Raw genomic sequence first — 72089 nt, forward strand, 5'->3', positions numbered from 1 at the left:
GTCTCCGGACAGCGCTGGCCCCTGGCCTCTTAAGTGAGATGGGCGCACAACCCCAGAGTCTGTCAAGACTGGCCCGTACGGGCAGGGGTACCTTTACCTTTACCTTTAATGCATAAGAATAAAGGCAAGAACAGAGCTAGAGAAAGAAAGTGGTGCCACAATAAGTGAAATGAGTTTGACTTAGGTTTGTTACATGGAAAATATTTTAGCAGATCACGGTGTTTCGCTGTGATTTTGCTCCAGCAGTCAGGTGAAATTTATTCCTTTAGCAAGGAGTTTGCATCTCAGGGCACCTTTGAGGTTCACACTCACTCTTTTTTAACTCTTTTTTTTTTTTTTAAAGCACTGCAGCATTAGATGAGTAATAGAAAGTCAGTTGCTCGGAAAGGCAACATTTCAGCACTTCAGATGGCAGGGAGCACAATGCTTAGCCTTAGTATATAGCCTCTGCAGTGCCTGATTGACAGCTACAGAATCAGAGAGTACAATCCTCACTGCATTTTGCAATCCCTATCAGCAACACAGCTTGGACTGCATAGCTCAAGATATCTGATCCTGAGAATTCTAAGTGGAACATATTAGCACTTACAAGAGCAATGCTTTGAAGTATCTAACCACGGCTACCATCCTCATTAGAACAGAATTTCCTAAAGTGAGGTGCAGTTAGGGATGCCATTTTTATTGTTTTGTATTTGGTAAGACAAGAGCCAGTGTGGTGTAGTGGTTAAGAGCAGTAGACTCATAATCTGGTGAACCGGGTTCGCGTCCCCGCTCCTCCACATGCAGCTGCTGGGTGACCTTGGGCCAGTCACACTTCTTTGAAGTCTCTCAGCCCCACTCACCTCACAGAGTGCTTGTTGTGGGGGAGGAAGGGAAAGGAGAATGTTAGCCGCTTTGAGACTCCTTCGGGTAATGCTAAAGCGGGATATCAAATCCAAGTCTCTGGTCCTTTGCCTTTCATAGCAACCAATCCTTTCTTTTGGGATTGTGCATTTTTAGGAATTTTATCGTGTACATTTTTTAATTGTCATAGAATCCTAGAAGAGTAGAGTTGGAAGGGACCCCAAGGGTCTGTAGTCCAACCCCCCGCAATGCTGGAGTCTGAACTCAAGCATCCATGACAGATGGCCATCTAACCTCACCTTAAAATCCTCCATTGAAGGAGAGGCCACCACCTTTCGAGGGAGTCTGTCCCACTGTCAAACAGCTCTTAGCGTCATAAATTTTTTTCCGGATGTTTAGCTGGAATCTCCTTTCTTGTAACTTGAAGCCATTGGTTCAAGACCTACCCTCCAAAGCAGGAGAAAGCAAGCTTGTGACAGCCCTTTAGATGCTATCCTATCTCCTCTCGGTCTCCTCTTTTCCACACTAAAGATCCCTAACTCTCTCAACTTTTCCTCGTTAAGGCTTGGCTTCTGTTCCTCATAAGATTTTCTTTTAATTGAATTCATTTGTTTGCATTTCATTTCTTGCTAGTTTGGTTTGTTAAGTGTGCTGAAAGTTGTTAGGAGACCCCCCCCCCGAGCTACAATTTCCAGCACCCTTAACAAACTGCAGTGTGTGTGTGTGTGTGTGTGTGTGAGAGAGAGAGAGAGAGAGAGAGAGAATTCCTGATCCAAATGGGAATTCATTTTTTAATTGTTTTTATTGTGAAGAATAGCTATTATTGTAGGGTGATGTTGGAAGACACCTTACTTAAAAAATAATGATGATAATGATGGGCACCACAATGATAAATTTACAATATAGTGTAAATAAACGCTCAAAAAAAATACTTTTTGACAAAAACACTCGTCCTGTCAGGGCTCATTCATGTGATCAGAAATTGGGCTACCCACTTCATTTTTTAAAATAGCTTTATGGCAGCAAGAAATTGGATAGGTAGCAGAAACGGCTGTCACAGGTAGCGATGGGCAGCTATCCCTGGTGAATCAGGGTTTTTATTCATAAAGATGAGGTTGTCTTTCTTTCTCCGTTTCTTGTTGCTTCTCTGTGTGTCTTCTTACTCTAATTACTGGGTAATTACATAATGTTATGTTGCCTGACATACAGTAAAACCATGGGTTCATGGCCTTATGAAACAGTTACCCAGCTGAGCTCATTTCAGACCTCTTTTCCACAGGCATTTTGCCATTAAGCTACAGCCAGGTTTTAGTTGTACTTTCTTCCCACCACCCAGTAAAACAAGTGTTCCCAGTAGTGCTCTTCCTTTTTTTCAGCCTGGGGAACTTTGAGGCTTGTCTAATATTGGTTTAGTATCTATTCTCTATTAAAAATAGATTATATACCTCCCTTGATAGTGATCAGATGCTCTCCCAATTCTTAGGAAACTCTGTCTTAATTCCTCATTCTTCAACCTTAACTGTAATTGTAAGATAACATATGGGCAACTTCCAGCCCTTCACTGCTCCAAAAATGATTAACATCCCAGCCAGAAATAATAATAATAATAATAATTTTATTTATTTAGACCCTCAGGGACTAAGTCAAAATATTGTTTTTAAACCTGAAACCTGCTCCCTGAATTATATGTGGTCTTTTTGGCACCAGGGGAGAAACCTTTCTGTTTACCCATACCCTCAGAAAGAAAACTGATATCGTTTGGGCCTCTCAGTTGTTAAATCAGTGTTTTTATCTCTGGGAGTACTTTATGGATGGTGTATGCATGCATTTCTGTTGCTTATGATGTGATGGTTTTATGCCTTATTTTGTATGTGGATTGTTTTTATGATTGATAGTTGTGAGCTATCCAGAGAGTTTTGTGTTATGTGGTGAAATACAGATGCCGCAAACACACATACACACACACACACACAGCCTGTCCCGTTTCGCGACCTGAGGCAAAACAGAAGGTGCTGCCCCCCCCCCAAGCCTCGCTTACTGAGTTGTGGGGCAGCGGCTTCAGGTGAGATCTGACAAGGTTTTGTAAACTAGATTCTGTTTAGCCGACATTTATTTGGCTGTTGTTTTGCCCCAGTGGTAGAAATGCTTGCATAGTTGTAACCATTATTGTGGCAAACCTTTCCCCTAAGAACTACGTTTTACTAAACATTAAATCTTTCTTTCTTTATTTTAAAAATCTAACTAATTTTAAACCACTCCACATCATAGCCACGTTTTATGCTACCTGTTTGTCAGAATGTTATTACCTGCCTTGGTGGCTTTCTAATCATTTTAGGCCAGCTTAAAATCTAAACTGATAAAAAATTATAATATGAATCTTTACGCTGGTAGCATATCAAGCAAAGCCCAGCCAGATGGGTGGAGTATAAATACACCATCATCATCATCATCATCATCATCATTTCCCATGTGAAGCAGAAGTTCCTTATCCATTCTCAAATATGGAGAAATGCTAGGGGGAAGAGTCTTTTTCCATACTATACATGCAAATTGTCCCTTGATGCTGCTGCTGACATCAAAGGATGAATATGCACACATAACTTCAAACAAAGTTAAAAGTTTGTGGCAGTCCAGGCTGAGAACTGGTAGCACTGAAGCTTTTTGAAGATCACACTTAAACCCCAATGTCTGAAAGTAATTTTCTCAGCCCCCCCACCTTGTCAGAACTTTTACATTGGCAATAGTCTGCACAGATCCTTCTCCACTGCTCTGAGCTGTGTTAATATATAAATTAGTTTCTTGCTCAGCTTTACTACTTATCCCCTCTGTTGCGAAGGGACCTTCACATTCTTCTCTGTTTCTCAGCCATGATGGCCAACAAAGCATATTTTGGACTAAGTGAGCCAAATATGGATCCCCCCCCCCCCAATTACTTCTTGCTAGAGAGTCACGCTCACAATGACAAGCACATAGCTCCATGGGCTTTAAAGGAAAGATTCCTGATTTACTCCAAGAGCATACATATATATATCCAAGATCCCTGGCAAAACCACGTCAGCTATTGAATTAAAAAGTGGTTACACACACACACACACACACACACACACATTTCTTTTCATTATGTGCTTGTGGGTGATGTGGGGATTCTAATTTATGTTGAGAACTGAAGGAGGAATTGGTAGACATTTCAGATTAGAATGGAGGAATGTGAGACAAAAGGGAGTATTAAGTTTCCTGGGAAAGGAAGAGTGCCTGATTTTTTCATGTTAATATTTAGAGATTGACAACCAGTTTTTAGACCATTGAAGAGTAAGTGTTCAACCAACATCAGCTGCTTTAGTCTTCTGGGTTCAGAGGGACGTAGACAAGATCAGGCTGAGCACCCCGGATTTAATGTATATAAAGTCATTCTGTAGCCAGGCTAATCAAGGTGGATGCTAAGTCACAGTCTCTTCCGGCCTGATGTAACCATAGAAATAACACACAAAGAAAATTCTGCCTCCACTATCTTCACACTAGGGAGACGAGGGATGTGTGTGTGTCAGTCCTTTTGGGCTTCACACCAGGCCTCCATCATAGCCCTGAATCCCAAGAATTCATTATTTATTATGCATCTCAGTCAGGTTACAGGTAGGTGACATATTGCACAAATTCCACTTATGTGATTATAGCTTTACGCAGATTGCCAAAAACAATAATAATAATAATAAAAGGGGTGGGAGGGCAGGGAAAGAAACCTGGATCAGCAGTCTGATATCTCGTGGGAACCCTTGCGACTTTCCTAGAGCCTGGTAAGCTCAAAAAGCTCTCTGCCTTGTGCTGGGGGTGTGGGGTGTGTGGAGAAGGCCCACTCAGTACTGGCTTTGGACAGGTTGGGATGCAGGTCCACTATAGGTATCATCTAACTTTGTGTGATTTTTGCATATATGCATGGCCACCTCATGAGAAGAGAGGACTCCCTGGAAAAGACCCTGATGTTGGGAAAGATGAAGGGCACAAGGAGAAGGGGACGACAGAGGACGAGATGGTTGGACAGTGTTCTTGAAGCTACTAACATGAGTTTGACCAAACTGTGGGAGGCAGTGGAAGACAGAAGTGCCTGGCGTGCTCTGGTCCATGGGGTCACGAAGAGTCGGACACGACTAAACGACAACAACAATGATAGCCAGGACTGTAACCCCTGTGCAAGATGAAATCTACATGTACAGTGGTACCTCAGGTTAAGTACTTAATTCGTTCTAGAGGTCCGTACTTAACCTGAAACTGTTCTTAACCTGAAGCACCACTTTCGCTAATGGGGCCTCCCGCTGCTGCCATGCCACCAGAGCACAATTTCTGTTCTCATCCTGAAGCAAAGTTCTCAACCTGAAGCAATATTTGTGGGTTAATGGAGTCTGTAACCTGAAGCGTATGTAACTTGAAGCGTATGTAACCCGAGGTACCACTGTATTTAAAGGCAGCGAGGTAGTGGAGGAGAAGCACAGCTCTTCACCTTCCTCTCCCCTTCAGAGCAGGAGTGCTGATGTCATCTCAGGGTACCTCACAGACACCCCCACCTTTGCTCTGGCAAGTAAATAAGGTGATAACAAGGCTTTCAAGTTTGTTTGTGACAGATGATAAAGGGCACATTTGGAGAATGAGGAAAGGATTAAAGCTAAGGCTTCACGGCCTTTTCCCAAGACTGGTTTTTGTTTTTTCATGCAAGCAGTTCCAATGGTAAACTGCCTCTTTGCAAAGTTGTTTGCATTTCCAGTTAAGAGATAAAACCTGCATTTAGGTTGGCTCAGGGTCTTTTGTTAAAGCTCAGTGTGCTTGACATGGTGAAGCCATTAGAGGCAGAAGTCAAGTACTGGAGCTCATGTTTGAAAAGCCATTCTTCTCTGACTTTTGCAGCACAGTTCTCCAGCCAAGTTAAAATGTGTATACCAGGGTGTGATGGGATGATGAGCTGCTTGTGCGTAAAGCTTAGTCCCTCAGAGTTTGCTCAACTTAGCAAGGCTCTGTTTTTTAGCGGAGCCCTTAAGCATGGCTCCCTCAGTCGCTGGCAGAATCCGACAGTGGGCGTTTACGGATCTACTCCAGCATAAAAGCTCCTTGACGGAAACGCGTCGTCTAGATTCTCGGCGCGACAGTTTCCGGCGAGGAGTGGGTGTACCTATGGGAGGACCTGAGACTTCTCCGCTGTTATCGCTGGAAGACTCCCTGAGCCATTCCTTCGTCTCTCTCTCTCCCTGATTTCCCACTCTCCCCCTGCTGCTGCCTTCCGCCGCTGCTGAGTCTCTCCTGACTTCTGAGAGCCCCTCCACCTCCTGTCTTTCCGATGGCAGTTCCCTGACACAGGGTAAAATGCAGATTTTCACCAAAAACAATGTACCAGAATGTGTTAAATGTGGGGGAACTGCTTTGCAAAAATGTGTATATTAGGCAAAAATGCATAGGAAAATGAATATATTAGGAGAAATTTGCAGTAAAATGCTGATAAACTTTTTTAAAAAATATGTGGAAATGTGGAAATCAAGAGAAACTGAAATTGAGAACCACCCATCTCTATTGCTATGTTGGTGTACATTCACCTCGGGATGCTAGAATTGTTGGTGTGGGAAGTAACCACTGCACCAGTCTCAGGCATATGACTTCTTCACTTCAAACAAGACCAGGGTGATGTAGGAACAGCTATGCCACAGTGAATGCCATGCTGTGCAAGTAATGAGCGGATTGGACCTGATTTCTTCCAAGAACCACACAAAGAGTTTTTCCACCCTTGTACTGTTGGCAATGCCCTTCCTTATTATTCATGTTCATGCTCCCCATGTGGATGAAAGCAGCCCTCCTGCCCTCAATGTGAATAGCAGAAACGGCTCTGCCGGCGTTCTGAAAATGTGCATCTCGGGGGCTGATTCCCTGCCTAAGTCATATGGGGAGGACTCAAACCGAGGAGAATAAACTGTTACTTAGCACTGACGCAAAAGTGAGGCAATAGGGAGAGCCAGCCTTTCAGCTTTTGTTCAACTTGAAAATTGTCCCTTAAAAAAAACACACCACCAAACAAATTGCCAACTACAGCTATTCACTGCCTACTTCTGCCTCTCCCCCCTCCTTGTAGCTGTTCCCACATTTCAGTCTCTTGTATGCATACAGCACTGTTTAATGGAAAACATGCTCCCCCTTCTGGAAAGAGAATGAACCAGCAAAAGCAGCAGAATTATATTTCACATCAAAATTACAGGTAGTCGTTTGGGCCTCTTAGGAAAACAACCACCACCATTACCCACTCCTCTATTACAGCTAACTATTAACCTCTTTTCTGTCAGTTGTATCCATGGGCTCTCCCTGTTCTGCATTGTTTTAAAAGCAAGAGGGCATTTCTTCTGCAATCACTTAAGAGTCCTATAACATGATACCAGCTATCATTTCTAACTGAAATGGTCAAGCTATGCACAGCAAGGTCTCTTAGTAGTCATGCTCAGGTTTCCACAACACCTATGGATGTGTGCTTGTGTCAAATAGTGCTGCTCCCCAGGGGTGCCAACTTGAATAAAATATTGGAGGGGCCCAGGTAAGCCCCATCCCACATAATCGATCACATGATATGGTGGATGCACACCATTTGAAGGGCAATGTCCATCAACTTGGGGGGCGGCCCCCTGAAATATTTTATTGGGGGGCAAAGACCCCTCAGTCCCTAGGAATTGGCTTCTATGCTGCTCCCTAAGAGGCAAAATAGGGGCAGTGTTTATCAGGCATTGATACTAGCTCACTCAGAATTCTGACCTTGAACATTTATATAGTGTCCCTCCCCCCCCCCCCAAAAAAAATATCAGTGACAGAATGAGCAAATTACCGCTTTATAAAGTGCCCATCCTACAGCATCCAGACTCACGAAATCACTTCTGCATGGAACTCTGCTCTTTTCTGGTGAAGGTCTGGAGCTGTTTCCTTAAAGCACTCTTATTCCCATAAATACTAAAGGAAGAAGATTCACAATAAGGTATTAGTTATAATTAGAAAGATGTACGTCAGCAGCAGAGCCTTCCGCAAGCTAGGAAGTCTTAATGGGATCGTGAGTGACCCTAGATCGTTTCTTGATGTGATCTCCTTTGCCTCCAGTGGAGTTCCACCCGTGCAATATTTGCTTCTAAGAGCCTTAGTAAGTCATCTTGGAGCGATATTGGCTAATTCCAGCTTGCAGAGGCATGACCTGGCTGAGTTAACAGTAGCTCCTGCCCCCTTTCCTCGGTAGGGCTGTCATCCAGATCACATTCCGGGAGCATGTAAGCTTATACGCACAGGAAACCTGGCCTGGTTGGAAGCAACCCAGCAGAACAACAAGCCGCGAGGAATTGGGTTAGAATGATAAAATGTGTTCACTGTAGAAGATCAAATGGCAGAAATGCTTTTTGCTGGCAGACATCATGGCTGCAAGATATGATGATGGTGATGATTAAATTTATCCTTCACCAAGCAGGTCGCAGCATAGGTGATGGCAATTTAAAATTGTTAATTAAGGACAGGCAAAACAGCACAGTCACAGGAATAGAGTGGACTTAGAAAACACACATCTCAGGGGTAAAAGGTAAAGTGGTACATCTTCAACGGTCACTTAAAGTTGTACAATGAAGAAGCCACACCTCTGTGGGGAGGGAATTCCACAACTTAGGGGCTGCCACAGAGATTCTCCTCTTTTAGGTCATCCACCTGAACTTCTGTGGGAGGTGGAACTATCAAGAGGACCCTCTCCACTGGCCTTAACACCTGGGAGGGGCAGTAGGGAAGGAGATGGTCTTTCAGAAATTTGACAACCGTTTATACAAGGGATGGGGCATTTTTGTGGCACTCCAGATGTGGTTGGACTCTAGCTCCCATTAGCCAATGATCAGGTATGGTGGGAGTTGAAGACCAGCAACATCTGGAAGACCACAGCCTCCCCATCACTGCAGAATCAAGGTACAGTACCATGCCACTGAATGCCAGCTGCTGGGGCACTGCACTAGAAAGGGGTGCTGGATTAGATATAGACCCTTGGACTGATGCAGCAGAGCTCTTCTTAGGGAAACTCACATCGGCTGCAGGATAAACGAGTTTTCTGCATATTGAGAGAAATATGCCATACAGTGGTACTTTGGGTTACATACGCTTCAGGTTACACACTCCGCTAACCCAGAAATAGTGCTTCAGGTTAAGAACTTTGCTTCAGGATAAGAACAGAAATCGGGCTCCAGCGGCGCGGCGGCAGCAGGAGGCCCCATTAGCTAAAGTGGTGCTTCAGGTTAAGAACAGTTTCAGGTTAAGAACGGACCTCCAGAATGAATTAAGTACTTAACCCGAGGTACCACTGTATATCAAAATCTAATGTGTAGTGTGACTCAAAATCTCACATGCAATAATTTCTTTTTTTTTTTTATAAAATTTTTATTGAGTTTTCACATTTTATAAACACAAACACACACACACAGACAAAGACAACACATATAAAATTTCATATCCTTACTTTCCTAACCCCAGTTCTTGACCTCCCCCCACCCCCCCTTCATACATCCTAATTCAATTAAATTAGCTCAGCAAGTTCATATCTCTCATCCTTTACATATTATTATTATATATATATATTTTTAAAGAAATACTTAATTCTTATTACTTGGCCAAATTTTACTTATCCAATTTTCTTATAAATATTAAATCCTTTTCTAAGGTCGACTCAAATTCCTTCCACGAATTTCCCTTTTATCTTAAAAATAGGTCATAATAGTCAAACACAAAGGTCATAAACATTTTTTTTAAAAAAAAATCTTCTCCCCCCCCCGCCCCGGTTTCTGTCCCTTCCCAATGTCCCCATGTCCACAAAAACAGTTTTTAGCCTGGATTCCTCACATCTGAGGCCTTTAAATCTCTGTCAGTCTCTCTCTGCCGATTTTGTTGGTAGCCCTCTTTGTTGGTCATCAGGTCTCGAAGGAGTTCTAGCTCAGTCTTGTCAGATTTTCTTCCATCCAAAGTGCTTGGTACCAGCTGCTGCGAAAGGTCAGCTAATCTTCCATACTCAAAGAGGAAGCCCCAATCATATTTCTTGCTTCTTTTAAATTCAAATATTCCGAGTGTTCCAGGGGCTTCCTCCCTCCTCTTTCGCATCTTTCGCAGATTTGTAATCCAAAGGTCTTCTTCTTTATGTTCTGACAATGTAGGCTTCTGGTTGGTACTCTCCATCTGTACTGGCCCTTGTTCCCTCTCCTCCTGTTCCGAAGTTATCTCTTCTAATTCAGCTGCAGATTTTTCCCCGGTCAAATCCATTGTGCATTCAGCAGAGTCACTTATTTTAGAGTTCAAGGTTATAAGTTGTTTACTCATAGCCGTAGTCTGCTCCTGCAACTTTCCCACGAGAAAAAACATTCTTTCTATCTCTGCCTGTAGTTTTCCATCTGCAGCCATTGTAGTGTTTCAATGTTTCCCCTAGGGGGATTCTGGTTACTTAATAGTTTTTTCCCAACAGTCCGTTACTTTGTTATTTCACTACTTTGTTCCCAACCAGTTTAATTCAAATATAACAAATTTAGTCCAGAAAGGTGTTAAATAATAAGATTTTTAACTTTCACTGCCCGTTTGACAGCTCCTTTGACAGCTGTCAAACTCCTTGTTCCTTTTTCTCCAGCTCACATACAGGACACTCCCGGGTCTGGGGGGGGGGGGGTTAGACAAAGACTTCTAAAATTCCACTCTTACTCTCCAGCACAAATCTTCTTCTGTCAAATTCATGAAAATATTATCTTTTAAAAAACACCAAAAAGAAAAAACTCTCCACCTTAGTTCTCCGATCCTTGCTTTAAATCTTCTGTAAGCAGGGGGGTGCGGACTTCCCTTTAGCACATCCCCCGATCGTACCGAATTCAAAGGTTGAAATTTTAAAGTCCAAATTCCATTTTACTCACGGATTAATTAAAGTCCGAATTTCAGGGAAGAAAGTCAGCAGTCTCCGGCCATGGCTCGCGGCTTCGCTCCACTGCAGTAGCGGTCCACTCACAGCACCACGCCGCTCCCCGTACCCTCTCCGCAGCCTTTAAAAAGGCTCTTCGTGGGTCGGGTGGGCGCTTTAGGTGCCCGCCGAGTCACCAAGTCCGCAGGCTTCAGCGCCTGCGGTTTCTGAGGGTCCCCGCGTCGCCGTGGCGGTAGAACCCTTCTCCAGCGGAGCCGATTCCCTCCGGAGCTCGGAGGGAATCCGCCATTAACGAGATCGCGCTAACCCTTTTCTTAATTGTCATCTTTGCACTTTAGAGTTGCAAATTGATTATGATGTTGATGATGATAATCTTATGCTCAAGGATGAACCTAACCCTATTGGTCTCTATTACCATGTTGAATATGAAACAAAGGCAGGCGGGGCTTAACCCTTTGTCCCAAACACACATTTCCCCCTTTTATCTTGAAGCTGAAGCCTCTCCCTCCTCTCTTAACACCCTCAACCATAACACAGCCAGATCGCCACACCTACAGCAACACTAACAGTTGTTGTTGTTGTTTAGTCGTGTCCAACTCTTCGGGACCCCATGGACCAGAGCACGCCAGACACTCCTGTCTTCCACTGCCTCCCACAGTTTGGTCAAACTCATGCTGGTAGCTTCGAGAACACTGCCCAACCATCTCGTCCTCTGTCGTCCCCTTCTCCTTGTGCCCTCCATCTTTCCCTGGTCTTTTCTAGGGAGTCTTCTCTTCTCATGAGGTGGCCAAAGTATTGGAGCCTCAGCTTCACGATTTGTCCTTCCAGTGAGCACTCAGGGCTGATTTCCTTCAGAATGGATACATTTGATCTTCTTGCAGTCCATGGGACTCTCAAGAGTCTCCCCCAGCACCATAATTCAAAAGCATCAATTCTTCGGCGATCAGCCTTCTTTATGGTCCTGCTCTCACTTCCATACATCACTACTGGGAAAACCATAGCTTTAACTATACAGACCTTTGTTGGCAATGTAATTTGTTTTACTCTGCATCCCAACTGTTCACCTTTCCCATGTTGCCTCAACGCAATCCTGAATAAATATTAATTTAAACTACTGGTTATCCAGGTATTGTTGATAACCCAAGGCCAGGAAGCTATTTGGAAACATGGTTGTGCTAAGATAAGGACAGATAAGCCAAAGTGACAGTGTGAGAGACTCAAAAAATACATTGTTGGGGCAAGACTGGATTAGCACAGAAAGCCTTGGGGGAAAGATCAGACAGACTCCCCTTGGCTTCCTTGTCAGCTCCTGTCTCTACAAGGAGTAGAGGCTATTACTAGGACTAGGACTGAATTAAGCGCTAGCCCTGAAGCTTGGATAGCAACACACAATATTGATCCATTCTAGTCCAGTATAATCTCCTCTGAATGAATCTTTCAAAGGTCTACAGCAGAGATCTTTCTAGTTATGGTCTAAACCACTGGCGCCTCTTAGGCTTGCCAACCCGAAGGTCGGCGGTTCGAATCCACATGATGGGGTGAGCTCCTGTTGCTCAGTCCCAGCCCCTGCCAACCTAGCAGTTCAAAAGCATGTCAAAGTGCAGGTAGATAAATAGGTACGGCTCTGTCGGGAAGGTAAATGGCGTTTCCATGCGCTGCTCTGGTTTCACCAGAAGCAGCTTAGTCAGGCTGACCACATGACCCAGAAAAACTGCCTGCAGACAAACGCCGGCTCCCTCAGCCAGTAAAGTGAGATGAGCGCCACAACCCCAGAGTCGGTCATGGCTGGACCTAATGGTCAGAGGTCCCTTTATCTTTACCTAAGATCTGCTGCACACAAACAAAGAATCATGGAACTATAGAATTGGAAGGGACCACAAGGGTCATCTAGTCCAACCTGCTGCAGTGCAGGAATCTTTTGCTCAATGTAGAGCTCAAACCCATGACCCTGAGATGGTTTGATGCTCTGCTGACTGAGCTTACATGTGGTATATTACTGAACTGTGGGCTCTTCCCTGCGGATATTAGATGACTTTAAAAGAGGATTAGACAAATGCATGGAAGACAAGGTTGATCAGTGGTTACAGCAAGCTCCTTTGAAAGCATGATTTCAGAGGAGGTTGCTGTAACTGCTGATCAGCTGATCAATGGTTACAATGACCTCCTTTGACAGCTTTCAGTCACCTGACATCACTGCAACATCTTGGCGACTGACAAGCAGCACTGCTGCACACCTGTCAAAACTGGCCCACTGGAGGTAGAGGAAATAAGGATCCAGTTCTCCACTCCTGATGTAGGGAAAGGCATTTCTTCAGATATTTGGTCCACAAGCAGTTTAGAATTTTCTGTGTCAACATCAGCACCTTGAACTGGGCTCAAAAAAGTATAAGCAACCAGCAAATGTGCCCCAGGATCAGGGCTATTTGGACCATACAACTTCCTAACAGCTGCATTCTGCAAGAGTTGCCACTTCTGAACTGTCTCCAAAGGCAGCCCCATGAAGAATGCATTACAGAAACCCAGTATGGAGGTTACCAGCGCATGGGTTACTATTGGTAGGCAATCTCTGTCCAAGAATGACCATAGCTAGTGCATGCCGGCAATGATGGCCTTGTTAAGCTGGTCAGATAAAAACATGAAATACATGGGTGCTGACAATGGATAAATGCCCCAGCATGTGCTAACTGGCTAATTACCTTGCTTTTAAGTTGTTTTTTATGCTTTTATTGTATGGTTTTTAAAATATTTTTATTGCTGAAAACTCTATTTTTTATGGTTTAGCAATATACATATTTTTATAAAGAAATAAACAAACTATTCTGTATACTGTATTGAAATCTTCCATATAAATTATTGCTAAGGTAACGGAGTTCAAATTCACAGGGGAGGATTTATCAATGCAAGCGTTAAAAAAGGTGGGCACCCCAGAAAGCACAACAGAACATAGAAAGCATTCATTTTGTTTCTTTTCAATGAAGGTGTTTTGCACCAGGTGCCTGCATAAGAATACAAGGGTTGCTTCTTAAAAAGGAGTGCACTGATGGAAATTATCCCAACTGTTTATGTGCTTTCCTTTCCGAACAGCAGAAGGAGATGTTGAGCTACCTTGAAAACTGCTTCCAATTCTTTATACAAAACAAAACACCAATAACATGGGTTGCCCACTGAGCGAGGTTCCTGTAGTAGTCAGCAACAGATGACTGAACAAGCGTAAGGAGTAAATTGCCTCTCAACGGTCACTTGAATTGGTTCTTCCTGTGTGGTATCAGCCATTCAGTGTGCAGAATTTATTCTGAGTCTCCTAAGGTGATGACTTCTCTTTGGAGCCACGATCATCCTAAAGCCAATTTCATTTCCTCCTCCGATTGACTTCCCACGGTGGCTCATAGACTCATGTAATCTTCTTCCCTCTTTCAGCATGAGACTTTGTCCATGCAGCAACAGTATGAGCCACAGCACAGGAAAAGAACTGTATATTCTCCAAGTATAAGCACAAGTGCATTGAGGACAAGGCATGAGAACCAGCTTGGTGACCAGTTGCTTGGAGTCATCTTCTGCAATGATTGCTTTACTTTTTGGCCAGGCTATAGTGTAAGGGGAGGCAGGCAAGGTGCGGGGAACAGGAAAGGTTATGTGGGCATTGCTAAATGAAATCCAAAGCTACTTAGCCCTCCTTTGTTCCAGAGATTGAGAGCTTCTCTAGCTGTGAAAGCTAGTTTAAACTTTCATCTGCAAAGACAGTATGCTCTGTCAGGCCGAAACAGCAGGTCAGGCTTCAGACATCCAGGTTCCTGAACCCAGGAAAGCAAACTGGAAGTCATATGATGAATCATTGTGCAGAAGTGGATGCTGAATTAGATGGAGCTTTGGTCTGATCCAGCAAAGGCTTTCTTAGATGCAGTTCTAATAATAATGGCTAGTCCTTCTACACAGAATATGAAAACACTTCCAATTATAGATGCACATGGCAGAAAAAATTAAGCATGGCTCAGAAGAAACCCAGGAACTCCAGATGTCCACTTAACACAATCTTGCAGAGATCATGCTCAAATGTAGCTTGTCAACTCCTCAAGGCAGAAGGCCAGCTTTTTTGGAGTGGGTGAGAGAGGAGTCATGTTACTCTGCAAAGTACCATGTACAGCAGGGGGAGCCAATGAAAGACCCTCCAGATGTGCTGAAGTTCCATCAGTCCCAGCTGGCACAGCCAATGGTCAGGGATAATGAGAGTTGTAGCCTGGATAGCTCAGTTGTTTAGAGTCTGGTGCTGATAATGCCAAGGTCGTGCATAATTTTGAAGCTATACTTCCACATTATTTTTGTTCCACTGAAAAGGCATCTCATGGACAAAATATATTTTTTATCCAGATCCTTCCTGTTGCAATGATTGTTTTCTGCCTTTAATTAGCTGTCTTTGACCACAGGAAGTCCTCCCAACATCTCATCTGCACATAACCTGGCAACCTTGCTACGGTGATGGAATGTACTGAACTGACTGTAGGGACAGCCTCGTATATCAAAATGCAAAATGTGAGTTGGCAGATACTGTAGTAGTGATTAAGACGTTACTAGTCATGTCTTCAGCATGTGTATCATATCAACAGATTTCGTGGTGCATGACTAAAATGTACTATCAACAGCAGCGGTTCATCTGAGAGGAAGCATTTGTCATATTTGGGGCTGAATTGCTGTTCCTTTCTCTTACAACTTTCTTAGAATAATGGCTTTATGCCCAATGAACAGTCATAACTGGAGCTTCTTGAAAGTTTTGCCTGTTAAATATCCGTTTCATGTGCACCCGTTCAAAGGCACAGAAGCCCCGGCTGAGGGATAGTGGATGGACCGGCCCACCTGTTAGGCAGAGTGAGGCTGCTACCTCAGGCAGTAGATCTGGAGTGTCATAAACGGGCAACAAATTGTTAGTAGCTATTACTACTACTATTTCTATTATTACTACAGCTTGGAAGGTGCTTGTGGGATTCTATGCCTCCATTGCCAAATTAACTTGCTCCATCTCAGACAGCAAAATGTCTTGGGCTGGCTTAATTATGATGGCATGGAAAAGAGAGAGAGAGGGAGGGAGGGAGGGAGGGAGGGAGGGAGGGAGGGAGGGAGAAGTTCATTGGAATAACCTGCCCCCATGGGTGGAATCCAATTGTTGCACTCATGTGGAACTTTTGCCCTTCTGTAGGCATGGCCAGTAGGCAGGGATCATAAGACTTGCTGTCCAATGACTTCTGAAGGAACACAGGTTTATCATAGCCCTGCACTAACCAAAGCACAGGTCTGAAAATCAGTTCTAGAGTGTTGGAGGACCTGCCAGAATAGGCTGAGAAGTGATGTGGGGAGTTTTAGGAGGAGAGGGATTGGCAAAAAATAATCTCCTCATCGCTTTGTTAGCAGATACTGCCACTGGATTGAGTGTATTCCGTTAAATGTTTTAAATCAGGGGTAGGCAACCTAAGGCCCGTGGGCCGGATGTGACCCAATCGCCTTCTCAATCCAGCCCGGGGACAGTCCGGGAATCAGCGTGTTTTTACATGAGTAGAATGTGTGCTTTTATTTAAAATGCATCTCTGGGTTATTTGTGGGGCATAGGAATTAGTTCAACCCCTCCCCCCCAAATATAGTCCGGCCCACCACACATGGTCTGAGGGACGGTGGACCGGCTCATGGCTGAAAAGGGTTGCTGACCCCTGTTTTAAATCTTTTTCATGCCTCCCTCAGAGCACATCAAAGAACAAGAAGTAGGGAGGGCACATACATGTGGGAGAAGCAGCAGCAGCTTAATGCCTGAGTCATCTGCCTCCCAATTTTATTGATCTCTGCCCATCCCACACCTCTAAAAATTGCCTGAACTGGAGGATCTGTGATGCATGCGCCAGATATAAACCCAGTGAACAATAAAAACAACCTGGCTTAATTCTTTCCTTTACTCACCGGTCTGCAAATGAAGGACAGTGTAGGCTGTATTTCCCCCCAAAAAATGGCAGCCTGGAGCATGCCCAAAGACCTGAAAGTGAAGCACCATCTATCTCCTCTGCTGCTGACTAGCCAAACCCTGTAGCAGTCTAAATCATAAGGCTCCATGAAGATCTGCTCAAGAAATGGAACAAGAATTTTGAGACTTTATATCACATAGGTGACCATGGGAGTAGCCAGGATTTATGTTGGTGGGGGGGGGGAGGCTTTATGTTATTGGAGGGCAATAAGTTAGGTATTTTTATTCATTTACTTGATTTTAGGGGGAGCAGCTGCCCCCTGCCTCCCCTTGGCTATGCCTATGTAGGTGACCCTATTTTTGTGATTGTGTACATACACCAAAAACATTCACCCCACTGTCTCTAGGTGCCTACAAGGCCTTTGCCCCCCTGGAATGGGATTTTATCTTGAAGTTTCATGAAAATACCAAATGGGAGAAAAGTTCATACAAACCATCACTACTAAATCATATCAAGAGAACTATGTCAGTGTGCTGTAGTGGTTAAGAGCGGTAGGCTTGTAATCTGGTGAACGGGGTTCGCTTCCCCGCTCCTCCACATGCAGCTGCTGGACCTTGGGCTAGTTACACTTCTCTGAAGTCTCTCAGCCCCACTCACCTCACAGAGTGTTTGTTGTGGGGGAGGAAGGGAAAGGAGAATGTTAGCCGCTTTGAGACTCCTTCGGGTAGTGATAAAGTGGGATATCAAATCCAAACTCCTCTTCTTCTTCTATGCTACACTCCGCACTTGTTCATATGATTCTCAATCCATAAAGCTGGTCACTGAGACTAAACAGGCGATCCCCCCTCACCCCACTCTGGAACCACTGGCAATTTCATTGCATGGTATAATGCATGTCCAAGGCCAACAGATTGAGGGTTAAGAACATAATCATATAAGGCTCTATGCAGACAACATTGCCATTAGGCTGAGTGACCGTTGCAAGCTACATCACATTTAAAGACAGATGAGAAAATGGTTGGCTTAAAAATTAGCTTTGAAAACTCCAATATTATGTTTTCAGTATCAAACCAAGAGATCAATTACATCTTCAGAAATTATTGAGTAGTTGAATTCATCCCCGGTCCTTTCAATGTATGGGACTAAATATATCATGAAAGTTGAGCAAATCATATGACCTAAATTCCCCTCTTGCTGATACAGTGAACAAAGAAACTGATTAAACAATGGAAAAACAGGAACTTACAACTCCTTGGGTGGCTTGCTGCAGTCCAGATGAAGGTCATACAAAAATATCTCTACCTATGCAAGTTCTCTACATCGTGCTCTGGTTGGTGCAGCTGAAGCAATAGCAAAACATTCTAAATGACTATGTATTTCAAGGTAAAAACCTAGGTTCCCATTGAAACATCTGTATGTTGAACCAGCTGGAGGGTCATAGGGGCTCCTAAGCTTGGTCTTATACTATGCATTCTTTCAGCTCTGCATTATTATCACCATCCTTACAAAGACATCTAAACATGGATCAATATAGAAGTAATTTGTTAAAAGGGAAATGCATATGGGTACAACCCTTGCTTAAAAAATAAATAATAAATAAACTTAGCTGACATTCAAACCTCTTTATCAAAAATACCTTCTCTATACGGAAAAAATCCCTGACATTGCATCTCACCTCTTTATTATCTATTACTCACCATCCATCAATTCAAAATGATGCTCCTAAATGAACAACATCATCCTGAAAGAATGGGCATTTTAAGCTGTTGGGAGCTTACAAGAACAAAAGTGTTATGTACTGAACTTCTCACCCTGGGCCAGCAGGGGGATACTGTAGATAGTTTTCACTCAGGTCTACATATGCAAATAAGGGATTGAAAGTAACGTTCAGTGATTGGATAGTTACAGAAAGTGGTTATTGTTGCATTGTAGTGGAGCTCTGTATAAGCAGGCTGGCTGAACCCTTCAGTTCAGTTCTGTTCTGGCCTGTGAATAAACAAGAGCTTTTTGAAGAATCGCTGTGTCGTCTGATATGTTCACCCACAACTTAACAGAAAGAACAGTCACTATAGAGCAACTTCAAGCTGATATTGGAAACCTAAATGGTTAAAAGCAGAGGAGCCCTGCCAGAAAAAAGTTAGACTTTGTTTGGTCCGTGTTTTCATTTCCAAAGAGTGTTTGCAGTCTGAGCTATACCGTGAACAAGGCCATAGTAAGATATTTAGTCCTACCTCACAGCATTTTTTTTCAACCACTGAGATAAGCAGCACTGGAATATTTCTGGAAAAGGAAGACGCAGGAAGATTAATTAGCTTTTTCAGGGCAGTTCTGTGAGTAGCCTTAGAATCCTGTTGACAGGAATGGAAGAACATTGCTTATGAATAAGAACCTAATTATCTCCTCCCATTGTGAGAGTGCTCTCAGTACTCTTTGTGCCACATCAGCCCCTTCCTTAAAAAAACAAGCCTACTTTTCATCAATATGTGTGGAATCTGTCCAAGGGTAGGGCAGAGTTACCTCAGGCTTTTGTACCTGATTTTGCTGATCAAAGACAGAATCTCAGTCTAGCTCTTGCCTCCATCTGTCTCCCACTCTAGGAACAATAAAGATCATATCTATGTATAATTGGAGGCACAATAACATGGGTTCATCCATATCAGTTAATTACAAGGAAGCTTCAGCCACTTACATTCTCTGGCAGTCACAGGAAGTTAATAGGACAACCTCTCAAGGTTTATAGCAATGTTCCAGACGATCGAGATAATAAAGGGACATCCAGGAAAGTTTTTGCTAAGTGAGTTTCCAATGGAGGCAAGAACATAAAATAACAGGGTTGGCGCCTCCGGCAATGGCGGAGTTCCTCCGATCTGGAGGAATTTACTCCGTGGAAATCAGGGTCTGACCGCCACGACGAAGGCAGAGACCCACTAAAATCACAGGTGGAAGAAGCTTGTGAACGTGGGATTTGGCTGGCACCCTTTGCGCCTCCCCTGCTCGCGGGGAAACCCAGTTTCGGGGATCCGGAGCGACATGGGGTGAGTGGCGCGGTGCTTCGAATTGATTGCTTTTTTCACAGAGTGAAGCCGCATTGCTGTTGCCGGAGAGCGCTGACTTTTTCCTGTGGACAATTTGACTTCAAACAACTACCCGTGAGTAGAACGGAAAATTGGATTTACAAACGTCTTAATTTGGTACCGAAACGGTAAGGTCTCAAACAGGAAGTCCGCCTTCCCCTTTTGTAAATAGATTGAAGCAAATAAGCTGCAAGCTAAGGTCTTGGAAAGCCTTATGTAAAGGATTAAACTTCCATCGATTGAAATCATTAAACCCCCCCTTGGAAGCAGGAGAAGAGGGGGGAAATTTTGGATTGTGTAGCCTGCAGGAGAGAGTGATAAAAATTAAATTACCACTGCTCTGAAGCTGCAAACGGGCTGCCAGTAGATTGACGTTTTGGGAGAATTCATTGACAGTGAAGAGAACGTATGTTGACAGTTAGTTAAATAAGAGAAATATATTGTTTCCATTGTCCTCTTCTGCGTTTAAAAAGGAGGAAAAGTAACTGAAAATTGAAACTAACTTTACTTTTTGAACTGTGCTTGAAAGGATTGATACAAGTGGAGACTGTTTCCCTCTAGAGGGAGCTTTTGAAACTGTTACAGGAGTGGAGCTGGGGAATCTCCAGCTGCATGATAAGAACTGTGAGAATCAGGGATTGACCTTGGACCATTTAAGAATGTCGACAGGAGAAGCTTTAGTGACTGCGTTATGTAAGATAAGCTACTCGTTGGAACAACTTCACACGAAGATGGATGTTTTGACTACTAAAATTGATAACTTGGGACAAAAAGTGATTAACTTGGGACAAAAAGTGAGCACCAATACAGAAATTATTCAGGATTTGGCACAGGAATTTACTTTAGCAGGACAAATTGTGGAAAAGGAGGAGAAAGTTGTTGTCGTCGAACCTAAAGTAATACAAGTGCGAGCCTCAGCCTTACAGAGGCAAATTGAGGACTATAAGTTGAGGCCTTTTATGATTGAAACTAGAAAAAGTCAGATTTTGAGGATCGGAGCCCGGCCTAGACTGGAAAAGGAAAGTTGGAAAGATCCCTCCATGCAGGGATTAACTTACTTTTGGGACATGGACTTGGGTCAGGAGGAGATTGGAGTTCTGGGGGCCTTTGGATTTGGAGGAATCTTGAAACATGCCCTGAAATACTTTATGGATCTTAGCTTTAACTATGGAAATTTGGCTGACCTGTCGAGAAGGAATAAAAGCATCGTTAGGTCGGAGTTTACCCGAGATCTGCTCTTTAGCATCAAAGAATACGAAGAAGACCTGCAGAAGCGACGTGGAAAAGAGTTAAGAGCCTTGGACATAAGATCTCCAGGTTGATGGACTGTATGGAGTTGACGGAAGTGACTGGCAGAGTCCGAGACCGGGGAGAGGAGATGGTGGAAGAAGATTGGAAAATTTAAAGTTTATATATAGAAATATTGTAAAATTAATGAGTGATAGAAAAATGTTGGAATGAAATTGTATGGCCTTAGTGGAAATGTTTTAAGGAGTTAAGCTTAAATAAGTATACTAGTTTTAATGGAAAATAAGATTAAAACTATGTTAAGACATTTATATGACAGAAAATAGAGAAAGAGGGAAAGGAATTGCTGAGACAACTAATAGAAGTAGAATACAAAAAGGGAGGTGAGAGGAGGTCGATGAAACAAGGGAATGAAAGATAGAATATGGAAAAGGTATGATGTATGCTTTTAAATTGTTTTTATATTGTTTTGTATAGTTTATTGTGTTTAGTTTAATGTGTTAAGGTTGTGTTTTGTATAGTTTATATATTGTATTGTATTGTTTTTTCTCTTTTTTGTTCTATTTTCTCTTTTGTCTTCTTTCTTCTTTTTCTTTTTTGTAAATTTTAAAAGTAATAAATATTATTTTTTTTAAAAAAGAACATAAAATAACATTAAAAAAGTGAATCTGTTTATTCACATGCATTTATTTAAATATTTATAAGCTGCCTTTCTGGGCTGAGTTGACCCAAGGTGGCAAAAGAAACGCAAGCATGTAAATATACAGAATTTGTAACAAAGCTTAATAGGTTCAAAATAAACAAGCCTGGTGCATCAAAATATACTTCCACCACTTTGAAAAATCAGTTACAGAGACAAAGCAGTGAAACATCAGTACAAAAGAATCAATAATACACTTCAAGGACCAAAGAGTCTTGTGGTATCCAACAGATTTTTAAACAGCATAAACCAGAGGTGGCCAACATGGAGCTCTGCAGATGTTTTTGGACTATAATTACCATCAGGCCCAGCCTGAATGGCCAATGGGCAGGGATGATGCTGTTGTTGTTTAGTCATTTAGTCATGTCCGACTCTTCGTGACCCCATGGACCAGAGCACGCCAGGCACTTCTGTCTTCCACTGCCTCCCGCAGTTTAGTCAAACTCATGCTGGTAGCTTCGAGAACACTGTCCAACCATCTTGTCCTCTGTCATCCCCTTCTCCTTGTGCCCTCCATCTTTCCCAACATCAGGGTCTTTTCCAGGGAGTCTTCTCTTCTCATGAGGTGGCCAAAGTACTGGAGCCTCAGCTTCACGATCTATCCTTCCAGTGAGCACTCAGGGCTGATTTCCTTCAGAATGGATAGGTTTGATCTTCTTGCAGTCCATGGGACTCTCAAGAGTCTCCTCCAGCACCATAATTCAAAAGCATCAATTCTTCGGCGATCAGCCTTCTCTATGGCGGCAGGGATGAAGGAGTCGTTAATTACTGGTCATGTCAGCCTTTGTTTCTTAATGGCTTATCCCCAGTCAGCTATGCCAAGGTGGGCTAACTTTGGCTTTTTTTGCACAATAGCTTTTTGGGTGTGATCACCCACTTGCCCAAGGCCAGCTGCCGCCACTGAGTCCAAGCTGCCCGGAAATTTGCTTTAAGAGGTAAAAATTCCCCTGGATGGGTATGTAGCCCCCCCCCCAATAAAGGATTATCTTAAACTTAACCCAGCAGTGTTTGGCACAGTTTTAACCAAAGCTTGAATAATTATTCTACCAATTCCAGAAATTATGGGTTCCCCTGCACCCACAACTCAGGGGTTCTTAATGCATTTTTAAAATGTGACACCAGAGGGAGCTGCAGAGCACCTGACACATTTCCAAGGCGGAGACTGCGCCCTGGGGTAAGTGTGAGCCAAGCGCTGCTACAGGTATCAGGTAGCACTTAAGTCAAGGTTCTGAGGCAAATAAACAAGCAGTACCTGGGATCAGCAAAAGCAAAAACAACCACCCCAAACTAAGCCACATTATAGCGCCGGCGGCCTCTAAGCGTCGCCAACAGAGACCAAATTTCCCAACCTTGTGCCTCCAGCTGTTTTTGGACTACAATTCCCATCATCCCTTGCCACTGGTCTTGCTAGTCAGGGATGATGGGAGTTGTAGTTCAAAAACAGCTGGAGGCACAAGGTTGGGAAACACGGAAATAAAGGTATTCAGCTGCTCGGCGCCTGGCTCTTTAAGGAGGCCCCGCCTCTCTCCCGCTTTGCGCCCCGCCCCACCTCGGCGTCCGCGCGCCGCCGGCAAGGAGGAGAGCGGGGAGGCGCGGCACGTGCCGGGAGGGGCGTGGCCACCGAGCCAGCATGGCGGCGGCGGCGGAGACGAGGCGCCTTTGGGGTGGGGCGTGGCTTCGAGCGGGGAAGAGGCGGAGCCAGGGGCGGGGGCGGAGGAGAAGAGCCGGAGAGTGAGTCTCACCCAGACAGCTGAGTTGAGAAAAAGAGAGAGAGAGGCCGGCGCTGTTTAAGCGGCGGCAGGGGAAGGAGACGCGACACCCCCCCCACACACAGTCGGTCAGTTGGTTGAGGCCGTCGCGTGGCCAGTCAGTCGCTGCGTCCGCCCGCAGGTAACGGCTGTTGCTCGCGCCGGGCTCGTTGGGGGGGGGGGGGGAGGAGGAGGTCGGGGAGGCGGGTCGCTCAGGAGGTGGGGGCTGCCTGCCTGGCTGCCTCCTTCCCGCCCCTCCCTGCTTCGGCGAAGACCCTTGTGCGTGTAGGTGTGGTGTTTTCCCTGCGTGTTTTCTTAACCCACGCGCAAAACGCTTCCCCTCCCCCCCCGATTCCCCCCTCCTTACTTCGCTTGAGGAATAAACAATAACAGCCTCCCTTCCCCCCAAAACCAGGCCCCTCCTTCGCGTTGTCACAATAACGTCCTCGCCCTCCTCTCCCCACCCCCACCCCCTTGTCCCTTTGCATCATCCCCCTGCGGCCGCACCCCCCCCCCCCGCCAACTCCACATCCTCGAGCGCAATAACAAGCCCTCCTGCTGGAGCTTGGGCGGCCGAGCCTCCTCCTCCTCCTCCTCCTCCTCCTCCTCCTCCTCCTCCAGCCCCGTCCCTCCCCGAGAGCGCAAAAGGCAACGTCGGCCGCAACAACAACAACGACGACGACAACACAACGCCCTTTGTGCAGCCTCAGCTGCGTAGAAACTGTAAGCTCTTTCTCGCTTTCTTTTTCTGTCGCCACCCATGGATCCCTAACCTCAACGAAAAACAGTGAAGGGTCCTGTCGCGCTTGGAAAGCTTGCCGATTTTATTGGGGGCCTTGTTCCGCTGCTGTTACTGTCTTATGTAGCTGTTGCATGACTAGCAAGTTTTGTCGTGTTAAAAAGTCTGCTTTCTTTGTTTTCCTCTTCCCTCCTTCTTTACCTTCTCGGAAAGCTGCTTTTCGTGTCTGGGCGGCCGAGTCTGTTTGAGATGTTCACAAATAGATCAATTACTATAGCCTCACACACTTAACAACTGTAAATTACATATGTTGGAAAACAGGTTAGGCTCTGCTTCCGGTCTTTTCCTGCTTTGCTTCTTTCCCCTACCCTGGCTGCATTATTCTGTGATCCAAAACAGGCCCGGGACAATAACTTTTCTCTCTCGTTTTGCCTTAAACAGATATTGGCACCTTGCTTTTCAATTCCAGGAGGACACCTGCTCAGAATTATTAGTGCCCCCGTCACTTCGTTGTTCCAAATGCTCTAGTTTTGGATTAGTATGGTCACTTCCTTGATTTATAATCCTATAAGCAGCCTCAGCGTTCTTCCCATAATTTACAAATGCGTGAGATCAGTATTTCCCCGGAGCAGAGTGTTGATAGGAAGTTTTTTTTTGGGGGGGGGGGAGACTGTTGATTTGCTTTTCTGACGGTGTGGTACCAGTGACTTGGGGCCCACAGGTCTCCCTTGTCAGCTGTTTCCTCTTATTTGTTGTCAAATCGCCTGTGCTTCTGGGAAAGTCTCATTCTCAAACCAGACATGGGCAGAACCTTTGCTGATTGGATGTCGTAGGCCATGTGACCAGAATCAGGGTGCGCTCCCTTCCTCCACCACCTTCTTTGTGTGTAATTACTGTTTTGGATAATAAGAGCAGGACTGTATGTTCTGGGTCTTCTGGGGGAGGCGGCAGAAACACACTCCTCTTGCGGTGCTCTGCAGTGGCTGTTGAGAGAGGAGGATCCTGCTGCAGTGGGGGTGCTGCTGCTGTTACTGCTCTCTTCTCGCTTTACTGTCTACCAAATACAGCAGCTGCCCAAGTGATTAAAACATTATCAGAGCGGAACAGGCTCTGCTTCCCTTCCCTTCTAATGTTTTAGTTCTTTATCCCCAAGTATGGTTGTATATGACTCATAATGATTTCTGTGTTCTTTATAAAGGGTGGAATTTTTTAATTTAACTTCAATAGTGATTTAATTCTTTTTCAGATCCTTCCTACCTCCCCTTCCTGGTGATGTATCACCTTCTAAAATGTCTTAAGGGTCACCGTGTAATTATGGATATTTAGGGGCTTTATTTTATATATATTACCTTGAGCTCAAACTTAAAAAAAAATAATTTAGTGTTGATAACATTTAGTACTCAGCATCTCATTGAAATCAATGGCTGGTTCAAACAGACTTTACCTCATGTTCAGCTTACTGTTGTGCAACAAGGTACATTTTGCAAACATACCGAAAGCATCATATTAAGTTAAGTAACAGTAAAGTGTTTGAAGCACTTTATTTTGATTCTCCTTACAGCAATCCTATAAGACAGGTATATGTGAGGCAGAGAAGGTTTGTCATGAGGTAGTGGAAGGTGTGAAATATGAATTAGATACTACCTATTTTTTATTATCAGTCTCTTACTTCTCTATGCCAGTATTAGTACCAGTATGAAATACCACATTGCAAACAGCTCTTCTCCCATGATATTGAGAGGAAGAGGAAACCTGTATACCACTGTTTATTACCCTCATACGTGGCCAGAGCATTCTCTGAAGGCACAAGATGCAATCACTTTGCTGCAGCTCTAGATGTGATCGGTGTCTGGGTGGGAGACTTCCTGGGAAGTGATTTGTGCAGACTTATTATTCCATAATGGATGAAAAAAGGTAAGGGAAATGGGAAAGTAATTTCCTTTATTTTTTCTGAACTCTGAAACCTGTGGACCAGGGGAAGCCTCAATGATAACAAAATTATAGAAAGTCAGTGCTCCGTGTTAAGGATTTCCCAGAGTTCTTGGAATTCCTAAGTAGGGGAAACCCTACATTAGAGCTCCCATAGCTTAAATAAGTTGCAAGTTATCTCAAGCATGCGTCTTTTGAAATTGTACTTAAAGAACACATGCAACCAATGTATTTTATTTACAGAAAAACAATTTTCATCTTATTCTGGATCTGGACTCTGATACTCCACAAACAACTGTACTTATTTTACATGCCTTTGTATCTTGTTTTGTTTTCTTCTTTTTCCTGATGCCCTGTTACAGCTATTTTTCTTACTTTATACCTATTGAAAATGAAATAATATTTACAAAAACCAACCATGCTTTTCTGCTGCTAGAATACTAGTGCAATTGCCCTTAAATGGCTGAGCAGTGGTGGTAGAATTGGGTTAGTCCCAATGCATGGACACCAGATACATTTGGGACCTCTTGAGCTTCATCATATATGCTGTTGCTTCAGTGTAGCGGCACAGAAGAATACTTATAACCATGTTTAGCTTTTAAAAGTCAATAAAATTCCTAACTCGCAAAAAATACTACACCATAGGCCTGAAAATAGTATGTTAGTCATTTGTGACAGTGATTGCTTTAAAAGAAGAACCAGTTAACTTCTTGGTGGAATCAAGTCTTTTATAAGTTGACGCCCCCAGCTTATGTGCATTTATTTACCTTGTGTGAATTCAACTTTACGTGTTTGGCTGGGGGGGGGGAGTAAAAGGGGGGGCGGGTTTCAGGGGAAAATAATTGGCAATCCCTCCATCACACTCATCTTGGGAGAGTGTTCAGAGGTGCAGGGAGAGTATGCTTTGACTATACAGTGGTACCTTGGTTCTCGAACTCAATCCGTTTTGGAAGTCCGTTCGATTTCCAAAACGTTCAAAAAACAAGGCGTGGCTTCTGATTGGCCCCAGAAACAATGCCAACAGCCGAAACAGATGTTTGACTTCTGAAAAACATTCGCAAACTGGAACACTTACTTCCAGGTTTGTGGCGTTTGTGAGCTGATTTGCTTGTCAGCTGTATACCATGCAAGGGGTTGTTTAGAAACTTGTGACTATATTTAATTTTGAATTCTTTGTTGTTAGAGTTAACTGATTATCTGTTTCTTCTTATCAAAGACAGATAATGTTAATAACTGGGAAGCAATTTTGTGAGAATTTAAAATGAGTGCTTAGTGTTTTTACATATAAGTTGTCATCTCCAAACCCTAAGAAAATAGTTGTAGTACATCATTTCCATTGACATCTAGTGAAAAGTTCAGTGCACTTTACATGTAGAAGTTCCAAACAGTTATGCATATTGGTGGCATTTAAGTGTAGAGGAGCTCATTTTAGAAATTTAAATATTGTGTAAATTGAATAAATATGAGTGTAAAATATCCATTATTTGTTTAATTATTTTTTTAAAATAATCAGATTACTTTTATCTAAAACAAGCAGGAGAATTGTAATGCATTGTTGAATGATGTCTATAAGAATGTGGGAAGGAAAGCATCTCAGTCATAAGTAAAACCTGCATGTGCAAGGAGGCCTGGGTCTTCTAGGTTTCCATTTTGCAGGAAAGTAGAATACAGCCAGTATCCTGGGCACTTCAATAAATTATACTGTCTGAAGTGTTGCTGTTGTCTTTGTCTTTCCCATGGGACCAGAAAAGCAGAAGTCTATGGCAGGAACATGATGTTAAAAAATTATTTTGAATCTCCTTCATATACATCTGCGTTTGGGGAGTTTTAGTGACATTGGGTAGAAAAGGCAGAGTAACAGAAGCCAGGTTATTGTAGCAGATGTTCTCAAACTTCCAAGTAATAGTTGAGCAACTTACTACACCAGTACTCTGGCCATAGAAGGGTGGGTAACAGTATGAGATTGTTCTCAGTGTTAGAAACTCAGATATATTAACTAGATGCCAAATAGCTCCTTAAACTAAGGTTACAGTCACCAAAATGGAATGTCTAGTTGCCATTTTGGGGTATTGGTGTCTGAAAACAGTCCAGATCCAATGATCCCCAGGCATGTACCTCCAGATGGTGAAGATTGTCGGGCGCCCCTATACCACCCCCGAATTTGTGGGAATGGGGGCACTAGGCACAAAGCCCTCCTGTGGGATTTCGGCGCTCCCTGATCTGCGCCACTAGCTGCAAGAACTTCAAAAGAAACAATTTGGATGAAGGAATGCACATAATTCAAGGAAGGAGGGGGGGTAAAGACTGCTAACAGAAGAGATCTCTGATAAAACAAGAAGAGTCAGAGGAACAAGAATAAATCATGAGAAGTTACGCCAAGACTCGGTATGGCAAATGACTGATGGGGGAGGGGGGGAAAACTTTCCTTTCTTTCCTTATGTGATTAAACAAGAATCCCCTCCCCTTACAAGTCAGAAATGTCGTATTAAGGACTAAGCTGTGGATTTAAGGCTGTGTGGAGATAAACTTTCGAACCAAAGCATGTTTTAAGAAGAGCGTGGAATGTATAAGAGCTTTGGAATGACACAGTTAAAAATGCCGTCGCCATATTGGGAAGTTCTGTCGGAGGTCTTGAGTCTGGGAGGAGAAATAGAGAAATAGAGCTGTTTTTATATTGTGGGTGAAACTCCTCAGAGGGACTTAAGAGCGACAGTTTTGCGAGATTAATGATGGAAAGAGCGATGTTATCTATGAAGGCGATGATATATGGAAACCATCTCGATTTGAGGATTGGAAGAACGGAAAAATTCACACAGGATTATCATTGGTGTTTATCGGCTTAAGGAGACTATCAGAAGAGATCATAAAGAAAAAAGAGAAAATATTATATGAACAAGATGTGATGTGGAAACAGCAAGAAAAGACTGGATAGAATTATGAACTCTGTTTGGATTGATTCGGACTGATTTGGACATTAACGCAGTAGCAAGAAGATGATCAGAATCCCCCTTCAGATCTTGAAATATGGGTCCCCCCAACAAAAAAATTAAAATTTGGCTTTGTAATTCGGAATTTATGTGATGTGATTTAATTTAATTTGATTGGCCGGTTAATAAAAATTATTTTTTTTAAAAAAAAAAGATTGTTGGGCGCCATCCTGGCACCCAGGTATCTTCACTTGGTTGTAAGTGATCGATAGCCAGGTGCAAAATGCACCTGGGTAATTTTGAACACTTGATTGTTCTATTCAGGGGTGTGCCTTTGCCATTAGTAAGATGGCTGGATTTGGATTCTCCAGTATTCTGGGACAATGCATTAGGCTCCTTGAAAGGGAAAATACCTTAATAAGGCTTGCTGCATTGTCTAGCCATCTAATGTCTTCTCTAACTGGCTGTGGCTTCCCAGGATCTTGGGCAGAGAGGTATTTCCCAGCATTGTGACCTAAGGTTCCTTTACGTAGATTTACCTTCTAGTATGTTCATGTATTTAGATCTTTGCTTCTTAATCTGAAAAAGTTAAGTGCCTTTAAAATTTGCACCAGCTCATTAGAAAGTGGTGCCAGATTTAGAATATAAATATCAGCATGGGGGGGATAGGGTGTAAACTAGCCTTTTAATTGAGCACAATAATTACATGTAGTCAATGCTAACTTCTTGTTTAAACGTATTCAAGTAGTGGTAGGAATTGCCTTACAGCAGTAAAGAAAAAGGAATGCCCAGTTAGAATGAGTGGTGGCACCAGTTTCAAGAATAACTTAAGTACTTGAACCCATTTCAATTCATGGAAAAAAGGATCTGTATAAAAGGAAGAAAATGTTGAAAAGTTTAATGATTGGTTGCCCTGAGGCTATGATTTTCTAAATTTAGTCCCTAGCATGAATACTCAGATCTTTGTGCTCAAATTGTTCATTTTAATAATAGGTTGTTTATCCAAATTCTACATATAGCCCACACAAGAACAGAAGTGACAATATAAAACAAAAGGAAAGTCACAGTGCGTTTGGTTTTCTCTTCTCTCTAGCACGCGCTCTCTTTTCTTTTATGCCCCCTCCCCCCCCCCCCCCCCGGTTAACCACTTCTACTTGGTGGGTTTTGATGGCTTTTTGTTGTTCAGCTTGCATCATTCTTGTGAGCCATTAGTAGTATTTGTTCTTTTATAATATGCATTCAGGATGTATGGTTATAAGTTTATAGGCACCCCATCCCTGGCTATAGCCAATATATTGGTCAGACAAGCTTTCTTTCACATAAATTTATTGTGTGCCATTTTAAGCCAGTAATGGAAAACTCTTGCTTATTAGCTAGTTTCTCATAAACTTTCAGGCTTAGGGTTGTTGATAAACACTTTTTAGAAGACATCTGAAGGCAGCCCTGTTTAGGGTCGTTTTTAATGTTTAATGCTGTATTGTGTTTTTAATATTTGGTTGGAAGCTGCCCAGAGTGGGCAGGGTATAAATATATTATTATTATTATTATTATTATTATTATTTGAACTAGGACAGCACTGGGAATATTTGACTTCCCTAATGTGACAGCTTCTGTTCTTAAGAGTATTTTTCATGGCATACTTGAGCTTCTTAAGCTTCAGGATAATGGATGATATCCAGTATTAGTCATACACAGGAGGAGATTCACCTAGTTCCTCCCACCATTCCTCTGCATCCAACTAGTCCCTGACAACTTGATACCAGGGATTAAACCTGGGACTTTGCATGCAGACATGTTCTATATCATTACGACATAGCCCTTTCCCCAGCTACTCTTTCTCCTTGGGCCCATCCATAGTCTTCTTTCAGCATCTCTGTTTGCTATACTTGGCACAGAACCTATGGGCCAAACTAGATATTTAAAGGATTTTTACCCTGCTCTTCAGTTAAAAAGGCTCCCAGAATAGCTTGCAAAGTTCAGTAGTAGAACAGTCCCTGTCCTCAGGCTTACAATCTAAAAGGCAAGAAGGAAAAAGGATTGAAAGGGGAGAAGAAAAAGCAAATGGACATTAGTTCTTAGAGTTCTTGAAATGATAAACTAGAATGGAAATTGTTCAAGGCAAGGAGGAGCCAAAAGTTGCAGGCTTCTCAACAGAGATAATGGAGAAGCCCTTCTGTCCCATTTCTTCCTCTGCTATAGCCAGTCACATGTGACAATATTCTGACTCCTTGTCAAAGAAAAGCAATTTTGGTTGCTGCAAGTTTCAGCAGAGGATTAGCTGGGATAAGGGGCTGCTGCACAAAATTGATTTTGCTCCCCACTGCTTTTCTATCAGGAGGGTATGTGTGTGTGGAGAGGAGAATACACAGATTCTGTATTCTAAATGTAGCACTGCTGGATATTTACTCAACAGCTCTTACTGGAAATCTCTAACATAAAAACATGTATTCCATCCCAGCTTTTTTCAAAGGTGTTGACATAAATTGGTGGCGTTTTCAGCTTTGCTCTTTCTCTCTCCTTTTAGGGCTGTAGCATTCTTTAAAAATGGGCCGGATTTTCTTGGATCATATTGGTGGTACTCGCCTGTTTTCCTGTGCAAATTGTGACACAATCTTGACCAACCGCTCAGAACTCATATCTACTCGCTTCACAGGGGCTACTGGTCGAGCCTTCCTATTTAACAAGGTTAGTTAAAGAGACCTGCAACTCCTTAAGTGCCACCACACTCTGTTCCTGCAGTGCCTGTTATGGTGAAACAGAATTGCACGCTGGAGAACAATGTGATGTTAACAGTGGCTGAGGTTGTAGACTGCATGCTAAGTGGTTAACAAAATGTGTAGCTGGACCTTTCTGGAAAAAAAGTCAGCTCTTAGTTCCAGATTTGAAATGGGAAAGCAATAAATGCCGAAGCACTGGAAACAAGAAAGTAAGCAAAGCCAACTTGTGAAATACTCTTATCATTGTCTGAAAGTCAAAGTCACATTTATAGGGAACCAACTGGTGAGAGGGATTATCAGAGGCCTATAATCCATAGTTCATTATAAAACACTAGGCAACTGTATTAATTTAATTAATTAATATAATATACTGAGTGTTGTCTACTTTTTTCTTTGTAGAGCTCCTTTCAAAGTTCCCCCAAATCAGTGGTTTGCTGTATTAGGCTGGGGCAGTTTTAAAATCTGGCACTGTCAGCTTTGGCAGCAGGTGTACTGGTCTGGATGCTTCTTTCACAGAGTGCCCCAGGAAGGTCATTACTGTTAATGTGTCCCTGCAGTTAGAGATGAAGCTTTAAGCAATTCCTCTGTAGATTAACTACATCTCAAATTCTTTCTATCCCTTTTATCTGCTACAGGTAGTAAATCTGCAGTACAGTGAAGTCCAGGATCGGGTCATGCTCACTGGACGCCACATGGTTCGTGATGTGAGCTGCAAGAACTGCAACAGCAAGCTAGGCTGGATCTATGAATTTGCCACTGAAGACAGCCAGCGGTATAAGGAAGGCCGTGTTATCTTGGAAAGAGCTCTAGTCCGAGAGAGTGAGGGGTTTGAGGAGCATGTTCCATCTGATAACTCATGAATGAACATCTCAGTTGTCTCCAGGCTTTCTCTGTTGAAACTTTAAAAAGAGAAAAATCAACAACAAAAATATACTTACATACACTGTCACCTTAGCATCAGCGTTGGATTCATGAACTAGAGAGTGGGAAAGATTGTGAGAGAATTTCAGACGGAACTTTCCTTTATTTCTTTCTCCTTTTTTATCCCTTTCAGTTCATAGGGAATGTTGAATGGATGCTGTAACTTTGCTTTTTCTCTTAAAGTATCAGATATGTAAGCATTTGAAGTTACAAATCCTCTGAAAGCAATTTGGAATATTTCTTTCATTTGAGAGAATACAGTTGGATTTTAGCTTGTAAAACCTGTTACATCAAAAGGAAAATTTTAAGTGTAGCAATCTTTTAATTTATTTCAATTTTTTGTCCTTTGTTTTAATTCGATTTTAGCCAGACTTTTCACCTGATCTGCTGGCTTAAGAGGTCCGAATTTATGATGAGTGCTAAAGGTTCAGTGTTTAGTCCAGTTTGTGCTGGCCGTTGATTCATATTCTTGTTGGGGTTCATTGGTAGTACAGAGCCTGTGCTTGTCTGTACCTTATTTTTTTTTTTTGTAACCCATTTTTTTTTCATTCCTCATTTACCTAAGCACCCCTTCCACCATAAGGCTGGTGTTGACTTTTTTTTTAATAGGGCAAAACTGCTTGTCTTCTCAGTTTCCTGATGTAACTTACCTAATTATATAGACAAATGGCTGTCCAGTCTTGTGTTGCTTCAGAACTATGTAGGTAGTGATGGGTGGGACTTGAGCAGTTGCTGCAGCTTTTTTCTTTTGTTTATTTGTTTGTTTCTTGGCTGACTTCCTTAAATAGAAAAGTTGCAACTCCTAATCTGAGAATTTCCCTCCTTTTTAATCCATAGCTTTGCATTAGAAACCTAACTATAAGGAAGAAGGGCATGCCAGCATGTACAGCCATGCCTACAACTAGGCATCTGATCTAAATCTGTTTAAATGGCTAACAACTTGTCTTCAAATGCTGCTTCTGATATCAAAGCTCTTACTCTTAGTTGCATCTTTCCATTGTGGTGCTGCACCTTTACTGCTTTCACCAGCAGAAGTTCATCTGGCTGTACTTAGTCACAGGTTATCTGTTGCTTCCTGTAGCAGTTACTTGTGTTGCAATACTGGATCTTGCTCACCCAAAAAACCTTTCTGTAGACTCTTTACTCAGGGGTGCCCAAATGTTGCTGCCAGCATGGCCTGCCAAGCTACATTTCTTGGAAGTCCAAGACCTGCATCTTAAAAATATTAATCACAATTTTGTACTCTCCTTGTCAGTACCAGTTACTTCCTAGACAAGGTTTTTGCCTTACTGTAATTGATCCTCAGCAATCAGATAGCACCTGTTAAGTTCTGCCACTGAGCAAGGAATGCAAATAAAGCATCCATATATCTGGAGGATCAGTGGTCCTTACTTCAGTCCTAAACACACTTGCACAGGCTTGGGGCAAGGGGTTGCCTTTGCAAGTGCCTTTAGGAATACTGTTCCATGAGCCATGCCTCCCATATATAACTTGCAGACTGAATGAGGAGTTGTATCTTGCACTCCACATGTGGCATTCTGGCCATTGAGCTGTAGTTTGGGCACCCCTCTTAGCTTGATAAGTAGCTCTAATATGCAACTTAGAGGGGCAACATGTAGATTTGTGTACTGGAGCTAAGTCAAATCAGGATACTTAAACAATAGTGTACTTGTGCCTCAGATGAGTAAACTTTACTATTGATTTCAGTAGTTCCCGATTATTTTAGTAACTTAACTGGCAACTTGTGATTGGCAGTCCTTGATGTACTCTACATGTATTTTTGATGTTGCAGTACAATAAAGTATGTTTTGTCCTGCATGGTCTCCAGCTCTATGCTTCACTGGCAAGAACACTTCTTGAGACTTTTTTTTTTTTTTGCTTGATTTAAATATACAAATGTAAGGAAGGAATGGCAGAGATTTTACAGTGGAAGGAGATAGCTGTTGTATATTGCAACACAGCTTGGTTGGAACAGTCTGCCTGGCTTCCTGTAATGGAATCTCTTTTTGGTCTCTCCAGGCCAAAATAAAACCTTCCTTCTCAGGTGCAAGCTATGACAGCAAGAATTTATTTTGCTTTTTAAAGGGTGCATTATTACAAGTAGGTAAAGCAACATGGATTGCTGTTTTCAATGGAGTAGGGTGTATAGCAGATTCATTTCTGTTTAGACAGTACATACCTTTTTGACTACAAACATGCATCTGTTAAAATTGTCCACCTTCTGCTCCTCCTCAGAATTGGATGCTGTAGGATGATCAGCTGTTCTGTTTGACAGTTTGGTTCCATATAATAAAATTTCTTCAGATTGCCATAGCTTTCTAGAATCATATTCAACAACCATAAATACATCAATAGATGATATTATAATATCCCACTTGCGATTCCCAGCAACTGGTATTCTGAGGTATACTGCCTCTAGCCTGGAGATCATGGCTGTTGTTGCCAGTGGCCACTGATAGCCTTATACACCTTGAGTTTTTCTAATCCTCTTAATGCCATCCAAGGTGGTGGCCATTACTTTTAACTTTTATTTATTTGTTTCATAAGTGTCTCAATCACTATTCAAAATGCAATATCGCACCCCTTCACAGTGGTTTGCCACATGTATAATAATGTAAAACCATATAAAATATAAACGAGACCTAGCTGTGCCTTGAGTGGATTGCAGCATCTATTGTTCCTGTTTCCATCATATACTCTGGAGGTTTGGTGGGGAGAGACAGGAGGTTTGTTGTGGGTCTGCTGCAAAGTTTTCCCAAGCATAACCCAACTAATGCATCCAGGGGGGTGCAAGGCACAGCACTAGCTGATTGGTACCTGAGGTTGTCCTGTTTTGGGACACAGGAAAACCTGTCCCTTTGGCTTTATAATGTAGCAATGGGGAAGCAGTACATCTGCTCAGGGCCAGAATACAAGAGCCCAACAGGGTTAAACATCTTACCCAGCAAATAAATGTTTGGGAACAAAAAATATCAGCTGGAACCCTCGATCCAAGAGTGAGATAGTGCAGGGATAGAGGGAAAAACAACAGCTTGTGCCAAATCAACCAGCTGTGTTTATTTTTTTTTAAAAAAAGATTTGATTGAATTGTTATGTCCGCTTAGGGAAGATTGAAAATAATGCTAATAAAAGGAAGGAGCCCTTGGATGTGGCATACATTAGGGCTTGTAAAGCTGATTCATTTCTGTACCACACAGCTAAAGCAGAGGAAATCCACTTAATGGATTTCTGTTCTCAGGCCTGTATGTAATAGCTCATTAGAGGAAATACTCCATGCCAACATTTTGGAGCAGCTTCAGCACTCCGCAGTAAGATGCAGTGCCATATTTCTCTGTGTGCTTATTAGACAAGACAGCAGTGGGATGCTTCCTTTGGATCTGCACTGAAAAATAACTGTAAATAACAATCTTGAGGGTTTCCAGAGTAGTATTCCTCTTAAGTCTTGCAGAAAAGGAAGTCTTATGGCATCTCAAAGCTGCTATTTTTGGTGAAAAACATATACCCACAATTTTAGGTTTAGCTGATTGGTGGGAGTATTTGCATGGCAAACCCTACTTTCCCCCAAAGATTGAACTATTTGCGATAAGGAAAAAGATAGGAAAATTCACTGGTATAGCACTTGTTTTGATGCAACGTCATCTCGCCTTCCTACAAACAAATTGGGATGAATGCTCATTAAATAGAGTCCTCTAATGTCCCTGCAAACAAACCAGAATCAATGCTTAATAAACAGGTCATCTGGAAGCAGCCTAAAGGATTTAATATGGCATGAGCTTTTATAGACCACAGTCTACTTTGTCAGGTGCATGGAGTGTTATCCTGAGTTACAGGTATGTATACAGATGGTTTGGGAGGGGGAGGTGTAAAAAGTGAGGACAGAAGCAAATGAATGGCAGGCAGTGCTAATTAGGTAGATAATTTTGGGGATGCTGGTGGTGTAATTTTGTATTCTAAATTGTCTTAAAAGTCAAAATCTGAAAACTAGTTCCCAGACTGAGTACAATTGATATGCAGACCTTTCTGCTAAAAGATGCAGAAGTGATGAATACTTTTAAGTGATTTTAAGGAAAGACTAGAGTTTCTTCCAGATGTTCATTGTTAAGTAGGAATTTATGTTTGCGCTTAATGGGAGGAATTCAGCATTTTAATCTTCTGATTGTTCCAGTGGTGCAAACGTTTCTGCTTGTCAGGCAGAACGATATTCCATCTTTCCACCCTGTGCAGTGTGCTGAGGGTTCCCCCAACTCCGCCTCCCAAACCACTTGGGGGGGGGAGGGGAGGAGGGTAAATCCTGTTGCACAAGTAAAAGTATTCCTGCCCTTAAAGTGGATCAAAGTGTTCTAAGGACTTCATTTGGGAGATTTGCCAGAGCAGGGTGGAAAATAGCATGGCAACTGTATGCCCTCCTGTTCTCTTAGTAGATCAGAAGTTGACTCAAAAGCCCTTCTGTGAGCACAATGGCATCAACTAGACTCTACCCAAAGTGATCGGGGGATCGCTTTCATATTTGCAGTAACTTTAAAAGTCAGTTGGAAAAAATAGGATAAACTACAGACAGTTGGAATTAAGCCAATCGGATTGATCTCAGCAAATAATTTAGCAAGTACGGGAGCCCACCAGTTGGAGTGTGTTTTAAACAATTCCAGTTTTAGGCCCTTTTCATATCCAGCTACCAAGAAACATCATTATGCATGAGTTATGGGTGGGTTAGCCACTTGGATCTCTGCTGATATTAGAGGCCCTGCATCTTCATTACCTGGCTCCTTTGTAGGGATGCTTTTCTTCCAGTCCCGATAGAACTCCCCAACCAGACACATTAACATGTTTTAATCTCTTTTACTGTTAATTTAAATTTTTAAGCTGTTTGTATTGATAATTTTAATATTTCTTGTAATCTATTAGAAATTTTACTAAAACCAAGTAGTATATAAATTTGTTAGATAAATAAAAGTTAAGATGTAAGTTTCCATATGATGTGTGAGGGGAGAGACTCCATCAAGCAAGGCCTCTTTCTTCCTGCCTTGCCCCACCCCCTGGCCCTGGGACTCCTCATGAGGGAGCTGTTCCTGGAGGAAGAACAGTGAGGGGAGAGACTTCGTCAGCTTGTAAACCGCCTTGAGTATTGTAAGATAGAAAGACGGTATACAAATAAAAAATGATGATGATGTGGGCCCTGGGCTGACAACTTGTGCCACTATTTTTTGAAAATCTAGTAATGATAATAATAATTAATAAAATAATAATAATTTATACCCCACCCATCTGGCTGGGTTTCCCCAGCCACTCTGGGTGGCTTCCAACAAAATATTAAAAATACATTAAAACATCAGTCATTAAAAACTTCCCTAAACAGGGCTACCTTCAGATGTCTTCTAAACATCAGATAGTTGTTTATTTCTTTAACATCTGATAGGAGGGCGTTCCACAGGACAGGCGCCACTACCAAAGAGGCCCTCTGCCCAGCGGCGGAGCTTCATGCTCCGGCACCGGGGGGTGGAGATCAGGCAGGGGCGGGGCGGGGCTGGCGCGTGTCCCGGTGGCATGGCGCACTACCCGCAGGGGCGTGGTACTCGTCCTGGGGGTGTGGTGCCCAGTGCCGGCGGGGGTAGCTGCAATGGCACCCCACCGGGATCGCACTGCTGGGGGCGATGTGCTCCCCCCCCACTCCTCTTCCTCTGCCAGTGCCTCTGCCTGGTTCCCTGTGTCCTCACTTCTTGCAGTGAGGGCCAGAAGGCCCTTGAAGCTGGACCTCAGTGTCTGGGTTGAACAATGGGGGTAGAGATGCTCCGTCAGGTATACTGGGCCGAGGCCATTTAGGAGGTCTTTCAAGACAAGTGTTATGTGGTCTCGGCGGCCGCTCCCAGTCACCAGACTAGCTGCTGCATTCTGGATTAGTTGTAGTTTCCAGGTCACCTTCAAAGGTAGCCCCACATAGAGCATGTTGCAGCAGTCCAAGATAACCAGAGTATGCACCACTCTGGCGAGACAGTCTGTGGGTAAGTAGGGTCTCAGCCTGCATACAGTCTGTCAATCTACTAGCAAGCCAGATTCAAGGTCCTTGTGTTAATTTACAAAGCCCTGAACAATTTAGGTCCAAACTGTCTTAGGAACCACCTGAAGCCTTATAGCCCAGCTGGATCCCTGAGATCATCTGCAGGAGTGTTGTTGATCGTCCACCAAACTGGCGAGGTTCATTTGACAGCAGCAAGAAACTGAGCCTTTCGTGTTGTCAGCCCAGTTTTGTGGATTACTCTTTCATTAAAGATTTAGCAGGCGCATTCTGTTTTAATTTTTAAATGCCTGCTGAAAACTTTTCTGTCAGGTTTATGCAGGTAATTAAGAATACACATTTCCACAATAGCTGATTTCTGATTTTAACATTTTTGTTTTTTGTCGCATGGTTTTATGCACAACTGTTGTAAACCATAATGATACTTTTCATGAATATGGTATATACTTTTAAAAATATAAAATAACTATATTTGATTAATCCATTGAGGGACTGCATCTGTATGGAGAATGCGTATAAGTGACATCACACACACATGCCCCTACAGTTCTAGGAGCACACACTCTGTTGCAATAGTTATTGTAGGTTTGATTGGGCCCTGATTGCAGGCAGAAAATTGCTCCTTTTGCAAAGCTAATTATAGTTCCCTGCAAATAGCTCTCTCTTCGGCTGTTAAATCACAGCTATCTGTATCCCATTAACCTGCGCCGAACAGAGAACCAACTGCATTTACTGCGTGCTTGCATGGCAATGGTTAACTGAGCTGGCGAGATTCTGCTTACCTCAACAAAACCAGCCGCAGTGAGAAAGGGAAAACAATGAATGGGTGGAGATGAACAGCCCGTCAGAGAAAGAGCTATGCATTCCAGCTAGTGCAGTCCAGGCTGCTGCAATGACAGTCTGAAGGTTGTAGCAGCCTCTGGAATCTGCATTCAAACTGAACATCAGCCTTCGCTTGCAAGTGGAGCCTCCCCCCCCCCTTCTTTTTGGCACAAAAGGGCTTGTTCACCATTGGGACTTCCGAGACATGGCCAGTAACCAGGCCAGCTTACAGGATGACCAGAGCAGGCATTGCAAGTTCTTATCCTATATGTTTTACCAAGCTGTCAGAGATCACAAACCTGTCTGGATGCTGGAAGACATGAGGACTATGGAGTATTTCTACTGGGAAGAAAATGCCAGCCTGAGGACGTATTCCCCTTCCGAAGCCCTGCTCTACGCCGTGGTGCACAACCACCTGCCTTATGCCCAGTACCTGCTGTCTCATTTTCCGGAGGAGGCTCTCAAAGTCCCCGGGGAACATTTCTGCTATTGCCCTTCCTCTGCTCCTCACTTGGCCATGGCTGTCACCTACGACAGGAGAGACATTCTGGGGCTGATCATCAGCATCTCCCACAAGCTGCCCAGCCTGAACTCCTACATCAACAGAACCGGCTGCTTCCACCTGGAAGATGGAAAGACCCCTCTGCATCTCGCCTGCGAGCTCCTGAGGTCAGAGACGGTTCTGATCCTTTTGGGGAACGGGGCCTCTCCCAGGATAGAGGACAGCAAAGGACTGACACCGCTGGATGTCATCTTGGAGCAGATGTGGGACTCCAAAGTCAACGTGGTGTCCAAAAAGCTCTGCCTCGATTACCTCTTGCTCTTCATGCCCAGCCCCCGGTTCAAGATGAGGAAGGTGCTGCAGGAGCATCCAGAGCACTGGGCAGTTCTGCTAGGGGAGGACAAGTTCAATAGCCTGGTGGGGAACATGCCTGCATCCTTATACCTGCAAGCTATGCAAACCATCCTTCGTACTCTCCCACCCTCCCATTTCCCTAAAAGCATCCAGGAACTTCCTATACCTCAGGCATTAAAGCCCCTGCCTCGCTTCGGCAAGCAGCACCCAACAAAAAATATGGTAAATGTTTTTCCATGATGTTATGCCTTTTTTTAAAAAAATGTCATATTCAAATTGTGTAATTTGTTCAGGTGGGGTTTTCAAAGGTGCTTCAGACTGCAAACCAAACCCCCAGCGCACTTCCACTTGAGCTAAATAGGACTACTCTCAAGTAAGTCACAGGAGGATTGCGGCCTTAGGGGGATTTGCTGCCCAGTTATTACTGAATTGGCATCGAAATCTGGGCTACTGTTTGATGCCGCTGAAAATCCCAGCCTTAGTATATGTTGTCAAATGAAATCTCTCTCTCTATTTTTTTCAGATTAAAAAACCCCTCCCATTCCGTGCATGTGAAAATATTACATTGAACTGAATGTACCTTTTGCTTACTGAAATCAGTGTAGCAGCACTCTTGATTTATTGTTTGCATTTTATGTAAATTATCCAGGTTTTGCATTGTTGTTATTATTTAAAAGGCACTATTATCACAGGGCATTATATGGACCAAGGTCCCAATCCTGTACATTGCTTGATGCCTTAACTTCTATTAACATCACTGAGTTTTAAGGATCATAACTCTATGCAGGATTGTAGCCTACCAGATCACTGTGCTGTTAGGGGAGCGTGTGGTGGGGGTTAAAGTAGGAACTCTTTTTAAGTTTTCTCAAGTGCTGCATAATGAATCAGCAGTTATGATCATAAATGTCTTGGCCTTCAGTGCTGCTGCAGTGGCGAGGAGTCCCTCTGGCTGCAGGATTCTGTTGTGTCACCTTAAAACATTGAGCCTTTCTAGCAAAAGCTAGGTAGGTTCGTAGTGTGATGGAAAGGACCCAGTGAAAGCTACATAGATGGAATTCCTTTTCAAAGCTGAGTGGTAGGGGAAAGACCAGTTTCCACGACACATCACAATGTGCCAGACCCTTACCCTCCCCTTTCCTCTCTGCTCACAGTGTCACTGTAGTTTCAAGAGTGAGCATGCCTACAAAGGAAGATGCGGCATGGTCCTTAATGCTAGAGACCTACAGTGGCTGCTTGTATTTTTTTCACTGCAGGAAGCAATGTAATATTAGACAGCAGATGCCCCCCTTCCCTGCAAGAAATGCAGTGCGATCCTTGCAGTTGCTGAGAAAGAATGCTGGTGGCCTTCCCCCTCCAAGATGTCTTGGGCTACATCTCCCATCAGTCTCAGCCAGTGTGAAGGCTTTTGACTTAGGAAAAAGGGACCCTGCCCACCTTAGAGGATGAGACCTTGTGAGTGAATGTACAAAGGTCACCATCATCAACCAAAGAGTTTGCCCTGTTTGCCTGTAGACAGGCTGCTCCTGCCTCTCTGTCCATCCCAACTTATCTCCCCCACCCAACCATGACCACTGATGTAACCTGCCTAAATAATGACCCATCAGCATTCCTTCAAGGTGCACAATCTCTGCAGCTCCGGGTGCATGGTTTCTGTTTTTTGTTTGTTCATTCATTCATTTTACCTCTGCCAGAAAGGATTGTGTTCCCTACATGCCCACGTTGTAGATGGGCAACACATGTTTGCTGCTCTGATTTTGGATTGCATGCTGTTTTCAGCAAGGCAAGGACTGGCCAGAAGAACACTGATAGACAGGGATGGGCCTTGATGCTTTACCGGAAAGAGAAGAACGAGATGCTCTCTCTCCCTCCCCGCCCCTGCCCACAACCCCAGAATTCCACAAAGAAAAGCCAAGCAGACTGGCAGATGAACCTTACCTCAAGACAGGTGCCAGACGAGCAGCCGCCACTGCACTTGGAGGCAGCAGGCTGGCTTAGGGGTTGCAGGGTGGGTTGTGTAGCTGCCGCTCCCCACCTCTGCCCGAGGCACCTGTCTCACTCCGCCTTATGGTGGGGCCAGTCCTGATTGAGAGCCTGGTCCTAAGCATGTTTCCTGGGAAGCAACTCGTATGGAAATCGCGGGGAGCTGTTTCCTACTGAACAGGCATAGAAGCAAGTTCTGAAACCCTGGACAGCCCCTGCCAGTCTGTGAGTACAGTGCTGAGCTCTATGGACCGAGTGGTCTGATTAAGCATCTGGCAGCTTCGTACGATCCTATGTACTTTGGAAACGGGGCTAAAGCATTTTTCTTAAGGCAACTTGGCTTGATAATACCCATTGCTCTGTAGAAAGCTGACCTGTTTTTCACAGATAGGTCCAAATTCCACGATGATGGGCAATGTGAAGCTGTCCCTTTAATGTAAATGCCTAAGAAGACTCAGAATTTGAAACAGTTGTGCAATTTCATCCTTGTGAACAAATGAGCAGGTCTTTACTGTGCCTGGTGGATGCATAGGAGCTGGTGCCCTAGCATACGCCAGGCATATTGAGGATACTATCTCAGTCTTTGAAATTTACCTCTGCAACAAAATGTAAGCTATGTGTTCTATTAGAGCCAGTGGGTTTGAACAGACCTACATGATTCGCAAGAATCTCCTATTACGTTCTGGTATTGGAGACTCCCCACAGGTGCTTGACAAATCAGACCAAATGCACCAATTTAGCCAAGCATTTTGTTCTCAAAGCCAGCCAAATGCCTATGGGAAGCCCGTCTAGAGGACATGAGCACAGCAGCACCTGCCCCCCGCCAGCTCTGTGACATAATCCTGCAGCAAACTGAGAATTTGTGCCTGCTGAACTTCTGCCATATAGCTGTTAAGGGCGCAAGAGCGCCTTAAAAAACAAGCAAACAAAAAACAGACAGTTCAGCATCCCTCTTCCTTTCCATGGTTAAATCCTCAGGACCCTCCCTTCAGCATTTTGAAGTTCACAGGATTTCTTTAGCCTTACCCCACCTATGTGGGGACATAAAGGAGAGGCATCTAGGGAACTTTTGCAGTACATTTCTGATACAGCAAAACAGAACCAGTTTCTAGCCAACCAGCCACACAGACAACACAACTAAATGCCAACCAGAGTAAAGAATGTTTTAAATGAACTAGGCAACAAACGCACAAACGTGTGTGTGTACACTTGAATCAAGCAATGCTAAAAATAATAATCAAATTGCAAATAAAGCCCACATCAATAAATCTAACCATGTTGCAGCAGGCAATCTAATAAATCTCATTTCAGTGAAAAATGATAGGGGAAAATGTATCTGAGATATCCCCACGCAATACTAGCAATTATCTTGCTTTATGGTATATGCACCCTATCCTAGCAAACATTTTGAATGCAAGACCCTCTTTAATCTTTCAGTCTATTGGAAAATGACACATCCTTTAAATTGTTGTCCCCCTCGCCCCATATTGTATTAGCCACAGCAGACAAATTTGGCAGCAATTCCCTGAACTGTGAAGGCTGTTCACTTTGCAGTCTTGTTGCTGCTCAGAGTTTCCTTCCTTCTTACAGAAGGGAGAATGATTAGGGTAGTATTATACGCTTGCTAAGCCAGTCTCACAGAAGATTTAGAGGTGTGTCTAACCATATCTTTGCAGCAGCCTCCAAAGTCAGGCTAAGAACAAAGGAACCGCTATCCACTGTGACTGATCTACAGAACAACAGAGGGGTTGTTGGGACTGGACCCCAGCCTGCACCAAAGAGACACCAGCTGTTGAAATCTGTGGGGAAAGGGCTGGGTCTGGTGTTGTTTTCATTCCTCTTGCAGCTGCAGCTTCTAATTTGGATGTCAGCAAAGATGGGAACAAGGGTGGCACTCTTTAAGCAAGCGCTATTTAGGAATAATCCCACAAGGGAGATATCTGCACACTGTTTTCAACCGGATAAAATCTCCCCGAGTGAACCAAACCTTAAAAAATCCAATCCAAATTCAAACAGATTTAAAGGTCAAGGATGAAATTGAAGGAGGTTCAGGATGAAATCCATGGTCACTGATGGCCATTGATGAGAGGAGCTGAAGTGTACTTTTAGACCGGGAAGAGAATGGAAGATTGCAGAGTTACAGAATAGAGGCCACTGTTTGCTTTCAGGCACAAGTCAGCAGCCTGAGAAAGCTACATCAGAACTGGGCAGGGGTATCATTGGTGATAAAATTTGTAGGGGTTTGCTTTCTAGAATGGACAGAGTGAAATGCCAGAACTTTAGGGTTAGAATATTCTGGAAACCCTCCAATATTTCTCCGATGAAAATAGGGACATCATATTCAATAATAATATTTATATCTTGCCCATCTGACTGTGTTGCCCCAGCCACCCTGGGCAGCTCCCAACATATATAAAAACATAATAAAAATTTAAACATTGAAAAACCTCCCTATACAGGGTTGCCTTCGGAGGTCTTCTAAAGGTTGTATGGTTATTTATCTCCTTGGTTTGGGGGTCGCATAACTCCATACCCGCCAACATTTCTCTAGTGAAAATAGGGATGTCCTAAAGGAAAATCGGGACATTCCAGGATCAAATTAGAAACCAGGTCGGCTTATGTAAATCTGGGACTGTCCCTGGAAAATAGGGACACTTTGAGGGAATGGGTCGTTCATTATTACTCGTGAGATGAAACTAACAGTACCAATCCATTTGAATCTCTACCCATCCCCAGAACCCAGTATGGGGTATCTAATGACCCTGTATCCCTGAGATCCCAAAAGAAAAATTCTAGCTAGCCCATGGCTAAGAAAAACCTCTCAACAATTTGTTTTAATGGGATTGTGCAGGTCCCTCTGCATCGTGGAAAAAATAATCCATCTTAAGGGCTATTACTTGATCGATTTCCTATGGGTCTTGCCAATGAGATTGCCAACTGATCAGGGGCAGAGGAAGGAGGACTTTGTGCGTTTAGTAGCAGCTTATTAAGTGCAGCACAACAGCAAACATCATTACCTAGTATCTGTACATTATGCTGTTGTTAAATGCACAGCTACAGTGCCTACTTTATAAACCATAGCTGGCTCTGAGCTCAGCTTTTAAAAAACTAAATTGCAGTTTTCTGCAATGCATATTTTGCAAATGCACATATACTTGCTTTTATTAAGCAGGGTTGCCATGTTTCAAAAGCTAAAATTCCTGTTGAGCTTTTATTTAGGAAGACCCCAACATTTTTGAGCTTTTTTTTTTTAGGAAGCTTCCCTGAAAAATAGCGATTTTAAGCTTTTTGGAGCTGTTTCTGCTGCATTTTCCATTGTGCTTTTTCCGCTTCGGCAAAATTATCCCCGACATCATTTTTTCAGCCAAAAAACAGGACAGGTCAGGAATATTTCTGATGTATGGCAAGCCTGTATTAAGACATGGGAAGTAGCTTAGCATTTCCTTACTGTGGCACAGTTGCCCATTCTCCCACTGCAAGGGCACGGGATAGACTTTCAGTACATACTACTTCCAGACAACCTGTAAATGTTTTGCAACACTGCCTGTTGTTATTGCTAACCCAACCCTTGACCCTCAAGGTCTTTAAGCAGAGTCTGGCCAGCCATCTGCTAGGAATCCTGCACTGCAGCTCCTGCATGGAGCAGTTGGTTGGACTAGAGGAGCCAAAGGTCACTTGCTGCAAGTCTGTAATTCTCTGTCACCTTTTATTACAGCTGTGTACACAAATAGCCTGTCAACATTCTCCACCCTCAGCACAGAAACTGGAGGGAATACAATTGAATTTCTGCAGGGGAAGGGCAAATCTTTCATCATTTTTTTCTCACATTTCACAGAAGCAGTAGCACAGCTCCCCCCCCCCCCCCGGGAGTTTTTCTTTCTTTCACAGCCACTGCAAGTCACAACAGCAGCAGCTGTGTTGACAGCCCAGCCACCATTTTGCATCCCCAACAATGCCCCTGGAATCGTGTGTGTGTGTGTGCTTGTTTTGGTGGGGGGGGGGTGACTAGAGGTGAGATGGTGACCACCACAAATATGATGGAGAATGTTGGGAGGAAAGTCTGCAAAACTGCCTCCTTTTCCTAGGGGGTTAAGGAAAAAAGCCATAGATTTTCTTTTATTTGTACATGGGGGGGGGGGAAGCCTGATGAGAAAATTTGGCTCAGCATTGTATACAATGCTGCCATCATCAGCTTGACAAAAATCTGAAATATTGGTCCAAGGCATTTCCAAATGGCTGCTAGCCATGATGGCTATTTTCCACTATATGCCTGAATACCAGCTTCTGGGATATCACAGATGGAGAGAGTGCTGCAGTGCTCAGGATTTGCTTGTGGGCTTCCCATGGGTATCTGGTTAACCACTGTGAGAGCAGGGCTTTGGGCTCTTCTTATGTTCTTACGTCAGACCTCTGGTCTATTTGGGCTCATTATTTCTGAATCTTTGTGGCATATCATGCATTAATGGGTGGTGATACCATAGGGTTACATCTGCTTCATTAGCAATTATAGGTATGGTTGCTGCACAACGTATGGCATACCTATACAACCAGATGGCTGCTGATATACTCTCCCACTGAAAACAAGGTAGGTAACAGGCTACCTGCTCAGATGACTGCACCACAGTTTAAGCGGTGAGAATACAGTGGTGTTCATGCTTCACTGGCACACCAGACTATGTATGAATGGAGTCATAGGAGAGTATTTTAACCTAATGCAGGGTTTGCCAACCTTGAGTCTCCAGCTGTTTTTGGACTACAACTCCCATCATCCTTAGCTAGCAGGACCAGCAGTCAGGGATGATGGGAATTGTAGTCCAGAAATAGCTGGACACCCAAGTTTGGGAAACCCTGGCCTGCTGCCTTGCTAGTCTTCTGTACCAGAATGTAGTCATTCTACAGCCATGTCTACCTCAGGTCTATTGGCATTTAATTTGGTGAATGTTTCACTCAAGCAGGGGTGCAGTTATTCCAATGTTGTTGGATGCCATCTCCAATCATTCCCAGCCAGCATGGTCAGGAATCACGACTGCTGGGAGTTGTGGTCCAACAACACCTTGAGAGCCACAGGTTAGTCACCCATGATTTAAATCTTGCTCATCACAGACAGCTTTTAATACTACTACTACTACTACTACTAATAATAATAATAATAATAACCATTCCACCACCCTTTTCCATTATGATTTCCATGAGATGTTTCGGACTGCAACTCCCACATCTGTAACAAGTGGCCATGGAGACAGGGGATAATGGGAATTGGAGTCCATAGCGTCTGGAAGGCACCTAGAGAAAGCAACCTTCAAGCCTTTTTGTCCATTTCTTTGGGCTTACCCAGAAGCGGGGAAGTCCATGCATTTGCATGGTGACAAATATTAATATAGTTTATTTTTGTAACCAAACAGAATGAATGTTGACGGCAGATGTCCTGTGGCATATTGGACTCTTGAAATAATTTCAAGGGGAGGGAGAGGGAAGGGAGGAAGAATGTATTTGTATACATGAATAAGAAATTATCTCAATTTTTTTAATTTTATGTCAAGTCTATCAAACATTGCAAAAGACTGAACTGCTAGATTCCTCCAGAAAGAATTTGGTAATAATGCACATATGTTTTTCATTTGTGGCAGAGAGTCCTAAAATCTTCTGTCAGGATCTACTGTTGCAGTGACATCTCTCTTTCAGTATTCTGTAACTAGGAAAATGGGGCACCTTGCCCAGAGAACTCCTTGGTCACCATTGTGATAATATTGTAGGACCATGATTGTGCATTTGTCACGCTTACCTGAGGCATAATTGGTGCCCGCACTGGCAAAGTGTAGAGTCTGAGAGAAGGAGCTCTAGCCCAGGCAGCCGCTAGTTCAAGCCTTAACTCAGCCACTAGGTTGCTTTAGGCAAATAACCGTTTCCCTCAAATCTCACCATCCCCCCTGCAATCAGTAGTATGATATTAGTAATACTGATTGACATTACAAGGCTACTGTAATGTTTGATGTTCCTGGCATTAAAATTTTGAACAGTAGTGGTTCAGAGCATGCTCAGAAGAATCTGCTGCTGCTTGGAAGCAGGAGAAATAGAGTTCCCAACCCAACCAAGATCAAGGGATTTAATTCTGCTTTTAAATTCTGAGCTAAAAGAAAAAAGAAAAAAGTTCACATTAGAAGCTCACATTTAAATTTGGCTTTGACATTTTTAAATTTTGCAAATTTGAAAGGAATGACTAGTGAAACTGGGAAAATTGCTGATTTTCATACATTTGCAATTCTTTGTTTCAGCTATACATTCTACCACTTTGTATTCAGTATTTGCTTAAATGGGCACATGCTGCCATTTGCCGAATAACATGAAATCTTGATAAATCCATTTTACCACTTATCAAGTAAAGCCATATTTTGTAATTTAGATTCTCCCTCTCCCCCACCCCTTCAGTTTTATAATGGAAAAACCTTTTATCCATGTGATTGTACTTTTACCCTCTGCATGCTAAAAGACAAAGATTGTAGTATATATTGCAAAATAAAAAAATATGCTGATTATGCTGATTGCAAAATTATTTTATCAGATTGTAATGAACCATAATAAACCTCCAACGTAAATTGGATTAGTCTTTTTTATTGCCTGTTGAGTTGGTTGTGGGTTTTATTATCAGTTGGATTTAAAATGCTGGGTTAATTGCTTTCCCCTTTGTTTTAAACTGCATATGTTCATTACGGGGAAAAACATATTTGAGTTTTGGAATTATTATTTTCACTCATACCACAGAGATGAGTGCTCCAATTTAACGTTTTTAGATCTCTGGGAAAACACGTTGTACTCCTCTGGAAGGGCTCAACACCCAGAATCCCCGGGTACGGCTGGTAGTGTATATGTGCCTGGGGAGCCCACTCTGCACCCCGACTTTTTAGTGTGTAATAAACAAAGCTAGACAGACCAATGTAGGTCCAAGTAGGGTTGCCATCTCCCATCTGTAGTCTGAAGCAGTGTCCTAGAAAAAATTGGCAAAATGTCCAGGAAAATCCGGATGTATGCCAAGCCATGCCAGCAGTGATATTTTTGCGGATTTTCCTTTAAAAAAAAAGTAGCTCTGGATTTTCACTTTTTGAAATATGGCAACCCTACATTTTGGAGCAAGAAGAAAAGATGCCTCCTCAAAAACTGGACATTGCCTGTTAAGGTGGAACAAGAAAATTGGGTCCAAGGATCTTTGCCATGGGCATGATTACCCTCAGGTTCCAATTGATTCGTTCCATATTTTTTAGCCCCATCTGTTTCCAAGGGGAGGTGAAGAAGAACATGTGAAATCCTCTGCAAAACTGGAGAAAGGCAAACAGGGCAAATTTATACATGACATGGAGCACAGTTAAGGCCTTTATCCGTGGCATTTAAATAAGGGATGGTTGCAGAATTTGCCTCTGTTGTATTCCACCATAGACTTTGAGGTTCTGCTCTACTAGAAATGTTTTCTGGAGCAGAACTCATATCTTTGGAACTTGTTTTCCTTCCAGTATATTTGCTACCAGGCTGGACCTATGAAGCCATGAATAACTTGGGACCCAGTTACCTGACACAACACCTCTGCCCACTTGCTGAGATCTCAGAACAAGCCACTGCCTATGGAACTCCACCTGGCAGCTACAAGTGAGTGGAGACTTTTCCATCATGGCTCCTACCACTGGGGGGGGGGGAGGCAAATGAACTTGTTGAGTTTTCAGCACTTTCTGTACTGGTTCACTCAGGCTTTTGCTGGTCACTCATATCAAGCCACTGATAATTTTTCAGCTACTGTGATTTGATTTGATTTGATTTGATTTGATTTAGCTGCTCTGTTTTAATTATTTACTGTACATATTAAGTTTATATTGGACTTTTATTGTATTGGTTCTTATGTGTTGTAAAACTGGCTTGGGATTTTTAATGAACAGCATTCATTTTAAATAAAGAAATAATAAATTTATTTCCATAATTGCTCTTGACTTTCCAGTCCCTCTTCCATCCTGCACTGCACTGAGTTCAACACACTGGTTGGAAGAGAGGGAGAGCAAGGCAACTGTTGTATGCTCTGCATTTATTTTATTTTTACCAAACTCTGGAATTTTGTGTGTCTCTGTGTTTCTTAATTTAAAAAAATTGAATACCAGGTGCAGCGCCAGTTCTGCCACTACCCCCAAATTCCAATCTCTAACTGAAATTCAGATGGAAGGGAAACAAAGCAAGGCTAATCTCAGATCAATTACAGAACAGAACTGAGGAAATCCTCTTATCCCTAGTTTTTAATGCATTTGCCACATCTTTTGGGAATTACTTCTTGACCCACTTGCTTAGGGTCACATTACACTTCACCGTTGTTCAAAAAATGCGAAATTATCCCGGGAATACACCTGTTAGCTTCACAGAAGAAAAACAGATTCACTCCCAAGAGGACAAAGATTTGTCTCAGGTCTCATAAGCAGAATATTCAAAGCTTGTGCAATCTCCTCTTAGCCTAAGGCCTACTATGTGGAAATAATAGGAGCTGCCATAAGCTGTGGACACACTATATTTTGGAGTGCCTTCGCTGTGCTTCCTGACTCAATCCACTCATTTATTGGATTTCTATGCTGTCTTTCTGCCAAGTGATTTACAATTTTGAAACACAAAAACAAACACATATAAAATGCAGAGGGACAGCTCTCAGGCCAGCTGGGAGCTGATGGTACGTGTGCTCCGGACTCCCTGACCTCTGCCTTCCCTGAGGGCAGCCAAAGAACTGACCCAACAGTTCTTACTGGCCATGGAAGGTTCTTTGTGAGCTGATGGGATGTTTGTTTCCTCTTGTCCATACTAAGCAAGGCAAATGTGTACCAACACAAAGGTCTCCCTTTGGTGCAAAAATGTTTAAAGCACAACAATGTCTCATCATTTGGCAGTGGGGATGATCTTGAGACACATGACCTGTGACCTGCTTCTCTGCCTTCAGATGACAATTCATGTTGGTGGTTCTGCCTTTCCACCCCAACGTTCCTCTACTTCCTTTAGACACATGAGCAAACCAGCAGGCGCAATTCTACATGTTTGCCTGAGCTCTGTTCCATTAGTATTAGTAACTGCTTAGGTGTCAGTATTACACCTGGGCATTGGTAAGTCTTCCAGAACTGCTATTTAGAGCTGTATTTTAAAATTTTGAGCCTCGTTCCTACCTGCCTACACCTGGGCATTATTCGGCATTTGCAGGTCTTCCAGCACTGCTATTAAGAGCCCTGCTAGTGTTGAGATTCACATTCCAATGCGCCCTTTGGGCATGAAAAACAAGTGCACACAGGTGAGTTATGGACTAAACTGTTGCTGCTGCTTCCCCCTTCAGTTGATGACGTCCGTGGGAGAGAGGCTATTGTTCAATTAAACGGGTTGGTGGGACATCCAGCCTCCTTGTAAATTAAAGAAAAAAACTCAGTTACCTCCTTCCCACCTTTCTTTTGCTCAGATATCATGGTGTTCACATCGTTCCTGCTTGGCTGGGGACATGCCATGAATAAGAAAGAAGAAGCTTCACTGAGTCTGTGTTGTTCTTGTTTTGAATGGCATGGGAGCAAATGCAGAATGGAGGAATAATGGTGGCAAAAACAGATGTGGGCTGCCCTTCTCTCTGAAAAAGTCCACAAACAAAAATGTGCTCTTTAGCAGGGATAGTATATCTATGACTCCTCCAAAACTACCAATTCCTTCCTTCTCCTGATGGAATAGGAGCAGAGCTTAGATGCCACACCTAGCTTAATGTCTCCTATAAACTGGAGTTTATCAACAGGGAAATTGGAGTTAATAAGTCATGGTTCATTATCATACCCACTGTCTTATACTGCCTATCCTAAATTTGTGATAGGATCAAATAACAATAGATAAAACCCCAGAGTTTACAAATGTATCCTTGTTACCAAACTTGCACCCTGTGCATAACTGTGGATTAAGTTCTAGAATACAGTGGTACCTCAGGTTAAGTGCTTAATTCGTTCCGGAGGTCCATTCTTAACCTGAAACTGTTCTTAACCTGAAGCACCACTTTAGCTAATGGGGCCTCCTGCTGCTACCACGCTGCCGGAGCACGATTTCTGTTCTCATCCTGAAGCAAAGTTCTTAACCCGAGGTAATAGTTCTGGCATAGCGAAGTCTATAACCTGAAGCATATGTATCCTGAAGGTAACCCAAGGTACCACTGTTCAGACAATAATGGAAGCTTTTTATTTTTCGGAGTAAGATCACCCCTCCAAGTTTTAGTGTGATGGCACAGAGAAAGCATGAGAGAGATTGGATGGGGAAGCTAATAAACTAGCAAACCTGGCTCCCAATATGCACTGTGCCACTCACCCTTTGCCATGTTTAACATGTCTATGAATTAAATCGGCAAAAATAGGAAGCAGTACAGTCAGCCACCTCTGTATACCAAGATGTATCTATATATCCTCTGTATATCAACACACCAGCTTCCAGCTTCTCGCTTTCGAAAGACTGAGAATTTTATTTTTATTTTTTAAAAAGTAGGTTTGTGGAAACACTAACGGAGGAGAGGGTACTAGAGAACATTGCACACTAGTTTGAAAACATACCCACCTGTGTGTATGGACAACAGGGACAGCAGCTTCAGATGACATTACTGTGTGAATGTGCGCACAACCGCAAACCACTGTGTATAAAAGCACACTGGGGGGGGCGAATGCTCCCCCTTTTTCAAAGCCCTAATTGTGCCCACAGTCTTTGTAACAATTGACACCCAGAATCCAGTACTTGTGATAATTACAGATCCATGCTCCTCGCAGCAAACAACAGTGAGTTTCCACAAAGAAGGAGAGGGGGCAGCAGGGAAGAAAGTGATGCCCTTTTGTGAATCTCTTACTTGGGTAGCTGTGTCCGTCATCTTGCTTCATGGCGCAAAAATAAAGGATCAACGGGAAGATAGGTTATACTTGAACCACTAGATGTCACCCTTGTTCTAAACTTAGGCAGATTTATTTTGGGGGGAAAACCTACTTCCATAATACCCAACGCAGCCATCCCCAATATATGCACTGAAATTGGTACTTGAGGAACTTTCTAAGTTACCTTTTCTGTACTGGCAACTGGATATTATTGCCTGTTCTAGAATTCGTAATGTGAGAATGAAAGCCAATTCCGACACCATCTCAGATGCAAGTGCCCATCACATCATTTCCTGTGTTATGGAATGGAAATACTAAGACAATGCTATTTAATTACTTGCTAATTTCAGTGGCCAACACACCATTTGGGGAAACATATTTGCCTTATTCTGATACCATTTAATTTTGAGGTGGTTTTGTTGAGCATTGCTTAGTTGGAAAAAGGCTATTATCTGAGATAGCCAATATATATCAGTCCTCGAGGCTGAAAATCTAAATGGGGCCCCCACATGTAAAAGAAACAAAGTCATTCCTATTATGCCTGCAGCACCATTTAGATTTTCAGACTCAAGGACTGAAACATCATGGCTAACTTAGATAATACCCTTTCCCCAAATTATCAGCACTGGACAAAACAGGCTTAAATCCAAGGTGTAGAAAAGCTTTCTTGAACTTCTAGGGTAAGAGAGCTTTTTAAAGTGGGGAGGGCAAAACCTTCCAATTATTACATTTCTGTCTTGTCTTCAAGATGGCATGCCGATGGCCCCCTCGTAGTCTATTTGACAGGCACAGGGGTGCTGCATCAAGGGGCTCCAGGAAATGCCCTGGGCCCGAGCATGAAAATTCAAGAGGACATTCTCAGAGTCTTATGTGAAGGAACAATTGTTAAGGCAATACTATCACATCATTTTGCTTCGACATAGGGCATTTCAGGATTCAACACACTTCAAAGCACTCTCAGTAATCTCCTATCACCCCTAGCCATTCACCATGCTTGCTGGCACTTAGTTCAGCAATATTTGGAAGGCCAAAGGTTCGCCATGCCCAGTGCCATTTTTAAGGAAAAAAACATGCCAGAATTCACCATGAATGCCTCCCTTGTTCTCTTACAATGCCAATGGCGCTCACCTGAGAGGTGCTGAAACTGAATTCTGGTGAGTTCTGGCTGATAAACAGCCCTGCCACACCTGCTTTACAACAAGGAGGGAGAACTCCAGCTCCCATCAGCCCTAGCCAATAGTCAATGATGATGGGAGCTGCAGTCCAGCAATGTCCGGAGGGCCAGTTTTCCCACTCCTGCCTTACAATCCCTGTGGAACATAGACCAGTATTACCCTTTTACCTACTACACCGATATTGCAGGTGTGCTCGCTCTAGGCGAATAGCCAAGGATCTGCCCTCTCCACTCCTGGCAACATCTTAACTGGCTGTCTGAAGCCCCATTCAGGCATTTTGGCAGAGTCTGGACCACAAAGACAACAATCCAAGGTCCTAGTGGTGGCCTTCAAACCTCTACACGGCTTGGGACACCTGAATACTTGAACAAATGTTTCCACATTAAACTACCCATTCACTGAGGTCCACAACTGAAGCCTTCCTCTGGATTTCCTCCCCATCTGAGACAGGGACTGGAGTGAGGGTCTTTTCAGTGGCATTGCCCCATTTGTGGAATTCCCTCCCTAGAAAGGATCTCCTGACACCCATTGGCTACCAGTTTGTCAGCAGGCAGGGACTTCGATATCCTCCCAGCCTTTTTAAGCTTTTGAGCCGTGAGCTTTAATTGTTTTAATCTCCTGGTTTCGCTTGCTGGCCTCATTGTGTGGGTGTGCTTTGAGCCATCTGTTTTTATCCTGTTTTATATAATTTTGTATTGTCGGTAGCTGCATTGGGAACCCATTGGTTGGAGGGTGGTCTACAAATTGATTAAAATAAATAAATAAACAAAACCCAGAATGAATAAATGCAGCTTGAATTCACAGAGGCTCTGTGCAAAGGACCTGATCAGTACATGGTGGGTCCAGGGAAGCCATTTCCCCTCCCTTTCCATGTATTCATTCTCCTCTCATCATTTGCTGTTCACACAGGGCTAGCATTGTGTCAGAGAGCCACTGAGATGCATTTCTTTCCTCCATCGCAGGCATGCAATAGTCAGTTCCTCCCTTGACAGCACACGCCACTAATCACAGGCATCTGACTCTGATAATACAAAAGGAGAAGATAATTTCCTTTCTCTCTCTGTGTGTATATATGCGAGTGAGTGAAAAGGTCAAGGATAATGAAAGCTGCTAATTAGAAAGCATCTGGCTATTCAGACCAGCCACTTCCCTAATGCATACAATACTTTTAATGATGCTCTTGTTCAACAGTACTTAGCCAATTTTCTATAATGCAATAATAAGTCTGATGCTTCCTTGCCAAGTCATAGCAGATGTTTGGAGTTCTGCTGATCGGCTTCCCCACAGAAGGGAAAAAAACCATAGTCACCTTGATTCAGAGTTCATTCGAAGTGCAGTCGAGTTGCATTACTTACATCTATAGGGCATCATTTCCTCAAATGTGGTGCCCCAAGTGAAAGGGAGTGCAGTCAATGAGGTCTTATCTCGAGTTGAATATAGCTTCTCTGTGTCTCAGGGGATGCTTTCGCATATAGTCTGGACATTTCAGCTGGTCCAGGTGGGGAGCTTCAGGCCTGGGGACTTCACATTCTCTCTACCTGGCCCGGGGAACTCTTCCCAGACCATGCTGACTGATTGTTACTATTTTTTAAAATTAGTTTCATTAAATTTCTATTCAATACTTGCTCCCAAAGGAGCTCAGGGTGCCCACTGAGGGAGCGGGAGATGACTACTGTGGGAGGGGAAATGGAGTATCCTGAAAGAAAGCAAGGTTAAATCCAATCCTGGTGTTGATAATGCCAAGCTTGCAGGTTTGATCCTCATATGGGGCAGCTGCATATTCCTGTATTGCAGGGGGTTATTATTATTATTATTTTTATTTTTATTATTGTCACCCATCTAGCTGGGTTTTCCCAGCCACTCTGGGTGGCTTACAGCATATAATCAAGCACTAAAAACTTCCTGAAATGGAGCTGCCTTCATATGTCTTCTAAAAGTTGCATAGTTCTTTATCGCCTTGACATCTGAAGGGAGGGTGTTCCACAGGGAGGGTGCCACTACCAAGAAGGCCCTCTGCCTGGTTTCCTGTAACTTCACTTCTCATAGTGAGGGTACCAGCAGAAGACCCTCGGAAGAGGACTCCAATGTCTAGCCTGAGTGATGGGGGTGGAGACGCTCCTTCAGGTATACTTCAGGGCTTGGTCCCTTCCAACTCTACAATTCTATAAATCCTGAAAAGCAGCACTCCACATTGGAACATTTTGTTGCAGATCCCTCCTTAATGATCACCTCTTAAAAATTCCCCAAGCTCCTAGAAGTTCCTATTTGTCCTGTGCACAAGAGAGCTCTTTTATTCTGGTTTCTTCTTCCCACTGCACTGCTGCTAGCGGCCTTTCATTCACTGAATTACAGATGGCATTGGATATAAGTCCTGCTCCCACTTAGGCTGTGAAGTTCCAGACTGTGAGCAACTAGGAGTTGTTTCTCATTCTGTAGCTCCATATCGTTGCTGAGGTTGAGTATCCAACTGGTATGTCGATGCTTCAGTGAGTATACTTATGGTCATACATACCTCCAGTTTTATAGCTTAATATCCTCTAAGTGCTTATATACCTTTATACAGGTATACAAGATCCTTCAGAGTCCCCCTGCACTATGAACTGAGGCACATAAGCATGGCCAGAGAGGGAATTTTCAGTAGCGGCACCCCAGTTATGGGACAGGCTTCCCATAATTTGGCCATCTTGTGCCATCTTTGCAGTACTTTCAGCACCAAGTGAAGACCTTCCTGCTACACCAGGGCTTTTAAATAATTCATGTAATCTGGGCTTTTCTGTTTCGAATTTCTATTTTAACTTTGGGAGTGCAGTGTGGGAGCTGTATTTTTGTTGCATTGCTTTTGATGTTATGGTTTTGCTTCCCAGACAAATTTATGTTATGGAGTGGCACACAATTGCCATAAACAAAATACAATAAAAACTATAAATAAGTTAATTGGGCACAGTCCACCAAGCTCTGCATGTGGACACCCCTCTGGACCTCATTCATTTCGAGAATGCTTGCAAGAAATCATCACACAGGGGACAGTTAGTATTTCTAAACTGGCTGATTTCCATGAGATTTGTTCTTTATCCTAGCTTCTTTAAAAGAAAAGCAATTGTTCAAAATATAATAGAATCGAGGGACTAAACAGATTCTCTGCAGCACTGAACTTTTTTTTTTGAACAGAGTTTCTAAAGCACTCAAATCCATATTCATATCTGGAACAAATCTCGGAGTTGCATCAGATTTTGAAGGATGTCTCCCAGATGGCTCTTACGGATTCTTGTTTTTCACTGTACATAAAACATATTTTCCTTGCAGCACAGTTTTCTATCAGCAACATTCCAACAACCCTCGTTGGATGCCTTTTTGCAGTTCCAATTAAACAAATTAGGACTAGCAATAAAGGCCCATTTACTTGTAAGCTGGGAGTTCCTTAATTACCCACACATGAAATCTTTTTATTTGCTGCTGGTTATTTTCGGCAAATGCTTTGTTTGAAAACCCTCAGTCTCCAATCTGGGCACAAATGAAATAATGAATTGGGCCACTTTGGGATGTTCATTTTGAGCACACTGGAGAGGAGGCAGTGGAAGAGAGTGCTGAGTTACTGCGTAATGGGGAATACAATGTTTGTTCTGTCATTTTCTAAGAAAGGTGAAACACAAACAAAAAATAAGCATGTATTTTCAAACAAATGACTTGCCACTACCAGCCCACACAGACTGTTGAGTCCTTCTGGAGTTTGATTGCACATGACTCAGTCACAGTCATCCTTCACGCAAAAAAATAAACACATGCTAGGAGGGGGGGGGGAGCATATATATGTGAAGCAATAGCCAACTTAAGGTTCCAGATTGTGTTCTCAAAATTGAAGGCCTTAATTTAAATGAATCATAGGTAATTAAGGATGAGAGACCAATCGAAGCATCTAAACATACTATTGAAACAAGCTGTGTCATTCAGCTCCCCATAACAAAGGAGAACACACATCTCAAGCCAGCAATTCTGGAGCAGGTCACCTTAACAGACTATATTCATGCAAATTTACAGCACACAGAGAGCCATGGGAAGAAACTGTAGCTCAGTGATGGGGCACGTGCCAGGATTAATCCCTGGCACCTTCAGTTTGATGGGCCAGGTAGCAGATAAATAGGAAAGGTCACTTTCTGAGACACTGTAGAGCTGTTGCCAGTCAAAGCTGAATAGAAAATACTGAGCTAGGTATAGTCTGACCTGGAGTGATGCTATGGTAGTCTTCACTGTAGGCCCCATTTGCACTGTGCATTTAAAGCCGTATCACACCATTTTAAACAGTCACAGCTACCTGCCAAGAATCCTGGGAACTGAATTTTGTTAAGGGTGCTGAGGTTGTCAGTAGACCCCTATTCCTCTCAGAGGCACAAGTCCAAAGTTGGGGCTGATTGTCAGACTACTCTGGGAATGGTAGCTCCGTGAAGAGGAAAGGACTCTCCTAATAACTCTCATCAGCCTGTACAAACTACAGCTACCAGGATTCTTTGGGGGGGGGGGGAAGCCGTGGTTGTTTAAAGTGTTATGATGCAGCTTTAAATGTATAGTATGTGTTAAGTTGTGGGTGAACATATCAGACGACACAGCGATTCTTCAAACAGCTCTCGTTTATTCACAGGCCAGAACAGAACTGCACTGAAGGGTTCAGCCAGCCTGCTTATATAGAGCTCCACTAGAATGTAACAGTAACCATTTTCTGTAACTATCCAATCACTGAACGTCACTTTCAATCCCTTATTTGCATATGTGGACCTGAGTGAAAACTATCTACAGTATCTCCCTGCTGACCCAGGGTGAGAACTTCAGTACATAACACCGCGGTTGGGCCTGAGAGGGTGAGGAAGCTTGTACCCTGCTGCCCTCATGGATGGTACTTTATTCTCTCTCTGCCCTTGAAACTCTGGAACTTATTTACTAGCCCAGCTGGGTATAAGGTAATTTCCTACATCCCTATCACATCTCCTCTGATGTCTTGCTTATGCTGGCATAAGAGATGCAACACCTGCAATGAGATCCCTTTCGTGCCTTACTGCCCTAACATTTCTTCTGCTATTTGCCAGCTGCAGAAATACGTCAGAGAAAGAAGACTGGGGTCAGGGAAGCTGTAGAGCTCTGTAATATCAGAATTACCGAAACAGACAAATCCATATAGGCCTCTTCAGGGGACAAGGCCTCCCTGGTCTAGACTACATATGCAAGTAAAGCAGATGGCAATGCCATCGGAGAATACTGAGGTGGTTGCCTCAAGTCAGACACCTTAAAAACAGGAGAAAAAACAAAATGCTCCCAGAATACAATAAACTTACACATCAGGGAAAAAGCTCTACCCCAATCCTTTGCCTGCTGCTGGCTTTCTATCTGTAAGGTTTCTATTAAGTAGTGGGTTGACAAAGCAGACAACACAGAGATTTCTCCAAGTGGTTCTTTACAGTAAGCTGGAACTGAACTGAACAGCAAACAGCTCAGCTGGCCTGCTTTTATAGGCAGCCAGCTGTCAACATTGTAACAACAACAACCCAGGGTTTCCCGCCTAGAGGAACTGATGTGGACCTGAGTGAAAACTAAGAGGTTTGCAGGTAAAGCAGAGCAACAAAGCTCCAGCAAAGTGCATAAGCTGTATTACTGAGAAGGCTGTAAAACCTTCATTTCCACGTTGTGCAGAACAAAGAAGCAACAAAGTGCTTGACATAGTGCACACTGACATATGTGGACCCATGAATGTTCCCTCACTGGGAAAGAATAGATACATTTTAATATTTCTGGATGACTTTTCAAGATTTTGTGTTGTATATTTCCTCAAAGAGAAGAGTGAGACAGTGGACAAGCTCCAGGAATACATTGCCATGGTCAAGAACAAATTCCAGAGAGCTCCAGCTGTGCTAATGAGCGACAATGGAGGTGAGTACTGCTCAAATGAAATGCAGGCTCTCCTGGCCAAGGAAGGAACTGCACACGTAACCACAATTCCTTACACTCCACAGCAGAATGCCATAGCTGAGAGAAAGTTTAGGTCCATTATGGACATGACAAGGTGCATGCTAAAGGATGCATGTTTGCCACAGAAGCTGTGGGCCGAAGGAGTGTACACGTCAGTCTATTCTGCAAATAGACTGACGTGTACACTCCTTCGGCCCACAGCTTCTGTGGCAAACATGCATCCTTTAGCATGCACCTTGTCATGTCCATAATGGACCTAAACTTTCTCTCAGCTATGGCATTCTGCTGTGGAGTGTAAGGAATTGTGGTTACGTGTGCAGTTCCTTCCTTGGCCAGGAGAGCCTGCATTTCATTTGAGCAGTACTCACCTCCATTGTCGCTCATTAGCACAGCTGGAGCTCTCTGGAATTTGTTCTTGACCATGGCAATGTATTCCTGGAGCTTGTCCACTGTCTCACTCTTCTCTTTGAGGAAATATACAACACAAAATCTTGAAAAGTCATCCAGAAATATTAAAATGTATCTATTCTTTCCCAGGGGGGGAACATTCATGGGTCCACATATGTCAGTGTGCACTATGTCAAGCACTTTGTTGCTTCTTTGTTCTGCACAACGTGGAAATGAAGGTTTTACAGCCTTCTCAGTAATACAGCTTATGCACTTTGCTGGAGCTTTGTTGCTCTGCTTTACCTGCAAACCTCTTACAAGATCTCTTTTCTGTAGATCCAGAATGACGTTGGTGTCTCTATGTCCAAGCCTTCTGTGCCACAGGTCCAGATCTGCTTCATCCTTCTGGCTGGAATGTGCCACCTTTGCAGACTGGTTCTCTGAAAGATCAAGCTCATATACACCATTGATTAGCTTTGCTTGAGCAAACACTTTGCCATTTCTAGTCACTTTACATTCTCCATTTCCAAATGTGATCTGGAAACCTTTCTTGTCCAATGTGGACACACTGATTAAATTGCAGCTCAGCTCTGGAACATACAAAACTCTAGAGATTGTGTTCTCAATGCATTCATTGTTTATATTGCATTTCAGACTCATGGAACCTGCACCTTTTGCTTTAACAATGTTGCCATCTGCAATCTCAATTTCAGATCCTTCTTCATCATTTATCTCATTAAAATAGTCCTTTTTATATGAAAAATGCGAACTCGCTCCAGAATCAATTATCCATTTATTACGTCTATTTTCACGATTCTGGACGGTTAAATTCCTTTCTTGCAGTAGCCACGTGCATTCACATTTCCCCTTCTTTTCTCCTTTTGGCTGAAAGGGGTGGGGTTTCTTGGCTTTAGGAGCCCTGCAATTCTTTGCAATGTGTCCTTCTTTGTTACAATTGAAACAAATCACTTTCTTAGGCATCTCTTTCGACTTTGTAAATTGCCTAGATGCATAACTGCTGTCTTTGCTTCTAGCATTTCTCACTGGAGATTCAGCTCTATCTCTACATTCTTCTTTTAAATAACCAATCAAGTCTTTAAAAGTCAGACCTTGTCTATGATCCATCAAACTTACAAATGCGCTAAAGCGTGGTCCAAGTGATGATAACAAAAATGCTATCTTTGTATCTTCATCAAAAGCTTTGGGAGTCAAATCAATTCTTTGAATAATCTCAGTAAACTTGTTGATGTGCTCTGTGAATTCCTCTTTTGAATTCATCCTCACTCTGGTTAATTTACACACCAAGTTTCTGAAGCAGTTTATGCTAGATTCTCCATACACGCGCTCAATATCTCTTAAGATTTGAGATGCATCATCTGTACTATTTATTAATGATAGCTGCTCATCACGAAGTCCACTCAAGATTATGTGTCTAGCTTCGCTGTTCATGCGTTTCCAAGCATTTATCTTGGCTAAATCCACCTCAGACGATCCTGTAGGCTGAGGGTTTAAAGCTTCCAAAATGTGCTTATAATCTAAACATGCTATCAAGCGCTGCTTCCAGTGTATGAAATTGTGTTCATTCAGCACAGGCATTCCTAGCTTTGCATCACTATCAAAAGCTGCTCTAGCCATCTTAAAATCCAAAATTCTCAAAATTCTTCAAAATTTCAAAATTTCTCAAAATTTTAAAATCAAAATCTCAAAAATCTCAAAATTCAAAACAATTCTTCACTGCCTTGGGTCACTGTGAACTCTGAGGGAAGGGGGGGGTTGCTTAATCCCCACTGCACAATGGAACAAAGGACCATGTGCTTACCAGGAAGTTAACTCAGAAAAATACTACTCAACTCAAAATCACAATCCAACGCAATCCTTCAAAAATACGCAGAAATATGCAATACTGGGGCCAATAACCCTTTGTGGGAATGTTCTGGGGTGCAGGAGAGGATATATTGACTAATTATATCCTTATCCAACTTGTGCTAACAAGTTCCCAAAATATCAGCAGAGTTTATAGACATTCCCCTTTAAGTTCGCAACGGTAACGTGTGCACAGGTTCGCTAGAACCTCTATAATAATTACTCTGGTAATTTCCCCTTTGTTCCCTCTTAAAATGCAAGACACGACACAGTCTTTATAAAAGTATAAAAGAGTTTACTCACGTTCTGTTCACAATATGATCCCAGAAGGTAGGCAGGCTTAAAAAGGTTACATGCACTCTTATAGGAAGATAGTACTGTCCTCTCTTGGCTGAGAGCCAAGAGGGCATCCTTAGATGTTCCTCATCGAAGGAAGATGGCAGAGAGAAGAGAGAGAGTGGCTGCCTGCCCTGTGCTTTTATCATTACCTGCACAGGTGAGGCCACACCCACCTCTGGTCACATGCGGAGGAAGTCCGTCCCCAGGAAGTTTACCTGCTTGCTGGACAGACATCCCTCCCCATGTTCTAACATGTACACTCTAGGAATGTTGTCATTGACTGCTCCTGTGTTTACATCCCACAAAAACTATATACATGATACTCCTGGTGGCCAGGGTGAGTACTTCAATACATAACAGTTTCCTACAACAAATTTACTTGGGTATTTCTATTTATGCACCATCTATTTATCTGCAGTATGTTTTATCTATTTATATGGTACATATTTATCTATTTGTGTATTATCTGTTGCAGTATTTATTTGAGTACCTCCATTTATGGTAAGTCTATTTGTAGGGTTTCCTGCAGCAAATCCCTAATTTGTTTTTGTTTTTTAAAAAAATAATGGGGAGAATTTAAAACAAATTCATTACCTACTTAGGACTCAGCTAGACTGGTAAAGAAAAAGCATTTTGTGTGTGTTGTATATGCGATATAGCATTGTGCCACCAGATGGCGATGCAGAGTCCCGTTTTCCTCAGCCTGTTTTCCCTGTTTAAATTTACAATGCTTTAAACTGAAATGCTTCGTTGATGTGTCTAGATCCAGCCCTAGAGTCTGAAGTGGTACAGTCCAACCTGCCATATCAGCCTTCTGCTACCTGATCCTGTTCCATGTACAGCAGAGCTGCATTGTTTACTGAAGTGTGCCTCCCTGCTAATCTTCCTATATTTCTATTTCTGCATCCTTGGAAGAGTGGGCAACTTCCATATTCTGAGTGTGCTTGACTGTCTTTCTCCTCTTTCCAAGAAAGGATGTGTTGTCTCATTTCCCCAACCCCCTGGTTTCCCCCGCTCATTAACAATGATAAATTACCTTGTTTTTCAGACATAGGGACTTGGGTGCTATTTTCAGTTCAGCGTCACCATGCCCAAGGCAGCCAGATGTTTCTGACATTGTGTGTGTGTATGATTGCTTTCGCTATGTTTCTTTTTAAAATTTATTTAATCATTTTTTTGATACAAACATCAACCGCAAAAGACACATACAACAAAAACCATAACAACACAATTTGACAATTCAGATTTGAATACATTGATATACCTATGACTACACCTTTTTAAACAATATTTTCCCACCTCCCTCTCCTCTGCCTATTTCCCACCACTATCTGCCCTACCGCTTAAATATTCTGTTGAATAGTGGAAAAGATGGAAGAAGAACACAGCTCTGTTGGATTCACAGCTCTTTATTGCAGCAGTTGGAACTGCTCCTGGAATCAGACTGACTGCAGCCTAGCTGGCTGTTTTATATAATACTAAGTAACTTGAAACAGTAACAACTGACAACCAGCTAACCAATTAGGAGCGACAGTTTTCAATCTTTCATTTACATACTGGTGGCCCTGAGTGAGAACTGCAACTTAATCTTAATACATAACATATTCGCTCCAGATTTCTTCATATTTATCAATTCTTATTTTGCGTCGACATGCAATTTGTTCATATGTAGCTAATCTGTCCATATTATCAATCCATGTGCCCAATGGAATCTTTTTGCAGCTCTTCCAATTCATCAAAACAAGTTTTTTCTGCTTCTAATATAGCACGGTACATTCATTTTTTTTTTTTTTGACCCCTTGAAATCTCCCACTTTTCCAGAATATAATTTAGAATTAAATTCAGTTCCCCTAAATAACAATTTCTTTTTATTACTCTTGCTATAAATATCCTCACCTCACACCAAAATGATCTTATCATTGGGCAGTTAATCAACATATGTACTAAGTTCACATTTTTATTCCCACATCTCCAGCAGAAGAAGAAGAGTTTGGATTTGATATCCCGCTTTATCACTACCCAAAGGAGTCTCAAAGCGGCTAACATTCTCCTTTCCCTTCCTCCCCCACAACAAACACTCTGTGAGGTGAGTGGGGCTGAGAGACTTCAAAGAAGTGTGACTGGCCCAAGGTAACCCAGCAGCTGCATGTGGAGGAGTGGATACCCGAACCTGGGTCACCAGATTACGAGTCTATCGCTCTTAACCACTACACTCACACTGGCAGCTGTCTGCACTTGTTATTTTCCTGTGGTATAGTTTTGCTGGAGTCCAGTGGACTCTGAATATTATTTTCTGTTGAATAAGTCTTAGTCTTAAATCCATAGAGGCTATTTCTGTTGATTTTATACTTGACTCCCATTTGTTATCTTTTGCTATGCTTCTTAATGAAAGCTTTCTTTTTCGCAAAATGTTTCTTTGCTGTGGCCTCTCCAGTTTCTTCAAGACTCCAGAGAGTCGTTACTTGATTGCATTTCCAGCTACTCAAGATTCCAACAAGCAAACTTTATTCAGTACAGAAACAGAACTCAGTACTAAGTATTGAAACAGTACAAAAACATGTGGCACGTTGTTCTAGCTCCAGTGCAGGAGTTTATAGCTACTTGATAAATGTTACAAAAAACAAAAAAATACAAAAATGGATATGCGATAAAGCCAGTAGATTTCCCTGAGTATTACAACAAAAGACACCTCATGAGATTCCTGTGGGATGGAGAGACCCACCTTCGCAGCCTATCCTCCTTAGCAGAATTTATCCAAGTCTCCTGCCATTAGTTTTGATTCCACCATTTTTTTCTCCCTTCCATAGGCTTTCAGCCAAAGTTCATGTGACTTAGAAAAGGCAGGCCACTGTGATTTCCTCCTTTCTGTCCCTGTTGCATATTCCCAACCACATCATCTTTGGCTATATAATACACTGAAGAATGTGCAAATATTTCCCCACGAAATGCCATTCAGATAAGCAAATCCTAAAAGCAAATACACTTTGGAAACTGTCAGAACTGTCAGAATTTGAAACAGTTGTTATAAATTACATCACACTGCCTTATTATTATCTTGGAGCAGATTACAGAGCAGTATAAACTCAAACGAGTGTACACAGGTGAAAGTAAATATTAGGTTTCCTTCTAGCCACAGCCGTGGTACAGAATACAACTGAACAAGCTAAACTGGGGGAAGAAGTAGAATGTAAACAATTGGTGCTCAGCCTTTGCTGTTCTGTGACCTTATGTTCCCAGCGAAGAATATGAACAGCGTGAGACCTGCCTTCCCTCTAGCATGCAGGGTTATTTAAAAACAGACACACAGCCCAAACCCTGAAGGAGTGGTGCAGGTCAATCCCTGTACAGGGAGCAGAGTGTACAACGGCACACATAGATTCGTTGGCATTTGTCTATTTTGGGAGACAATGGAAGAGTGCCCTTTGCAGTGAAGTCAAACTATTGGAAGGTTAGAGCTCCTGCTGTGGCTTTAGAGACCCATACGTGAGAGAGATGTTTTGTTGCAGCTGGGGGGCAGATGAAGGCATCTGGTTGTGCTGATGCCAGTGTACTGTGGTGTTTCTTCTCAGAGAATATGCTGTAATCACCACCCCTTCCTTTTCTGATGCCACCCTTCAGCCGAGTGCCTTGCTGCCATGCAGAATGTGTTGCTGAATCCTGGACCACATTTGCATGCATGGAACATATTGTCCTGCTGCTCTCCAGGCTCTCAGGTGAAGGCAACTAAGAGGCTGGTGGTCCTTAGATTACAGTGGTACCTTGGGTTAAGAACGTAATTTGTTCTGGAGGTCCGTTCTTAACCTGAAACTGTTCTTAACCTGAGGTACCATTTTAGCTAATGGGGCCTCCTGCTGCTGCTATGCTGCCGCCGCACGATTTCTGTTCTCATCCTGAAGCAAAGTTCTTAACCCGAGGTACTATTACTGGGTTAGCAGAGTCTGTAACCTGAAGCATTTGTAACCCGAGGTACCACTGTACTAGGGATAGCCAGGTACATTTCGGTATCCTTAGCACAACAGTGACTATTTCTTTTGTTTACAAAAATATTCATAGGGGTGGAGTTACCTTTTCTGTAAGCCCTGATAGCCATCTCCTAAAGAACAGACTGGAGAGAGAGAGAGAGAGAGATCTCCATTTACCAGACTATCTCATATTCATGCATTGATGAACCCACAATCAACCATCCTTAGTTATATTAACCAGTAATTGGTTTGCAATAATCCTAAACCAGCAGCGGTAACATCAGTGAAAGGCTTGAGGGGGAATTAATCTCCACACCTAAACATGCCCCAGATCTAGTATCCTGGCACAGCATATGCCTGATGTCAGGAACAGGCAAGCTCCAAAACTTGTTAATCTCCCCTATCAGTTTAAGGCAGCATAACCAATAACCAAGGATTATGGGAGTTGTAGTTCAGGAATATCTGGAGGGCCACAGGTTCCCCATCTCTGCTTTAGGACCCAACAATTCCCAGAGACAAGGAGGGATTTGCAATGGTGAGAAAAGCCAGGAGATGGCACTGCTGGATCGGTTTATTGCTGAGTGAGTGCCATTTCGGTTTCCTATTTCTCCCTGCTAAATTCTGCCCTCACCGCACAAGCTGTTTTTATTAGTGGCAGAGAAACTAAAAAGATCCCACCAGCATCACTGGCTGCCCTAGGAAGGCCTCTCCTGCCTCTCCTGTTCTCTGGCTCTCGGTTTACGACCGCATAGCCCCACAATGTACAAAGAGTGTGTCAGTTTGCTTTGGTATTTGGAGCATTTAATGTGACCCTGATGAGACATTTCTGATTCGTGAGTGGTAGGGGGTTGAGTCTACACAGCCTGTCACAAAGAGATGATGCAGGCTTCCTGCTCCCAGGTCCCAACGACAATTTAATGCATCACGCATCACCACATTTATTCATCTCCAATGGGCCACAGAGTGACGTGGATGATTTTTACGGATCCTATAAACATAGCATGTGGCGTAATGGATGCAATCTGTTGATGACGCCTTGCATGTGCAAATGATGTGCTCCCATTTTTGGCTGCTGCAGCCTATCAAAAGTCCCACCTCACACCCCAGTGTCTCTGTGCCTCCGATTCTCTTAATAGCTTGGCTCATAGCTAGACATTTGAATAACAAAAAGAGGTTGGATAAATAGGAGTGCATCCTGAAGATCAAGGGTGGTGAAATTCAGGCTCAGAGGCCCCATGTGGCCCCCAAGGCTCTCTAATTGGCCCTTGGGACTCAGCCCAGGCACACACCCTCCCTGCTCTCTGGCCCTTTCCCATACCCTCTTTGAGAGTTCTTGCTTGATCTTGAATGGAGATAGTGACTATTGCTTGCCTGGATTGATAAAGTTGTGCGCATATAGGAACCTCTAACTGAATGTAGAAACCTAAAAACCATACTTCTTGCTCCGCCCACTTTTGCCTCTGGCCCCACCCACCACTGACAAGTACCCACCCTCTACTCTCAGGTTTACTGTCCTGACCCTCACTGCTAGACGAAGCACTGGAACTACGAACTCTGTTTCCTCCCAAGGGTTTAATGCATAAATCAAAACAGTGCCTAGGGGGGGCTCAGATTACACAGAACAACAGGTACTAGGTAAGTAGAGAGGCACAACTAAGCACAAACTAAGATGTTGATCCAACAAGCAAATGCCCCCTGCACCAACTTTTTGAAGGATGGGGCACACATGTCAGCATGGCCAGCAGATGGAGTCCTGTGACTTAGTCAAGCAAGCAGGCACTCCTTTGAGAGGGCTGGGTTTACAAAGTCTGTTCATGCTCACCTTGGAGGAGGAAGAGAAGCTCAGCATCCGATTTACTCTCAGCCATCTCTCTCAAAGGAAGCGGCTCTGCATTGATGTAAGGAGGCACCCAACAGGAGGTGTCTGTCTAGGGTTATCCAATGTCATAAGTGTGGAACTCTCCTACTAGGTGCCTCTCTTGGATCCAACTCTCCATTCCTCAAACTTCTGGCCCCATCCCTGGACAAAGACACCTCCCATGTCTTTTATGTGGCTGTAACATGTTCTTTTTTGTCTGGGTGGAGGAGTGTGAATGTGTGCTGAAACTGGTTTTCCGTGCAAAGGTAAAATTTACATTTGTTGATCTGCCCAATCACATGCCTTCCTCACTCCATATATGAAATGGGTGGGTGCATGAATGACAGACCTGGCACATTTGATTCTACCCTAAGAGAGCAGTCTGCTGCCCACAACCACCCAACCAGACAGACCTTGATCCCTAGGTTAGGATGTGCACGTTTAAGGCTCAAACCTCCAGACTTAGCAACTGAGCAAAAAGTTGCAGCATGGTTGGGGAGGGGCACCTCCAGCCTATGGGCTAAATTTGGCATAAAAAGGTAAAGAGACTCCTGACCATTAGGTCCATTCGTAGCTGACTCTGGGATTGTGGTGCTCATCTCGCTTTATTGGCCGAGGGAGCTGGCGTACAGCTTCCGGGTCATGTGGCCAGCATGACTAAGCCACTTCTGGCAAACCAGAGCAGCGCACGGAAACGCCGTTGACCTTCCTGCCGGAGCGATACCTATTTATCTACTTGCACTTTGACGTGCTTTTGAACTGCTAGGTTGGCAGGAGCAGGGACCGAGCAATGGGAGCTCAGCCCGTCGCGGGGATTCGAACCACTGACCTTCTGATCGGCAAGTCCTAGGCTCTGTGATTTAACCCACAGCGCCGCCCACGTCCCTTCATGGCAAGGGGCTATTCCTCACAAACCATGTGCACCTGCCCCATGCCCAATGTCACATGCCTCACCTACCCATCAGAGTTGGCTTGCGCAGGTGGGGACAAATAAAGAACCAGCTCCAGGTTCATGGTAGCTCCAGGTTCAGTCCACAGCATCTCCAGGCAGGACTAGAAGAGATTCCTGCCTGAAACCCTGCAAAGCTGTTCCAGTCAGTGTAGACAACACTAAGCTCAATGGACCAATGGTCTGACATTGTATATGGAAGCTTCCTATGTTCTTCCTATGATTTTAGCCACTCCATTAGTCCCGCCTGCCCACCCTCAACATCAAAAGTCAGCCAGCATTTTGTGGCTCCCATGTCCAATCCTCAGGGGGCTGCTTTGGGGCTCTTCCATTCCTAAATATTTGTTGTTGTTCAAAGGGCGATGGCTTGGAGTGGCTGGGTTATTTAAATGTGCAAAGAAGCCCTGCACTTGCTGACCGTGATGTAGCAATTCGTATGTGCTCACTGCTTCTGCCAGAAAGAATTCTCCCAGCGCAGAATTCTCATGCTAAATGCATCTGCTTTCTTTCATTATTCAGCATATTAACCTGAGGTCACGCTCCACAGACGTTTGAAAGAAGTGACTGTCAACCCTCAGTCACAGTTATGCAGAGAAGCAGAATGAAAGGAATTTCAGGCTAATAGCGTGAGGTTGCTAGCCACAGACTACTTCAAAGGGTACGTTCTGCACTTATGCATGGAGATGAAGGGCAGATTGGCACTGCAAAAGCAGTGGCCCACCTCTGTAGGACAAAAGGAGATAAGTGGAAGCACTTTATGCAACAGCTTGATTCTACTGGGTGATTGTTGGTTGGTAGGCATTCGTTTGTCTCAGGAGTCAATGGAAGCATCAGCATTCAAGGGTGGTCAAAGCTTTGGAGAGTTACACTGCCTGCTGTAGCTGTAGAGACCGATATGGGAGAGATATGTTTTGTTGCAACTGCGGCAGGTGAAGGTGTGCTACAATATTAACAAAATAATGCCTTGTGAAATTTTATGAGTGGCTGTGTTGTGGAGGTGGGTGTTTTTTTTTGGAAGGCTCCCCAAACCTTACTCTCCCACTATCCTTCTCCCACCCTCACCCCATCAGAAACCCCACCTTCTGCCCTCATCACTGTTGGGAAACGCCAAGGTTTGTTTACTCACTGATACTAGAATTTGGTTCAAGATTTCTGCTGCCTTTCTAGAATCAAATGGTTGAAATCATTTGAAGCAGATCCATATAAGGGATGGCTACTCCAGCTCAAATATCTGGATAAATCTGACAGATAAAGGATGTTGAAGAGCTCCTTCTCTTTCTTCACAATGTATGGAGAAAATGGAAGATGAAACTTGAAGTTACTTGGAGTTACTAAGGATGAACTATATGCCTCAGTAGACTCTCCTTCCTTGGAGGTTTTTAATCAGAGGTTGGATGGCTATCTGTCATGGATGCTTTAGCTGAATTTCCTGCATTGACTCTGGGGGTCCCTTCCAACTGTACAATTCTATGATTCTATGGGGAAAAGATTTGTGTGTTTCTATACTTTGTAGAGGATTGTTCAAGTGTGTGCACGCCAACACACATGATTGTCTATGTGTTAAGGAGGTGTGATTGTGTGGCCCACTACTGCAATCCAATGCCCCAAAAGCTCTCCATCAGGGTTGTGTAGCCCTTGGCTGGAAAAAAGATTCCTTACCCCTGAATTAATACATAAGGTGATGAATTAACCACTGCGCTGAGTGGCATGACTCCCCTTGAGCCAGCATTGATTGAATTTGTGAATCTGACTGCCAGTCTCAGAAATTGCCCAGTAATGTGATGAACTCCATTCTGGGAGGGAAATGCACATTCATCTCACAAAAGCCCAAGGAATCGTATCCCAAGTACATGACTTGGAAGAAAGTTCCATTTAAATCAGTGAAAATCATATCCTAGCAACATGTTAGCTTCTTTGTTTACTAAACAGAATTGTTCATCCTGCAGGCTTGTGATGGCTGTAAAACCTGACCTCTTTGACCCAAGATGGAAGCTTTTGCATTCAATATGGTTATGGCTTTGCTGTTCAATGCAGCCATATTTCTATATTTCAGGTTGTCAACTATTATTCCATAGAATTCTCAGCTGATTGAACATAGTTTTTCAAATGCTATGGTTCTCCAGGGTAGTATTACCATATATTGTGCTAGTGGGCTGTGAAACCAGATGTAATGAAGCTTTGCTGGCAGACTGAAGATTTTTCTTAACTACCACTTAGAGGGAAAGCTGAAAGAACACTGGATATTCCATATAGGAAGAAGTACTAACCTTATGTGCTTATTAGAAAATAGCACCATGACATATTGCTCTATTTCACAGATTTAACATCTTCATACCAACCATGAAC

The 72089-nt window shown here is 43.2% G+C and overlaps 2 protein-coding genes across 10 annotated transcripts; both read left to right on the plus strand.

Moving 5' to 3' along the window:
- Window positions 1–23410: 23410 nt before the first annotated feature.
- YPEL5 (yippee like 5) lies at window positions 23411–34523 on the plus strand. Of its 7 annotated transcripts, none has more exons than XM_079970912.1 (4): window positions 23411–23616; window positions 24655–24780; window positions 31594–31754; window positions 32422–34523. In XM_079970912.1, the coding sequence occupies exons 3-4, from the start codon at window positions 31614–31616 to the stop codon at window positions 32644–32646; spliced, it is 366 nt and encodes a 121-aa protein (XP_079827038.1). In that variant the 5' UTR covers window positions 23411–23616; window positions 24655–24780; window positions 31594–31613; the 3' UTR covers window positions 32647–34523. The 7 variants fall into 7 exon arrangements, with proteins under 7 accessions (XP_079827038.1, XP_079827035.1, XP_079827037.1 ...); XM_079970913.1 differs by lacking the exon at window positions 23411–23616 and adding an exon at window positions 23678–23759; XM_079970909.1 differs by lacking the exon at window positions 24655–24780 and having other exon boundaries at window positions 23412–23616.
- Window positions 34524–38667: 4144 nt separating this feature from the next.
- On the plus strand, window positions 38668–50326 carry LOC307213330 (ankyrin repeat domain-containing protein 9-like). 3 transcript variants are annotated; one of them, XR_013837480.1, is made up of 2 exons: window positions 38668–46359; window positions 46392–46509. XR_013837480.1 is itself a non-coding variant. In XM_079971155.1 (2 exons), exons 1-2 carry the CDS (start codon window positions 39745–39747, stop codon window positions 49911–49913), a joined length of 909 nt encoding a protein of 302 aa, XP_079827281.1. In that variant the 5' UTR covers window positions 38668–39744; the 3' UTR covers window positions 49914–50326. The 3 variants fall into 3 exon arrangements, 1 of the variants encoding a protein (XP_079827281.1); XR_013837481.1 differs by having other exon boundaries at window positions 38668–46353; window positions 46385–46509; XM_079971155.1 differs by lacking the exon at window positions 46392–46509 and adding an exon at window positions 49878–50326 and having other exon boundaries at window positions 38668–40617.
- The last annotated feature ends 21763 nt before the right edge of the window (window positions 50327–72089 follow it).

Source organism: Podarcis cretensis (assembly GCF_951804945.1).
Source record: "Podarcis cretensis genome assembly, chromosome: 3".
In the NCBI taxonomy this organism is placed as follows: Eukaryota; Metazoa; Chordata; class Lepidosauria; order Squamata; family Lacertidae; genus Podarcis; species Podarcis cretensis.

Coding starts and splice junctions, on each gene's coding strand:
- YPEL5 (XM_079970912.1), top strand. CDS start 31,614: ATGGGCCGGATTTTCTTGGATCATATTGGTGGTACTCGCCTGTTTTCC. Junction 31,755..32,421: donor GAGCCTTCCTATTTAACAAG/GTTAGTTAAAGA, acceptor TATCTGCTACAG/GTAGTAAATCTGCAGTACAG.
- LOC307213330 (XM_079971155.1), top strand. CDS start 39,745: ATGGCCAGTAACCAGGCCAGCTTACAGGATGACCAGAGCAGGCATTGC. Junction 40,618..49,877: donor AGCACCCAACAAAAAATATG/GTAAATGTTTTT, acceptor TTTTCCTTCCAG/TATATTTGCTACCAGGCTGG.